General features: G+C 34.3%; 5 protein-coding genes and 1 long non-coding RNA gene across 15 annotated transcripts in view; 5 read left to right on the top strand and 1 right to left on the bottom strand.

The window, feature by feature from the left end:
• The first annotated feature begins 2,937 nt into the window (after positions 1-2,937).
• On the top strand, positions 2,938-8,165 carry LOC115989019. Its single transcript, XM_031112665.1, has 8 exons — positions 2,938-3,770; positions 3,860-3,924; positions 4,010-4,108; positions 4,565-4,612; positions 5,357-5,426; positions 5,569-5,640; positions 6,734-6,862; positions 7,819-8,165. The coding sequence occupies exons 1-8, from the start codon at positions 3,564-3,566 to the stop codon at positions 7,960-7,962; spliced, it is 834 nt and encodes a 277-aa protein (XP_030968525.1). The 5' UTR covers positions 2,938-3,563; the 3' UTR covers positions 7,963-8,165.
• Positions 8,166-8,918: 753 nt separating this feature from the next.
• Positions 8,919-15,230, top strand: LOC115989022 (mediator of RNA polymerase II transcription subunit 9-like). 2 transcript variants are annotated; one of them, XR_004091747.1, is made up of 7 exons: positions 8,919-9,342; positions 9,429-9,491; positions 9,625-9,705; positions 10,136-10,194; positions 10,284-10,364; positions 14,646-14,785; positions 15,001-15,230. XR_004091747.1 is itself a non-coding variant. In XM_031112668.1 (6 exons), exons 1-5 carry the CDS (start codon positions 9,037-9,039, stop codon positions 10,339-10,341), a joined length of 567 nt encoding a protein of 188 aa, XP_030968528.1. In that variant the 5' UTR covers positions 8,919-9,036; the 3' UTR covers positions 10,342-10,364; positions 15,001-15,230. The 2 variants fall into 2 exon arrangements, 1 of the variants encoding a protein (XP_030968528.1); XM_031112668.1 differs by lacking the exon at positions 14,646-14,785.
• Positions 15,231-18,199: 2,969 nt separating this feature from the next.
• On the top strand, positions 18,200-39,559 carry LOC115989014 (probable disease resistance protein At4g27220). The gene is made up of 6 exons (XM_031112657.1): positions 18,200-18,884; positions 19,620-20,755; positions 28,660-30,036; positions 37,916-38,245; positions 38,344-38,389; positions 39,298-39,559. The coding sequence occupies exons 2-5, from the start codon at positions 19,630-19,632 to the stop codon at positions 38,361-38,363; spliced, it is 2,853 nt and encodes a 950-aa protein (XP_030968517.1). The 5' UTR covers positions 18,200-18,884; positions 19,620-19,629; the 3' UTR covers positions 38,364-38,389; positions 39,298-39,559.
• On the top strand, positions 20,762-23,774 carry LOC115989016 (probable disease resistance protein At4g27220). Of its 2 annotated transcripts, none has more exons than XR_004091745.1 (3): positions 20,762-22,460; positions 22,558-22,606; positions 23,514-23,774. XR_004091745.1 is itself a non-coding variant. In XM_031112661.1 (3 exons), the coding sequence occupies exon 1, from the start codon at positions 20,902-20,904 to the stop codon at positions 22,456-22,458; it is 1,557 nt and encodes a 518-aa protein (XP_030968521.1). In that variant the 5' UTR covers positions 20,762-20,901; the 3' UTR covers positions 22,459-22,460; positions 22,561-22,606; positions 23,514-23,774. The 2 variants fall into 2 exon arrangements, 1 of the variants encoding a protein (XP_030968521.1); XM_031112661.1 differs by having other exon boundaries at positions 22,561-22,606.
• Positions 39,560-42,559: 3,000 nt separating the features above from the next.
• Positions 42,560-66,557, bottom strand: LOC115989023. 3 transcript variants are annotated; one of them, XR_004091749.1, is made up of 3 exons: positions 66,346-66,557; positions 43,143-43,259; positions 42,560-43,050 (listed from the first exon to the last, which is right to left on the bottom strand). It is a non-coding gene; the product is annotated as an uncharacterized LOC115989023 (long non-coding RNA). The 3 variants fall into 3 exon arrangements; XR_004091748.1 differs by lacking the exon at positions 66,346-66,557 and adding an exon at positions 44,095-44,142; XR_004091750.1 differs by lacking the exon at positions 66,346-66,557 and adding an exon at positions 44,098-44,119.
• Positions 57,684-71,494, top strand: part of LOC115989015 (probable disease resistance protein At4g27220) — a 27,641-nt gene continuing 13,830 nt past the window's right edge. For 3 of the 6 annotated variants that reach the window (XM_031112659.1, XM_031112660.1, XM_031112658.1), the window contains exons 1-2: positions 57,684-57,912; positions 58,648-60,089. In XM_031112659.1, the coding sequence (XP_030968519.1) occupies positions 58,658-60,089 (1,432 nt within the window). In that variant the 5' untranslated portion in view covers positions 57,684-57,912; positions 58,648-58,657. Of the gene's footprint in view, positions 57,913-58,647; positions 61,489-61,586; positions 61,633-61,731; positions 61,959-62,538; positions 62,667-62,835; positions 63,262-71,494 lie in introns of those variants that run through there. The other 3 variants (XR_004091742.1, XR_004091743.1, XR_004091744.1) reach the window with 3 other exon arrangements.

A 71,494-nucleotide genomic window follows, 5' to 3' on the forward strand; every position in this document is an offset into this window, starting at 1 on the left:
ATCAATCTTGGTAGGCATTTTGCATTCTTGCAATAAATTTGGAACAAATATTACATTCAAACGCTTTCTTGAAACCTATAAACTCAAAGGAAGCCAGTTGAATTTGGTATATCTACACACCATCTTTCTTTTATAAAGTGAGTATAATACATACCTTTTGATTTCTTTTTATTTTTGTTCTGTTGGTTTAAAGAACAAATGGAGAATTAGGCGTAAAAGGCATTAATATAGACGATACAATCTTGGCCATCTTGGAATACGTAAGGCAAATCGATGCCAACATTTCGGCTTCAAATTCTATCCATTCAGGTAAAAGAGCCAAAGAGTTTAAGGCAAGATGGAATTAATAAAAGGAAACAATCTTATGGGGAGGATAATAGACTTATTTATTGGAGATTGATCTGCTGATAAGCCCGAAAAGAAAATGAATCAGGGTGAGGTGAGGAAGTCTACTAATGACATTAGGCATCACGAGAATTAATGAAAAGATGGAGAGGCCTTAGAGAGCATAAGGGTGATGGCAAAGATACAAAGGAACATAAGGTTGACGTAGAAAAAGATCGGCTAAACGATAAGGACGAGGCAGTCAAGCTAGCTGATAATGATGGCCTGATAGGAATGAAGGAGACGATGTAATTGATTATTTAGGCCACTTCGAAGGGTGGTGATGGTAAACTATGAACTAGTCAAATTAATAAGGGAGCAGCTTGTGTCCAGTGTCAGTGATCATTGGACACGTTGCGATGCGGACACGTGTCCGTATCCTAACGGGTCCAATGGCCATTGACCACTGGACAGAAGTCAGATCCAATTAATAGTGTCTTTTCAAAAAAGTTTCTACATAATTGTTCGTCCATATTTGTTTAATTCTTGGATTGCATTTGATAACAAATGCCCATTTAGTTTCTTGAATTGCATTGGATAGGCATGTATCAACTCTATATTCGTATTTATGTTTGTCTAGACTCTGGCAATGATATACACTGTACACATAGAGTGCATTGTATAATTTGTATTTGATGCATGTCATCTTCTTACTTTTGTTTTAGGCCTCAGATTAGTTATAATTTTATTAATTCATGTTGGATTATTCTACGTATTTCTGTTATAACACTGAATACAGCCCAAGCATGTTGGTTTAAAGTTTAAAGTTAAATTGAATTTCATGTTAATCTTGTTTCTTAAGATCATTTCCACTTGTTTTACGGCTTATGGCACCAGGCATACATGCAACATGGACTGATTTTAATTGATTTGTATAGTTTGATAATCAAGCATCTTTCTATTAGTATGTCTTGCGTCATTAATTTGACAAAATATGAATTATGAATTTTGGCTTGATAGCAGTTGGTAGCAATTGGTTGTGATGGTATAAGGTTGGGCTCTCTTTTTGAGTTTTTTCTAGTCGCAGTGGTAGTGGTATGCAAAGATTTGGTCTTGAGTGAGATCGTGGTTACAAACTAAAGTAGGAGGAGGGAGTTGCGTTTTTACAAAGAGTGGAAAAGAAGTTTTCTTTGGGTATGACTGAAGTTTGAAAAAGGCCTAAATGCCTTTGGTTTTAAGCCGGTTGTTCTTAACCTGAATACTAGCCACAAGGCCCCAAAAAATGAAATTGGAAGCCCGAAATCCATGGTTTAATTGGGGAGACTTGAAAAAAGAAGAAGAAAGGCACTTTATGTGCCAAAAAAAAAGAAAGTATATAGTGTACTTGATTGTGCAAAGTGGAGACCCAGTTGAATTTTTATCTCAGTTTAAGTTCAAGTTCACACCAAAATCAGCCGTTTATTTCAAGGCAGAAGACAAGTTGAAGCCCGCGAGAATTTTAGACACGCGCATACCACAAGTGATATATGTGACGAGGCTAATATTGATGGCCATTTAGGCTTGTCTCATGGCTCTTATGTATTTTTATAACATTTTAGTTTCTTGCACGACCCAACACCATGCAACCTTTATGGAGATTTAAAAGAGTGTGGTTTGGTGGGTACGATTGGGTCTATTTAAGCCTTTTCATGAACTTAGAACATGGATTTTACTATGTGAGCTAGGGCCATTTGCGAAATCTGGTATTCATCAAATGAGTCTGGGAAAGTGCAAACAATCAAGCTTGCCCAACAAATTTCCTTACAATGATTAGAGTAGGTCCTTTCTTTATCTAAGATAAGGGCCATAAGGCAAATTTGACCTTTACTATTTGTTTAACAACATGGGGTCAATAACTTTGCTTCTTTTTTCTTTTTCTTTTTTTTTTTTTAAAAAAAAGATCTAAGATAAGGGCCATAAGGCAAATTTGACCTTTACTACTTGTTTAACAACATGGGGGTCAATAACTTTGCTTCTTTTTTCTTTTTCTTTTTTTTTTTAAATAAAAAAAAAAAAAAAAAATTCTAAGATAAGGGCCATAAGGCAAATTTGACCTTTACTACTTGTTTAACAACATGGGGTCAATAACTTTGCTTCTTATGCAAAGACTAATACGTGGTAAAATTTTCAAGCCTACTATAAAACCTCACATCATATCTTATAAAAAAAAAAAAAAAACCTTCCATTAGTACTAACCAATACTCACTACACTTAGCCCTCTCAGCAAAGTAGTACAATATTAGGCTTGAGAGTGAACGTGGCAGCATAGTAGAGTCATGTCTCTCTCACTTTCTCTCAATTTTTTTAATATCTATTAAATTCTCAGTCTTGCTATACGTGTAAGACGATATAGGTTTAATGCACTATTCATGTTTATCCATCATTTTGGTGTTTAGCACTTTAGGTGTGTTCTTTGTCATGCAAAATTAACCTTTATTTATTTTATATCGGAATTTTGGACTCGACCCTTCTCGTTTCATCACATTTTAAAGAATCTGAGGAGCGGTTGGGTTAGTTTTTCTTATGTCTTTCCCGAAATCATTCTCAAGAATGATAGTAGAAGCAGTGGGCCCCAGTTGGGCCAGAAACAGAAGCAATTAGTGGACTTCCATCGTGGGATAGGATTAGAGCCTTTTTTATTCATGGAACTGAGTCACAGTCCACCAAGTCTAACAAGTGTTAAGTGTGTAGGCGTGGGCTTCTATAACTAAAGTAAAAGCGCGTCGCGGCTTCGCTTTTTGTTAACACTTAACTGTTTTCGGTTTCGGGTTTCCCCGTCTCTCTCCTCTGTTTAGGTTTAGTGATGTCCCACTAGTACTTGCACTACACACTACCTAATTAAATCTGAACTGCAACCTCGCCGACTCTGCCCAGATCTCTCTCTCAAAATTTTTTTTTTTTTTCTATTTTTCATTTTCCTTTCTCTATTCTTATTTTTGTAAAAAAAATAAAAAATTCCATTGACTTTGTCTAAATATTTAAAGTAACAATATTGATATTACTGACTTGGAATATACAGATCCACGATGATTGATTCCTTTCCTTACTCTCAAATTCAAAAATTTAATTGAAAATACATAATTAGATATCAAAGTCTAGTGTGTAGTGTAGGCTGCTTTGCTTAGTGGGGTAGGGTAAGGGTTTAAGGGGCTAAGGGGCAGAGCAGAGGTAAAGTTTATATTTTTTTTATTTTGGTAAACATGAGAGCGAGATTGGTAGTGTTCCCGATTAAAGGGAAGAATTGGTGCTTCACTCGATCAATCAACGACTCGCTTGCTTCTACTACTTTCGGCTCAGGTCCTTCTCAAACACCTTCTACACTAAGAGAACTTTGGCGCAGCATCTCCTCCAATTCCAAACCCTTTAACGCCAATGCGGAACTCCTCATCGATTTCGTCTCTCTCAAGGTCCCTCCTTTTTCACCTTTTCTCTTTTTTAGATTCATCACTAATCTCATTGATTCTCACCTTTTCTCTTCTGGGTTCTTTTCAAAAAGATGAATAACGCTTGGATTGGTCTAGAAAAAGCTCCTCAAGGAACTCTCAAGAACAAGATTCATTTGTGAGCTTCCTTTACTCCTCATTCTTTCTTTTGACCTTACTGTTTTCTTTCTTTACTCTCGAGTTTTATATTTATATATTCATAGGTTGGGACTGCGGCTTTTGTCACGGGTTAAGCCCTCTGAGATATTCTTGAAGTCTATATCTAAGGAGATTACAGATGTTCAAATTACCTACCCGTCAAGGTTTCATCTTTTTCCACGTTTTTTGTTTCTATGAAAATTAAATGTTTTTCACTTCATTATTCTCTATGCAATCATTTTTGGGTTTTTACTGAGTTACCCACTAAACCAATCATTCGCATTGCTTGTTAATTGTTATATCCAAATTAAAAATGAAAAATTAAACCTTTTTTTGCTATACTGTGTGTTCTACGGTTATAATTCTTCTACATTTCATTACTGGCTGATATCTAATCTGAAACAAAGTTGGCAAAGAGGCATACACTACGCAATTATGTTCTTGCAAATAACATGTTAATTCAGTTAATGTTACCACTTTTAGCCTATCACTAATAATCATATGGAGTTTACATTTTTTTTTAACCTGTTATAGTATGCAGGTTCAGAGCTCTAACTTTGTTTCTTTTTGTATTATTTCTGTAATCATGCTCTTTTTACACTGTTCTTACAATCTTGCAGTTTAAATGCACGACTTGTGCGTAGAAGGTTACGGCATATTGCCACGAGGTAATTTATTTTCCCTTCTTTTTCTTGTCTATCTGATAAGTCAGAAGTTGAAAATTACTGCTAGCTTTGTTTGTGTCACCGCTTCTTCTCTTTGGTAATAAACTAGAGTTTGGTTGACCCCCAAAAGATACTCTTTTACCAGCTACATACCACTAGATTCTCCAATACCGGAAATTAAAAGCAGTGCAGACCTTGGATTTCTGAATGAATATGTAGGAAGATAATGAATGCTAATGAAACTTTTTTTATATTCCTACCCAATCCCTTCCTCGTTGTTTCAAATTTTACCAGACTTACACTCCATGTAATTTTTTCATAGTCCTGCTTAACCTCCAACCTTTTAGACACTCATCATGTGAAAAATTATCTTATGGAGCAATGAGTGGAATTGAGTAGAGAGGCCAAAAAGAATGCACATACCCCAGTTAAAGTAGTTTGAGGCATTATATTCTTGAGTATTTCTGTGATCTTTTTAGCCATTTTGTTAAAGGGCATGTAGAGTAGGGGCAAATTTTTTTCAAGGGCTGCTGAGCTTAATTTCCTCTAAATGACTTTAAGATCCATTAGTAAAGCTTCTTGGATAATGACCCTAAGAACTAACAAGCTCATTTGCTTATTGTTTCATTTATATTTGTTTCTTGTAGATCTGTTATATTTAATTTCTGATTGGATGAAATTGATTTAGATTTTATTGTTTTTCTACAAGTGGTGGACATTTGATATGAAGTGCTATCTGATTATCAGGGGAAATATCATCCACAAGAAGTACTTCTATGGTTCAGTTGCATTGCTTCCCTTGTCAACTGTATTTACTGTACGTATGTGTTTACTTTCACTAAGATTTTGGATTCTCAATTTTTGAAGTTATATACATCGAGACATCTCAATATCCATATTATTTTTTCAAAAGCATTACATCATAATTCTTACATGTTTTATTTCTTATTCTATTATAGGTTTTACCTTTGCCTAATATCCCATTCTTCTGGATTTTATTCCGGACTTACTCTCATTGGAGGGCTCTCCAGGTGTGTTCACGTCCTTACATATTGCGACTTGCAACCTAATTTGTTTTATGATGCATGCAACAATCTAAAAGTACGTTAGGGAAGTTCTAAAAAATGGGACTTGGAGTTGCATTCTTCACGTGCTAATACTTGCAAGTAACAGCTATATTGTAAATCTGTTGAAATATTTGTTTTTTCCTATTGAAACTCAACTTAACACAACAAATATTTATCCCAAAAGTTTGGATGACCTTACATGAATGATGCCTTGAAACCCTGCTCTAATTAGGCAATTATCACTTAGAAACTATGCACTAGAATGTCTTTTTCATGGGTAGTCTTAAAACATGTTTCCCTAATCTTTGTGGCATATATATTACTTCAATCATGTGTGCACCCAATGGTCTTAGGATAGATGAGAAAAATTGGATTTTGACATACTTGTATGCATGTGTATATGTAACTAATTTCCACTTTTTCTAAGAAGAATATTTGTATCTACAACTGAATTCATGTGGCATGATGTTTCTTGGGCTTTCAACCATATTATATCAACATAGTAGAGAACAGGTAGGCCTTATAGCTAGCTACCTTGTAAGTTGTCATGTTAAATATAAATTAACGAATGCACTAGTAAAGGAAGTCATTTGTTTCAACTTTTAAGTTGACTAGCAGAAGAAAACGGTTTGAAAACAGCTGGCAAAAAGTATTGTCCCATAATATAACAGAGGATATACAGAACTGTACCAGATCCTCCCAAGTGGTGGATAAAAAGGTTTCCTTCAAGGCAGTAGATTGTAAGGCACTGCTGAGTTCATTTGAGATGTATGGGGATCATCACATAAGTAATTTATGTGTTGCCTCTAGATGTTGACTTTCCTGTTTCTATCATTTGCCTTGCCCCTAGTTTTTAGTTTTTCTTTTGGATGGTGTCACTGTTGACCCCAGTGTTAGTTTTAAAATATTTTGGAGCTCATTTAATATCAATGTTTTGGTTCTGTGGCTGTATTATGCATGAATTTACATTTCCCTCTTTATGTCTTCTTATTCTTATCTATCAAAAAAAACAAAATGTCTTATTTATTTTATTTTATGTTTTTATATTGTCCTCCAGGGAAGTGAGAAGCTCCTTCAGCTTGTCTCAGATAGCTCTTCAACTCTCAACTCTTCTACGGGGAATGAGAATGAAACCAAGCATGATGGCTCTAAATATGGTATCCATAATTCAGTTGTTTCTCCATGGGTAAGTTAATGACCCCCGTGGGTTGCCCCAGGCACCCCTTTGTTTATTACCAGTTGTCTTGACATCTATCTTTGTATCATCCATTATTTTGTTGCTTTGACCATTGATATTTGAAATTTTTATATGGTCTCCATATGCTGGGTTAGATCTGACACACTATCTTTGAGGCTTGTTTGGTGAGGACTTTTTAGGTTAAATCTTAAGCTTACGGAGCAAGGGTCTCTTTGTTCCCTAGTGGTGCTACGTGTAAGCATAGAGGGGAGGACATGAACCACTTGTTTCTTCATTGTGACATGGCGAGGGATATGTGGTCTCCTGGGTGTTTTTTGGGTGATGCCTTTTTCAGTGTTGGAGTTGTTGGCGTGTTGGATCTGGTGGTTTGGTGGGAGAAGTAGTAGGGAGGTATGGCACACTGCTCCTTTGTGCCTCCTTTTGTGGTGTATTTAGAATGAACATAGCCCTTGATTCTTTGAGGACCAAGAGCTTAGCGTGGTGAAGCTGAAAAGAGCTTAGTGTGGTGAAGCTGAAATATCCTTTTCAGTACAGGGGTTATTAGACTTTGCGGAGTCCTTGTACATTTCTTAGTTGCTTGCTGTTTTTTTTTTTTTTTTTTGGGTGTTTTCTTCTTTACGCAGTCAGTGTATTGGGATTGCCTTCTGTTATAATGAATTTATTTACTAATAAAAAAAATCTTAAAAACTGTAATAAAAAATAAAAATAAAAAAATTCTTAAAAACTGATTAAAGCCTTCTTTTTATACCTTGTCATTGAATTTACCAAACCAAACAGGCAATTGATATGCCAACTATGGTAGCTGGATTATTTGAATTTGTCTTAATTCTATATAACAATTCGGCATATGTATAATTGGAATGCTTTGGACCAATTAATGTTAATATAGACTTCCATTGGGGCTGCTTTTGCTAAAGTTTGTTAATATCTTTCTTTGTAATCAGGTTTTGCAACCATCAAAGGAACTTGAAGAACTTCTTCATCGTGTAGATGGGCATGACGGTCTTAGTAAATGTGCCATTTCAGATATTTGCAAGATCTTTGATTTGAACACCAATGATGTTCTAAAGTACAGGGATTCAATGTAGTTAATATCATTGTGTCGTTTGCCATCTGAATTGCAATTGTCAGATGGCATTTCATGGAAATGAAATACACTTTCAATTTCTTTCCCTTCTTTTGATATTTGTTCTTGGAATAACTCTTGTAACCTTGAACGAACAGAAGAAATTTTGAATATACAAGAAATGCTTGGATCAAAGTATCCAACCATTCAAGGTTTTTCCTGATACTTGAAGAGGGCTCATGAATAATATTTGATTGATCTTCTTGAGGCTTTGTATTTGCTAAAGTGAAGGCTTTGATAAGAATGGAAGATTGTGTTTGCATTTGGTAAAAATGGATGTGATAAAATAGAGGAGACAAAGATTGTGATAAAAAAAAAATAATAATAATAATAAAAAGACTGTTCAAACCTGAACAAATTAGTTGGAGGAGCGTTATCAAAAAAAAAAAAAAAAAGCTTTACAAATCAGTTCGGGGGAGTATAGAGATTCGTTGGGGTAATATATAGGGTCCGTTTGGATTGAATTTATTGTTACTGAAACTGAAAACTGAAAACGCGTGAACAGTACTGAACAGTGCTACTGCAGTGCTAGTTGTCCCTGAAACGCGTGAAGTGAGGGGAAAAAAAAAAAAAGTGGAAAACGCTGAATCCAAACGGCACCATACTATATATAAAATAAAGAAAATTTATTTTTATTTTTATTATAATTTTTTTGAGGTAATAAAAATTAATTTATAATAGTTAATAGTAGTTTTATTAGTGGTATTTGATGGGATGAGAGTATGTTGATAAAGAGAAAGTTAATTTAGAAAGACAAAATTGTAATTGACCAAATTTAAAGGTGAAATAGGAGATTTATTGCCATAACTCAGCTAGTATTGGCAGTGTTGTCTTCTCATTTTTCTCCTCCTTATCTTAAAAAAAAAAAATAAAAAATTCCCATAAAACTAAAAGGAGTACAAATTATCGACTATTTTAAGGGGTGTTTCATCAATTCAAACCCCAGTGACACTAAAAATTTTGACCGACAAAACAAAGGCTGCTTTGCAACCTTCTTGTGTATCTGAATAAGAAAGAGTGAAGAGAGAGAGGAGAGATGGATAATTTCAACGCAGGAGGAGGAGGAGGAAATTGGAGTATGATCCCATCCATCCCGACCCACAGCCACAGTAACACCTCTACACCTTCCAATCAAGACCACCTTTACCTCAATCCCCAGCAACCACAACCACAATCACAATCACAACAGTTTCAACTTCATCCACAACAACAACAACAATTGCACTATCAGCAGCAGCAGCAACAACAACAGCGTATCCTTCAACAACAACAACAGCAGCAACAGCAACAACAGCAACAGCATCAGCACCAATCACTCGCCTCTCACTTCCACCTCTTACATGTACATGTACCCCTTTTCTTTCTTTCTTTCAATACCCTAACCCCTTTACATTCTTATTTACAGCTCTATTATGTTGGTGGTTACAGATGGTGGAGAATTTAGCGGAAGTTATTGACCATGGAACCAGGGACCAGCAATCAGATACTTTGGTACTCTGCTATTGCTACGCCTTCTCATGTCTATTTTACTATTTTCTTTTCTAATATTTTGCAAAATCCTTTTTTTTTTCTTTCTTTCTTTCTTTTTGGGGGTTTTAATTAGCATATGCAATTGTTATGAAAGGTGGCTGAGTTGAACACCCACTTTGAGAAGTGCCAGGTGCTGTTGAAATCAATTGCGTCTTCAATTCCCACCAAGGCTATGGTAATTGCCAACTCTTTTTTTTTTTTTTTTAAATCAAAGTTATTTATTTTATCCCCTTGGGTTTTATATGAATTTATGTGATTTACGAATTATTGGTGGTGTTTGATTATATGGTGTTTGCTTTTCCATGTTATGTGCATTGTAGAGTATACGAATCCATTATTTGGAATCAATTGTGGTGAGAATGGTTCAACGAACCATGTTGAGTTGTTCATTTACAATGCGTTTCTCAAGTCTAAACCATGTACATAACCTATAATGTAATGCGGGCTTATTCAGTTTTCATACTACATTGGAGGATGACATTGTACCGTTATTATTATTATTATTTTTTTTGGCATAATCAAAGATTTTTATGGGGTTCATTTTACCTTTTGTTTTAGTTTGTTTGTGTATTTGGGGAATTTGAGAGTTATTGTTTTGTTTGCAGACAGTTGACAGTCAGAAGCGGAAGCTGGAGGAAAGTGAGCAGTTGTTGAATCAGCGGAGGTCTGTATTGCTTGATAATTTGAAATTTGTTGCAATATGTGCTTTAATTCAATATGTATTATCTATTTATTAATTTATTTCATTACCAGGGATCTGATTGCAAAGTACCGAAGCTCTGTTGAAGGACTTATCAAGTCCGAGCCATAACCCTATCACCCTTGTTTTATGTGGTAAGATATATGTCATATTTTGTTTAATGGCCGTGTAAGTTGAATGGGGACTGAATGCTAAGTAAATGACATCAATTTTTGCTTTAGTTTTAGTGACTATTTTTGGTCCTTACAAGTTACATAAGATTTTTTGCTAAATGGTCTTCTTGTTTCTTGATGACCTACTTTGGCCTTTTCATCTTAAAAGTTATTCTTAGGAAACAAACTGAAACATAAATGAAGAAAGAAAGCTGTTTGGGGTTGGAGTTTTATTGTTTTTGAGAATAGAGGTATGTGGTACAACTTCTATGACATTGGACAAATTGGAGAATTTGTCTACATATGCTTGTGATTGGTTCAGTGTTTTGGTACGTAAAAGAAAGGGCTTGATTTTGGTTTATAAGGAAGAAGAAAAAGAGAGGTTTTTATGGTGTTAAGGGGTTGTATGAACAGTAAACATGAACAATACTATAAGAAATAGAAGAAGAAGAAGAAAAGAGAGAGAAGAACAAACAAAGGACAACATGCCTTAATGCTCAAAACACTCAATAATTTTATTACTTGTCTCCATCTCACTCTTTCTTGTACTAGTAGTATTAGGACTCCTAGTGGTTACTTGGGTCTGTCTTGATTTCAATAAAATCTTTATTACTTATCAAAAAATGACTCCTAGACCCTAGTAGTATAGCACCCATAGTTTGACTAGTAAACTAAAAACCTAATAAAAGACTAATTTGGATCCAAAGAAAATAAAATCTTAGTTAGGATTTTAGAAAATTTTAGGCTCAATTAAACTACCAAATACCCTTAGTTAGCAGGAATTACAGAGACTACAGATTTGCCCTTGACTGCAAAAGTGACCATAACTAATAAAATTAATACCCAAATAAAAAAACTACTATAACCATAAAAGACTCATACGTAAACCTTTAAAACCTCACAACTTTTACTTCATTTGGACTTCACACATGGACCCAGTAAAATAATTCTTGAATAAGCAAATTTGCATAGTAATGGCTGCATCACTCTAATGGACTTTGTTCAGCTGAGCTAGCTGGTGTAGTGACAAAGCCAATTGATGGTATAATCTTCAGCCTGAATAAGTGTACTACCATCATGTTCTTTGATGCAGAATGCATTTGGGCCTAGATTGTAAGGGCTCACCTTTTTGAGCTTTTTCTTTAACTTATTTTCTGTCTGTGAAGTTGATTGTCCAGTCTGCTTGTGTATTGCAGGATGCATCTGACTTTGCGTGAAGTTTTGATTTTTCAAATCCCAGTTTTGTGATAAAGTTTGAGATGCAATTATTTCTTTTATATTTTTTGGTCTGCTTTTGTAGAATTTTCTGAACGGATTTTTTTAACAAAAAATTTTGTTTTCCCTATATGTAGAATAACAGAGTTTTCACTTTTCGCAACAACATTTACCAATTTTTTGGAATTTTGAAACAAATATATTAAAGAAGAATCAATTTATGTGTATTTGAGTCCCTTTTTATTATTAACAAACAAAAACAGTATAGTAGAATGTTAGACACTTAATAATTACAAGGATAGAGCACTAAAAGTAGGAGAGGCAAAATGAAAAAAAGAAGAAAAGTAAATGCAAGTAAATAGCTGAAAATCATGGGATTCCACTTAAGGAGCACAAAAGTTTATCTTCTGCTTCAACTTCCTTCTGCACTTCTCAAAATAGTATTTCTGGCACAACTCGATATTGTAGATTGTGGAACATTCCTGGTAGCACTTCTAGATCTTCAAAAACCGCACATCTCTGGTACGATGGTCACTCCACAAATATAAGTGCTTGTAGGGTATGGGGTGTAGGGGGCAAGAGTCAGGGTTTAAGTCTCCAGGAGGGAGCTTCACACACATATATACTTAGATTATTCTAGAGTAGAATTCTATCTTGTATTAAAAAAAAAAAAAAAAAAAAAAAAAAGCATATTGCAACTTACCCACCTGTAGTTTGGTCGAAATTTAAGTTATCTATCAATGGTTTAAAATTTGACATTTATCTATCCAAAAAAAAAAATCCTTCAAAAACAGCCAAAGTCTCCCAGCCTACTTTTTGTTTATGGTGTAATATATTACAAATCCTATCCATATGCAAAAGAACTAAAGCTTCCCTATAGCCCTTCCTTCAAATCTCATAAAGTGTCACTCTGATAACAAGGACGATCGCCAGGTTTTAACGGGCTAGGAGAAACACCCATTTAACAGTCTAGAGCCATTTCAATCTTTGCAAATAAAAGCAGATCCTTTCCAATGGTATTTTTTTCGAATTTCAAAATCCCCTGCAATCATTAATTCCTATATTTACCACATTATGTGAGGAAGTAGTTTCAGTCTCAGTCGACCTAAGGTTAACAAGCTTTTGGGAATGAAGCAGTACTTGACTAGTACTTCAAATGTTGCCTTCAAAACAGCACTTTAAAAAAAACTAGAATTTTAGTAAATCCCATTGTTGGAAAGATTTTCCAGTCAAACAATGATCCTCTGTGCAATTGAGTGCAGTTGAATCTCATCAGCTGAATCGATTGGCCCGATCCAAACCAAATAGTCTGCATGTAGTCACAATCCAGAAAAAGCTGATCTAAGGTTTCCTATGCATTTTTACAAAAAGGAGCATGAAGTTTCAACAGGAAAATTTCTATGCTGTAGTTTCACTTTGATGGTTTACGCGTTATTGCTAAAGAGCTGCCACATGAAAGTAATTACTCTGAAATGAATTTTAAGACGCCACAGACTAGTCCTTGAAAGAACAAACCGGTGCATTAGTTGTGAATTCCATCCAAGTTCTTATTTATCAATAATTGGTAAGTCTTCTTAACCAGATATTAACCAATCACCTTTATGCAAAATGGCAAGATTATAGTGCTTGGAAAGCCAAAATTTGAAAAGCATTGATTTAGGATGTTCCGAGAATCACCACTGTGATACTGCTTCTTAACAAGTCCAACATTCCAGCTACCTAAATCAGGGATGATCAAATCATTCACTGTATGCATCTGGTTATTTGACACCCTAGATAAAATCTGTAGCTTTGGATGGAATTGATTAGCGTTGTTCAAGTCAATTTCCTTACCTGATCCAATTTGCCACTGAGGTTGGGTTAATAGGATGCCTTGACAGGAGATAATTCCCTTCCATTTCCATGTAGCACTTGGCTTTGCCTTTGAGTCCTAAATGAAATTTTGGTTCTTAAAGTATTTACTTTTAAGTGCCAATCCTAGCAAAGTTCTTGGCTTCTGAACAATTCTCCAAAATTGCTTTGCAAGGAAATATTCAGACGCTAATAGTGGCTCCAATGTCTTACTGCTAGTTTAATATCATGCAGATAAATGACTTTTCAATGGATGTCTTGGACATTGCTGAGGTTAAAACCTGGTTTATAAGCCCTGTATCTGCACACCCTTTATGTTGTTATCAGAGTGCTTAAGGTATTAAGTTCATGTTCTTTTACTGGGAAGGTAAATTTTCGTTAGATGGAACATGGAAGAGATGAAAAGAGCTCACCAAGATCTAATCCTGGTGGTCATTCTTGTGATATATATTTTTTTGTTGGTAAGTTACACATTTGGTGGGATTAGAACCCATGATGTCACCCTCCACCTTACTTTATTATAATGAGTAACTCCCTCAAGGTATGGGCCAGTGGGACCACCCAAGGGGTAAAACCCTGGACGCCTACACACCCCCATTCTCCTCCTTACTCTTACAAAAGGAGAATAGGAGGTGCCATTCTTGTAATCACCATTTCCTTGGTGTAATAAGCCCAAGCTGCAATCCAGCCCAATAGCATCACTATGCATGTGTGGAAGACAAGACATGAGAGTAGGGTCAAGAACGTAGTGCAAGACTATGTCTAACCAAGAAATGTTAAATCGATTGTTACAAGTAGTTGTATGAGTTGTTAGTTAAAAAACCGAACTTTAGCTTTTCTTGGTGTTAGCTTTGTATAATCCTAGTATAAATACTAGGCAAACGTGTACTCAAGGCTTATTATGAAAGTTGATGCAAATTTCCCTATTCTCTTCCTAGACTCGCTTCTTATTCCTTATTCTTCTTTTCTTGGAGGGTGACTTTATTCGAGGCAGTCACTGACTAGTGACTACCTTGAATAAATTCAAACCCCTTACCCTTTCCCCATGCACTTACCATTACTACAAAACATTTCATCTCCCAGCCATGTGCACCACAGGCAGTTTCATTGCACTTATATTGGTCACTGTTATCTCCAAATAGTGCTTGCAACTTTCGCTTAAGATATTGGTTAGGGTTTCCTTCAATTCGACCTCAGGTTTGCAAGAACAACGTTTCCTGTCTGTTCTTACCAAGGAGTGGATCTTTTCTGCTGAATGTCATTAACTAGCCTTTCTTGGCCATTTTGTTGGCAGACTCCTTCAATAACATAATATCCTCAAGGCTTTGCAATTTCAGGTAAAAATTATGGATGGGGTTGATTTTATGGTTTTAGGATTTCTGTCAATAAAGCATCGATGCCTTTGTAATGAAATTGCAAGAACACCTAATGTTTCCTAGGGATGATTTTAGATATAATTGTTTCTGATTTCAAAGTCAGATATATTTTGCTCACATAAAACTTGTCTGGAGATAATATTTAATGTTTTCTCTGCTTGGCATTCTCATTTCAGGTCTAGTTGCTTTCAGAGCATTCTGTACAAGCTCCCAAGTTCTAAAGGAAAGCCAGAGGTCCTAGAACTGTGGGATTAGATTTGTTTCTGCAGTTCTTCATGTGCTATGTTGTTATTGTGTTTACCTATTAACATGTATGACAGCTCCATGAAATGGTCATTGGTTGATCCAGATTTAATGAGACACTTTGGTGACCTAAAAGCTTATCTCCAAATTGCTTCTATTTATTCTGTCCATCTTCGCTAACAATGTCGCCACAGCATATTATTTTGAGTAATGGCTTTGGTAGCAGTGTTACGATGAGGTTTCATTAGGGTAAAATCAAAAGTTGTAAACGGTACAGGTTGTAAAAAGTCATTTAATAGGCAATGACCATAATTTTTTTTTAAAAAAAAATTTAAAAAGCACAATAGTTTGTGTTATGCAAGTGACATATTTAACTTGAAACTAGTTTGTAACTATGTGCATGTGTACATATACAATTAAGAGCGCACGCGCGCACACACACACACATATATATAAGTTTCTACCTAGTTGTAAAGGCTAATAAATTTGAATTAAGGCTTTTTTATATTTTCGAGGTTCAGATAAATGAATTGAGTTGAATTTGTTAAAGATGGGATGTAAAACTCATGTTTTACACCATCCAATAAGAGATTGTCATATCAGTATTTTACTTAAAATTCAATACATCCTATCACATCTAATAACATCTCAATTAACTCCCAATTTTGTTGGATTTATATATGGGTATTAAAATTAATTAAGTGTGGTTGTGCTCATTCTTAAATTTGTGATAAGATGATGTTGCATATAAGAATTGGTGAGATGCCTGGTCGCCCTCTAGAGGAGGTGGCACATCCAAAATGGGTTGGTTAGAGTTGTGGCTTGCTGAGCTTTCTGCAGGCGGAACAACCCTACCTCTACGTTCTTATTAGCGGCACCACCACCATCGAGTTCAATTGCAAGAGGTTGGGGCTGTGGAACAGGTGGTATTGGCGCTTGGTAGACTCCCGGGCTTGATGCACCAGAAGCTCCTGACGCCACCATCATGTTAGCCGGAGTCATCTTAGTATTAAACAAACCCCCAATATCCGCCAAAAGGATTCCTCCTATAAACCCGATCCTTTGTAAAAAAAGGAGAGCCCCTTTGCAAGGATTAGGGATTCCATTTTAATGAAAACAAGATTCAAATCCAAACCCATGATAAGACACCAAAAAAAAAAAAAAGACCAGAATTAAGGTGACAAGATTCGAACCTATGGCCCTCTATACCCAAAACAGATGCGCTGACCAAATTGCACTACACCTTGTCTCAGCCCCCGGAGCATATAGATCCACCCGATCGATGAACACTTGCACCGAACTCGCCTATCCTTTTGGGCATAGGGATGCGAGAATCAATCCAAGTAATCCACAGCTTTTTTTTAGAAATTTTGCCTCCAACAAGATAGGGGCGACCTTCACTCTTCCTCTTACTTCCTAATCCTAAAAGCTCACTCTCGGCTACCTATCCTTTGGACCCTTTGCCTACTTAGAAGTGGATTCAAACCATTGACACAAGAATTTTCAGTCCTTTGCTCTAACCAGCTAAGCTACCTGAACCACTTTCCTAAAGTCTGTTTTCTTCACCGAATAGCGCCCTACCTTACCACTTGACTAGTAAGGGAAAAGCCCTTTGCTAAGAAAATATAGATAGGGCTTTTTTCGCTTGTTCATCAAGCTTTCGAGTAGCTCTTTCAACTGCCTTCTAATCTCCCAACATGTTCAAGAACCGAGAGCAGAAGAGAACATGGGGTGAAGCCAAGCCCTTACCTGCCTGAATGGAATGAATATCTCCTTCGTCTGGTCGAGAAAGGAGGAGCCCCAGGAATTGGACTGTGACTCTTCTATTAATATATATGACTAAGCAATCATTCATCCACTAATCTCTTATTTGATTGCGCAATCGATTTTTAATTATGTTCATTGCTGAAAAAGCTCTTTCAACAGTAGCTGTTGCAACTGGTAAGATCAATACCAAAGTCACTAATGATTAAACCAATGGATATGAAATATTCTTTTTCATTTCTACCATCTTTTCAGCAAGCTGTTCAATTTCTTTAAGTGTTGAAAACTCTTTAATGGATCACATGTCATGGATGTATGTCTCAAGTTGGTTATCGAAGAAAGAAACTTGAACGGTTGAAAAAGTATGCAAATGTATTAAGAGTATGCATATTTATGAATATTTGAATGTGTGACTTAAAAACCCAACTTGAATGCTTTTAAAAATTGCACAGAAACTCTGAGATCCAAAGAAAGTGACTGGTTTGAAAAGAAATTTTTTTTTTTCTTTTTGATGGGAGGCGTGCCTTGATTGCATTATATATAGTTTATTTGTTTAGAGTTCTACGCTAGTACTGATTTCAATTCCGTGTAGGTGTAGCAAAGTTGTTGTTGTTGTTTTTTTTTTTTTTTTTTTTTTGTTTAATCATTACCAAGTAGGACACACGGTTTTATTGAATAATGTGAATTCATTAAATAGTCGACTTCTACAGGCGGCTTGGTATAAACCATAAAAAAATTCTACAGGCGGCTTTGTCTAGCCTATCAAGATTACTAAGTGGGATCCATTGATTTTATATATAGAATTGTACTACTACTAGGTGTAGAACTACAACTAGAAAAGCTGGAAAGGTAACGTGAATTCACTTTCACTTCACTTTTGTGTAGGGGCAAATATGGCATTTTCGGTCATTAATAGTTAAAATATTTGAAAGTTCAACGTATGGTATTTTTATAATATTTGACTTTCTTAAATTCGAATTTCATTTCTCAAATAGTAGTAAAATATTAATAGTGGTAAAACATTATTAAATAACGATATTTAGTTATTTTTGCCATCATTTCTTTATTTAATTTAAATATTATTTTTTTATTATTTTTTTAATTTTTTATAATTTTTTAAAATATTTTTTTATTCATTTAAACTATGTTTTTACTCATAAATGTTAATAATAATTTATCATTTAAAATTTTTTATAAAAATATTGTGATATAATATTGCTTGTTTTTTTTAAATAATTTTTTTTGCTTTTTTCTATACATACGGTTTCACTTTCTATAGAATCATTTTATCTTCTTTTTTCTTTTTCATTTTTTCTTGTTTTTCTCTTCCACACACATATCCACTCTTGTCCTTCGTACCTACTTTTTTGTTTCTTCTCCACACATGAATCCCATTCTTCGTCTTCTCCTCCTCTTCTGTGCTTACCTTTTTGTTTTTATTTTCTTTCCTCTTCGGCTCACTTCACGCACACAGCCGATCATGATCTTTTGACTTCTCCTTTATGTTTGCATTTTTATTTTTTATTTTCTTTCTTCTTCATCTCACTTCACTCACACACACAGCCGGCAGAGAGAGAGAGAGTTGGCCTTCGTCTATCTTTGTTTTCTGATGAGAAGAGAGTTTTTTCTGATGAGAAGTGAAAGAGAGAGCAAGGAAGAAAGAGAAAAAATTTATTTTTTATTCAACCAGGTGATTGTTTTAATAGATAAAATTTTTTGAAGGTGTTACAGTAAACGCTACAGTATTCTCTATTTCAAGAGAGGTACTGTAGCAACTCCATTCCAAAATATATAGAGATAGAGGAGCTGATGGAGTGAATTTCTGGTGTGTTTGCTCTCGAAAATTGGGTTTAGTGAGCCTATTGGAGATGCTCTGACTCTTCTGCTCACCTCTCTCTTTGCAGTAAAAGAAAAAAAGATTGCATTTAGATAGGAGAACTGCTGATCTTTGTTGTCTTCTTGGCGTTATTTTAAGCGTTATATCTCCACTGTAATCAGTATCTTTGAAGGAATATCGGGTGCTCAAGCCCAGTACATTACCGTTTCTATCCAGGTATACTTTCACTTCTTTCTAGTGTCATTTGTTTTCCCAATAGTTTGTGTTCTAAAACTCATTGTACTTGTATGGATATTCTATATTATCGTGCATGTAAATTGGGATGGGATTTTTATTTTTTATTTTTAAAGCTAATCAGTAACAGATAAATATATAAAGTGGTTCCAATCACTAGTCATTAGCTTTACCTTTACGTACACTTCGGCTCCTTCTAAGTTTATATCCACTTTCTGGGCCACAGAAATTTAAGATTTTTCAACAACTCTCTTTGTGGCTACAAACTACAAAAGTAATTGGGTATGCAATGGGCTAAAGGGCCAGGAGAGGAGCTAGTGAAGTGGTGTTGGTTAGGGTGGTGGGCCTGGTGGGTGTGGACTGTGGAGGTAGTAATGACTCTATTGTCCAACAATCCTTGGATCCGTTTAGAATTATCTTTGATTTACATTCTTCATCTCTCCCTTTTTCTTTTGCATTATAGATCAGTAGATGTTATGTTTTCAAAAATAAATAAAATAAAATATTTAAAAAAATCCATGTATCAATACTTACTTATCAAAAAAAAAAAAAAACTACTCAGTAAGACTATTGATGTGCCCTGTCAACACTTAAAGGTACTTATTTTTAACAAATCAAAATTGGGATCTGCAATGCTTTCTGTGCTTATATCTTATTTCATTTTGTACATGGAGAAAATGTTTGATGTCCATATTGGTACATATTGATATCATACAGGTACTTGCCAATGGAGATATTAGGCTCATTTCTTGAGCTTGGGAAAATAATATTGGCTCCGATTATTGAATATTATAATCATTACAGAGGTGCTGATGAACATTTGAAAAATCTAAAGAGAAAACGAGATGATTTAGAATGCAAAAAGTCAGACATAGAATTAGAAATGAGGACAGAACTTGTTCCAGGAAAGAAACCAAAAAGAGAAGTTAAATCTTGGCTCCAAAAGGTAGAAACGATTAATGAGGAGATACCAAAGATTGAGCAAGAGGCTATCAGAGGGAAGTATCTCTCACGTATGCACTTTGGAAGAGTTGCTTGCGAGAAGATACTAGAGGTGACAGAATTAATTGATCAAAGTTGTGGTTTCGGTGATTGTTTGGTAATTGGTCCACCTGTAAGGAATGGAGATGAATTGCCAACAAGAGCATTAGTGGGAGAGAGTACAGCCAAAAGAACATTGGAAAAGATTTGGGAACACTTGTTAGATGAAGATTTTAGAATAATTGGTGTTTATGGTATGGGAGGAATTGGTAAAACAACTGTGATGAAAGAAATCAATAATTGCCTATTAAAAGAGAGAGACGAGTTCAATTGTGTAATTTGGGTTACCGTATCAAAGGCATTCAATGTTATCAAACTACAAAATGACATTGCATGCCATTTGAATCTAGAGAATGAACTCTCAAAGTTCAAGGATGAAACAACGAGGGCAGGGACGTTGTATGCAGAATTGAAAAAAAGGAAGAGGTATGTGCTAATCCTAGATGATATGTGGCAAGCATTTCCTTTGGAAATTGTAGGGATCCCAGAGCCAACTTCAGCAAATGGTTGCAAATTGGTATTGACGACTCGAGATGTTAATGTTTGTAATGGAATGAATTGTGTAAATATTAAAATGGAGCTTCTTTCAATAAAAGAGTCATCGGATTTGTTTTTGAAAACAGTGGGCTGTGATGTTTCGAATATTCCAAAAGATGTTGTGGAAGGAGTTGTCAAAGAATGTGCCCATTTGCCTCTTGCAATCATCACTGTAGCAGGAAGTTTGAAAAATGTAGTCGATATTTCAGAGTGGAGGAACACATTGAATGAGTTGAAGACACCAGTGAAGGGTCTCGAACATGTAGATGTAGTATTTCAGAAGCTTCAACTTAGTTATAAACGCTTAAACGATAAGAAACTCCAACGTTGTCTCTTGTTTTGTGCACTATACCCTGAAGACTAGGAGATTTATAGAGACAATTTGATAGTGCATTTGATTGATGAGGGAGTAATAAAAAGCATGAGTAAAAGGCAAGCAATGCTGGATAAGGGCCATACTATGTTGAATAAACTTGAAAATGCCTGCTTATTAGAAGGTGGGTCCCATGATGAGTTTATTGAAAAAGAGTATTTTGTGAAGATGCACGATCTAATAAGAGACATGGCCCTTCAGATTGCAGGTCCCAAGTTCATGGTATCAGAAGATGTTCCTGATGAAGAAGAATGGGGAAAGGATGTTGAAAAGGTTTCTTTGTTAAGCGACCGTGAATCAGAGTTTCCTTATATATCACCAAAGTGTCCTAAGCTTTCGACCTTGCTTCTACTAGGATATGCAACCATCCCAGATTCATTTTTTGTGCATTTGCATGGACTCAAAGTTCTTCATGTATTTGGTGGTAGGATTAAATCTTTGCCGAATTCGATCTCTGACTTGGAGAATCTTACTTCATTAAGAGTTTACCGTTGTTTTGATTTAAAGCGTGTGCCTTCATTAGCAAAGCTTACAGCATTAAGGAGCTTGGATCTTTTGGAATCTGCAACGAAAGAAATACCTCATGGTTTGGAAAAGTTGATCAATTTGAGATACCTCAGTCTTCGTGCATACAATCAAGAGATGCCACCTGGGATTTTACCCAAACTCTCTCAACTCCAGGTTCTCAAACTTAATTGTGGGTCAAATTCTTTAACAGTGAATGGAGAGGAGATAGTAAGGTTGAAGAAATTAGATTTGTTTAAAGGAAAATTTTGTGGCTTGAATGACTTCAATACATATCTTGAATCCTTAGAGGGAGGACCTAGCCATTACGTGTATTGCGCGAGAAAAACAAAGCCAGCTAGCGAGTTGGGTGAAACTGTAAAACTGCTCCCAAAGGACGTTCAGGCCCTAGCAATTTTCGGAGGTCAGAATTTAAGATTTTTTTACAAATGCATGAAGTCCGTTTGTATCAGGGAGTGTGAAGAAATAGAAGACGTTTTTTCTTATTCTTTCACCTTTCCTCTTCAAAGCCTTGAGATTGTACAACTCGTAAAATTGGATAAGTTACTGGTACTATTTAGGGAAGAGAAAGTCACACCAGCACCAATGGTCCCACCTAGCACCTTTTCCCGTCTCAAAGAATTTACAATATGTGAGTGTCCGAATATAAGGCAGCTCTTTGCGCTTGGGGTGCTCCTAAACCTGGCCAACCTGGAACAGATTACTGTCTTTCGGTGCCTGCAATTAGAGGAAATAATAGCTAGGCCTAAAGCATCTGATGAAGTTGACGAAGAAGAAGCAAAAGAAATTGTAGAAATATTCCCCCGATTGAGGAGATTGACATTAGTGATTTCACCGGAGCTGAATACCATATGCAGTAGCAGTAATGTAATACTTTGTGATTCTCTTGATTCTATTGAGATAGAAGAGTGCCCGAAGCTTAAGAGACTACCTCTTTCTCTACGCCGTATCAATGGACAACTATCTTCTCCGCCTTCTTCATTACAAATCAAAATAGAGAAAGAAAGGTGGGAATTGCTGGAATGGGACAATCATGATATGAAGATGGTCCTTGAACCTTGTTGTGAGTTCTTATTTTAAGGGTATGACTCTCTCTCTATTCACATTACATATTTGTTTTATCTACTTCTTCTCCTCACTTTCTTTCTAATCTCTTTTCCCTTTTTCTTTTATGTCTAGCAGTGAAATCTCAATGTGGGTGAGAGCAGTTTAACATGACTCTTCTTCTGTAAGTCAAACCCCGAACATACATGCTTATATCCTTTTTAGTTATTCTTCGTATAAAATTGTTTCCATTGGTTTGTTTTCCTGCGTTGGTTTGATATAGGATATGTCACCAAGCCAAAACTGACTCAAGAAATAATTTTTGTGGTGTGGATTCGCAATGAGAAATTGGCTCTCAAATGTGTTTATGTGTACTTTCTTAGCTCTTTTGGTTCTGATTTGGTTCTTATTTGAACTTTGTTTACGTTGTGATTTATGAAAGTGTGTTCTTCTCTTTGACTGAGTGGATGATCTTCAGTAATAATTGATACTCGATGGTAATTTGTTTCGTAATTGTGCAAGGATTCAAACCTTGTATGTTTCTGTTTTAGAGATAATGAAACTAGATGGACTGTTTGCGCGCAAATGTTTCCAATTGCTTGAGCACACGACGCATCCTAGAATGATTCCAAGCATTGATGGATCTTGGTTCCAAATTTTCCATTTGGAGAGTTAATTATGATCTGAACTGCACAACTTATATAAAGCTAACTTGCAGTCAATAAACAAATTATCTGGTGTTTCTTCTGCATTACAGAGAAGGCACAGAGTACTAACATTTAGATTTTATTTTGAGTGTTAAATCTTAGTACGCAAAGCACTGATTCCAATTCACTTGCATTTAGATGTTGACTCTCCTGTTTCTATGATTTGCCTTGCCCCTAGTTTTTAGTTTTTCTTTTGGATGGTGTCACTGTTGACCCCAGTGTTAGTTCTAAAAGATTTTCGAGCTCATTTATTATCAATGTTTTGGTTCTGTGACTGTATTATGCATGAATTTACATTTCCCTCTTATGTCTTCTTATTCTTATCTATCAAAAAAAACAAAATGTCTTATTTATTTTATTTTATGTCTTTATATTGTCCTCCAGGGAAGTGAGAGCTCCTTCAGCTTGTCTCAGATGGCTCTTCAACTCTCAACTCTTCTACGGGGAATGAGAATGAAACCAAGCATGATGGCTCTAAATATGGTATCCATAATTCAGTTGGTACTACATGGGTAAGTTAATGACCCCCGTGGGTTGCCCCAGGCACCCCTTCATTTATTACCAGTTGTCTTGACATATATCTTTGTATCGTCCATTATTTTGTTGCTTTGACCATTGATATTTGAAATTTTCATTTGGTCTCCATATGCTGGGTTAGATCTGACATACTATATTTTAGGCTTGTTTGATGAGGACTTTTTAGGTTAAATCTTAAACTTACAGAGCAAGGGTCTCTTTGTTCCCGAGTGGTGCCATGTGTGTAAACATAGAGGGGAGGACATGAACCACTTGTTTCTTCATTGTGACATGGCGAGGGATATGTGGTCTCCTGGGTGTTTCTTGGGTGATGCCTTTTTCAGTGTTGGAGTTGCTGGTGTGTTGGATCTGGCAGTTTGGTGGGATAAGTAGTAGGGAGGTATGACACACTGCTCCTTTGTGCCTCCTTTTGTGGTGTATTTAGAAAGAACCCCCAATTCTTTTAGGGCGAAGAGCTTAACGTGGTGAAGCTGAAATATCCTTTTCAGTACAGGGGTTATTAGATTTTGCGGAGTCCTTGTACATTTCTTAGTTTTTGCTGTTTTTTCTTTTTTTGGTGTTTTCTTCTTTACGCAGTCAGTGTATGGGATTGCCTTCTGTTTTAATGAATTTATTTACTAATAAAAAAAATCTTAAAAACTGTTATAAAAAAGCCTTCTTTTTATACCTAGTCATTGAATTTACCAAACCAAACAGGCAATTGGTATGCCAACTATGGTAGCTGATTATTTGCATTGGTCTTAATTCTATATAACAATTCAGCATATGTATAATTGGAATGCTTTGGACCAATTAATGTTAATATAGACTTCCATTGGGGCTGCTTTTGCTAAAGTTTGTTAATATCTTTCTTTGTAATCAGGTTTTGTAACCATCAAAGGAACTTGAAGAACTTCTTCATCGTGTATATGGTCAAGACGGTCTTAGTAAATGTGCCATTTCAGATATTTGCAAGATCTTTGATTTGAACTCCAATGATGTTCTAAAGTACAGGGATTCAATGTAGTTAATATCATTGTATCGTTTGCCATCTGAATTGTAATTGTCATATGGCATTTTATGGAAATGAAATACACTTTCAATTTCTTTCCCTTCTTTTGACATTTGTTCTTGGAATAACTATGCCATGTCTTGTAACCTTGAACGAACAGAAGAAATTTTGAATATACAAGAAATGCTTGGATCAAAGTATCCAACCATTCAAGGTTTTTCCTGATACTCGAAGAGGGCTCATGAATAATATTTGATTGATCTACTTGAGGCTTTGTATTTGCTAAAGTGAAGGCTTTGATAAGAATGGAAGATTGTGTTTGCATTTGGTAAAAATGGATGTGATAAAATAGAGTAGCAACAACAGCAACAGCATCAGCACCAATCACTCGCCTCTCACTTCCACCTCTTACATGTACATGTACCCCTTTTCTTTCTTTCTTTCAATACCCTAACCCCTTTTACTTTACTTACATTCTTATTTACATCTCCATTATGTTGGTGGTTACAGATGGTGGAGAATTTAGCGGAAGTTATTGACCATGGAACCAGGGACCAGCAATCAGATACTTTGGTACTCTGCTATTGCTATTGCTACGCTTTCTCATTTCTATTTTACTATTTTCTTTTCTAATATTTTGCAAAATCCTTTTTTTTTCTTTCTTTTTGGGGGGTTTTAATTAGTATATGCAATTGTTATGAAAGGTGGCGGAGTTGAACACTCACTTTGAGAAGTGCCAGCTTTTGTTGAATTCAATTGCGTCTTCAATTCCCACCAAGGCTATGGTAATTGCCAACTCCTCTTTTTTTTAAATCAAAGTTATTTATTTATTTTATCCCCTTGGGTTTTATATGAATTTATGTGATTTACGAATTACTGGTGGTGTTTGATTATATGGTGTTTGTTTTTCCATGTTATGTGTATTGTAGAGTATACGAATCCATTATTTGGAATCAATTGTGGTGAGAATGGTTCAACGAACCATGTTGAGTTGTTCATTTACAATGCGTTTCTCAAGTCTAAACCATGTATATAACCTATAATGTAATGTGGGCTTATTCAGTTTTCATACTACGTTTGAGGATGACATTGCACCGTTATTATTATTATTATTATTATTATTATCATTTTTGGCATAATCAAAGATTTTTATGGGGTTCATTTTACCTTGTGTTTTAGTTTGTTTGTGTATTTGGGGAATTTGAAAGTGAGCAGTTGTTGAATCAGCGGAGGTCTGTATTGCTTGATAATTTGAAATTTGTTGCAAATATGTGCTTTAATTCAATATGTGTTATCTATTTATTAATTTATTTCATTACCAGGGATCTGATTGCAAAGTACCGAAGCTCTGTTGAAGGACTTACCAAGTCCGAGCCATAACACTATCACCCTTGTTATTGTGGTAAGATATATGTTATATTTTGTTTAATGGCCATGTAAGTTGAATGGGGAATGAATGCTAAGTAAATGACATCAATCTTTGCTTTAGTTTTAGTGACTATTTTTGGTCCTTCCAAGTTACATAAGATTTTTTGCTAAATGGTCTTCTTGTTTCTTGATGACCTACTTTGGACTTTTCATCTTAAAAGTTATTCTTAGGAAACAAACTGAAACATAAATGAAGAAAGAAAGCTGTTTGGGGTTGGAGTTTCATTGTTTTTGAGAATAGAGGTAAGTGGTACAACCCCTATGACATAGGAAAAATTGGAGAATTTGTCTACATATGCTTGTGATGGGTTCAGTGTTTTGGTACGTAAAAGAAAGGGCTTGATTTGGGGTTATAAGGAAGAAGAAAAAGAGAGGTTTTTATGGTGTTCAGGAGTTGTATGAACAGTAAACGTGAAACTATAAGAAATAGAAGAAAAAGAAAAGAGAGAAAAGAACAAACAAAGAACAACATGCCTTAATGCTCAAAACACTCAGGGCACGTTTGGTAGACTGTAATAAACACTGTAATATAATAGATATTCCTAGGGCATAACCATTCGGTTGTTTGGTTATATTTTTATTATAATGAATAGTTATTCCTTATGAATAGCTATTCTTCAAAATGAAGAATAACTATTCCTTATCAAAAGTACTGAATATCTATTCTTTCACCTTATGTAATAACTTTTAAAAAAAAAATTCTTAAAAAGCCATTAATTGCCACATCTTCAAAAGAAAAGAAAATAAATTTTCCTTCTTGTTAATTATTAACTCTATTTTGAACACCCTAAAATAAGTGTATTTTAGGAAATTTGACTTAAAAATGATTTAATTACACCTTTTTTTTATACTCTACTAAATTGTGGATGCATATTTAGGATTTTATTCCTAAATGGTCACCAATCTAATGAATAGTAATACTTATTACATTCCAACTTAATGTATTCCTTATAATACTTATTCCTATTCTCATGTAATAATCATTACAGTGTACTAAATGTGCTCTCAATAATTTTACTACTCGTCTCTCTCACTCTTTCTTGTACTAGCAGTATTAGGACTCCTAGTTGTTACTTGGGTCTGTCTTCATTTCAATAAAAACTAATAATAGACTAATTTGGATCCAAAGAAAATAAAATCTAAGATAGTTAGGATTTTAGAAAATTTTAGGCTCAATTAAACTACCAAATACCCTTAGTTCATAGGAATTACAGAGACTACAGATTTGCCCTTGACTGCAAAAGTGACCATAACTAATAAAATTAATACCCAAATAAAAAAACTACTATAACCTTAAAAGACTCATACGTATACCCTTAAAACCTCACAACTTTTACTTCATTTGGACTTCACACATGGACCCGGTAAAATAATTCTTGAATAAGCAAATTTGCTTAGTAATGGCTGCATCACTCTAATGGACTTTGTTCAGCTGAGCTAGCTGGTGTAGTCACAAAGCTAATTGATGGTAAAATCTTCAGCCTGAATAAGTGTACTACCATCATGTTCTTTGATGCAGAATGCATTTGAGCCTATATTGTAAGGGCTCACCCTTTTGAGCTTTTTCTTTAACTTATTTTCTGTCTGTGAAGTTGATTGTCCGGTCTACTTGTGTATTGCAGGATGCATCTGACTTTGTGTGAAGTTTTGATTTTTCAAATTCCAGTTTTGTGATAAAGTTTGAGACGCAATTATTTCTTTTATATTTTTTGGTCTGCTTTTGTAGAATTTTCTGAATGGATTTTTTTAACAAAAATTTTGTTTTCCCTATATGTAGAATAACAGAGTTTTCACTTTTCGCAACAACATTTTCCAATTTTTTGGAATTTTGAACCAAATATATTAAAGAAGAATCAATTTATGTGTATTTGAGTCCCTTTTTATTATTAACAAACAAAAACAATTCAGTAGAACGTTCGACACTTAATAATTACAAGGATAGAGAACTAAAAGTAGGAGAGGCAAAATGAAAAAAAGGAAGAAAAGTAAATGCATGAAAATCGCTGAAAATCATGTGATTCCACTTAAGGAGCACAAAAGTTTATCTTATGCTTCGACTTCCTTCTACACTTCTCGAAATAGTATTTCTAGCACATCTCAATGTTGTAGATTCTGGAACATTCTTGATAGCACTTCTAGGTCTTCAAAAACAGCACACCCTTGATGTAATGATCACTTCACAAGTATAAGTGCTTGTGAGGTGTGGGGTGTGGAGTGCGGAGAGCAAAACTCAGGGTTCAAGTCTTCAGAAGAGAGTTTCACACATATATATACATTTAGATTATTCTAGAGAAAAATTCTATCTTGTAATAAAAAAAATAAATAAAAAGGGGCTAATTGCAACTTATCTACCTATAATTTGGTTAAAATTTAAGTTACTTATCTGTGGTTTAAAATTTGACACTTATCTATAAAAAAAAAAAAACTTCAAAAACCGCCAAAGTTTCCCAGCCTAGTTTTTGTTTATGGTGTAATATATTACAAATCCTGTCCATCTGTAAAAGAACTAAAGCTTCTCTATAGCCCTTCCTTCAAATCTCATAAACGCTTCAACGATACATGTAGATGTATTATTTCAGAAGCTTCAACTTAGTTATAAACGCTTAAACGATAAGAAACTCCAACGTTGTCTCTTGTTTTGTGCACTATACCCTGAAGACTACGAGATTTATAGAGACAATTTGATAGTGCATTTGATTGATGAGGGAGTAATAAAAAGCATGAGTAAAAGGCAAGCAATGCTGGATAAGGGCCATACTATGTTGAATAAACTTGAAAATGCCTGCTTATTAGAAGGTGGGTCCCATGATGAGTTTATTGAAAAAGAGTATTTTGTGAAGATGCACGATCTAATAAGAGACATGGCCCTTCAGATTGCAGGTCCCAAGTTCATGGTATCAGAAGATGTTCCTGATGAAGAAGAATGGGGAAAGGATGTTGAAAAGGTTTCTTTGTTAAGCGACCGTGAATCAGAGTTTCCTTATATATCACCAAAGTGTCCTAAGCTTTCGACCTTGCTTCTACTAGGATATGCAACCATCCCAGATTCATTTTTTGTGCATTTGCATGGACTCAAAGTTCTTCATGTATTTGGTGGTAGGATTAAATCTTTGCCGAATTCGATCTCTGACTTGGAGAATCTTACTTCATTAAGAGTTTACCGTTGTTTTGATTTAAAGCGTGTGCCTTCATTAGCAAAGCTTACAGCATTAAGGAGCTTGGATCTTTTGGAATCTGCAACGAAAGAAATACCTCATGGTTTGGAAAAGTTGGTCAATTTGAGATACCTCAGTCTTCGTGCATACAATCAAGAGATGCCACCTGGGATTTTACCCAAACTCTCTCAACTCCAGGTTCTCAAACTTAATTGTGGGTCAAATTCTTTAACAGTGAATGGAGAGGAGATAGTAAGGTTGAAGAAATTAGATTTGTTTAAAGGAAAATTTTGTGGCTTGAATGACTTCAATACATATCTTGAATCCTTAGAGGGAGGACCTAGCCATTACGTGTATTGCGCGAGAAAAACAAAGCCAGCTAGCGAGTTGGGTGAAACTGTAAAACTGCTCCCAAAGGACGTTCAGGCCCTAGCAATTTTCGGAGGTCAGAATTTAAGATTTTTTTACAAATGCATGAAGTCCGTTTGTATCAGGGAGTGTGAAGAAATAGAAGACGTTTTTTCTTATTCTTTCACCTTTCCTCTTCAAAGCCTTGAGATTGTACAACTCGTAAAATTGGATAAGTTACTGGTACTATTTAGGGAAGAGAAAGTCACACCAGCACCAATGGTCCCACCTAGCACCTTTTCCCGTCTCAAAGAATTTACAATATGTGAGTGTCCGAATATAAGGCAGCTCTTTGCGCTTGGGGTGCTCCTAAACCTGGCCAACCTGGAACAGATTACTGTCTTTCGGTGCCTGCAATTAGAGGAAATAATAGCTAGGCCTAAAGCATCTGATGAAGTTGACGAAGAAGAAGCAAAAGAAATTGTAGAAATATTCCCCCGATACCGGAGCTGAATACCATATGCAGTAGCAGTAATGTAATACTTTGTGATTCTCTTGATTCTATTGAGATAGAAGAGTGCCCGAAGCTTAAGAGACTACCTCTTTCTCTACGCCGTATCAATGGACAACTATCTTCTCCGCCTTCTTCATTACAAATCAAAATAGAGAAAGAAAGGTGGGAATTGCTGGAATGGGACAATCATGATATGAAGATGGTCCTTGAACCTTGTTGTGAGTTCTTATTTTAAGGGTATGACTCTCTCTCTATTCACATTACATATTTGTTTTATCTACTTCTTCTCCTCACTTTCTTTCTAATCTCTTTTCCCTTTTTCTTTTATGTCTAGCAGTGAAATCTCAATGTGGGTGAGAGCAGTTTAACATGACTCTTCTTCTGTAAGTCAAACCCCGAACATACATGCTTATATCCTTTTTAGTTATTCTTCGTATAAAATTGTTTCCATTGGTTTGTTTTCCTGCGTTGGTTTGATATAGGATATGTCACCAAGCCAAAACTGACTCAAGAAATAATTTTTGTGGTGTGGATTCGCAATGAGAAATTGGCTCTCAAATGTGTTTATGTGTACTTTCTTAGCTCTTTTGGTTCTGATTTGGTTCTTATTTGAACTTTGTTTACGTTGTGATTTATGAAAGTGTGTTCTTCTCTTTGACTGAGTGGATGATCTTCAGTAATAATTGATACTCGATGGTAATTTGTTTCGTAATTGTGCAAGGATTCAAACCTTGTATGTTTCTGTTTTAGAGATAATGAAACTAGATGGACTGTTTGCGCGCAAATGTTTCCAATTGCTTGAGCACACGACGCATCCTAGAATGATTCCAAGCATTGATGGATCTTGGTTCCAAATTTTCCATTTGGAGAGTTAATTATGATCTGAACTGCACAACTTATATAAAGCTAACTTGCAGTCAATAAACAAATTATCTGGTGTTTCTTCTGCATTACAGAGAAGGCACAGAGTACTAACATTTAGATTTTATTTTGAGTGTTAAATCTTAGTACGCAAAGCACTGATTCCAATTCACTTGCATTTAGATGTTGACTCTCCTGTTTCTATGATTTGCCTTGCCCCTAGTTTTTAGTTTTTCTTTTGGATGGTGTCACTGTTGACCCCAGTGTTAGTTCTAAAAGATTTTCGAGCTCATTTATTATCAATGTTTTGGTTCTGTGACTGTATTATGCATGAATTTACATTTCCCTCTTATGTCTTCTTATTCTTATCTATCAAAAAAAACAAAATGTCTTATTTATTTTATTTTATGTCTTTATATTGTCCTCCAGGGAAGTGAGAGCTCCTTCAGCTTGTCTCAGATGGCTCTTCAACTCTCAACTCTTCTACGGGGAATGAGAATGAAACCAAGCATGATGGCTCTAAATATGGTATCCATAATTCAGTTGGTACTACATGGGTAAGTTAATGACCCCCGTGGGTTGCCCCAGGCACCCCTTCATTTATTACCAGTTGTCTTGACATATATCTTTGTATCGTCCATTATTTTGTTGCTTTGACCATTGATATTTGAAATTTTCATTTGGTCTCCATATGCTGGGTTAGATCTGACATACTATATTTTAGGCTTGTTTGATGAGGACTTTTTAGGTTAAATCTTAAACTTACAGAGCAAGGGTCTCTTTGTTCCCGAGTGGTGCCATGTGTGTAAACATAGAGGGGAGGACATGAACCACTTGTTTCTTCATTGTGACATGGCGAGGGATATGTGGTCTCCTGGGTGTTTCTTGGGTGATGCCTTTTTCAGTGTTGGAGTTGCTGGTGTGTTGGATCTGGCAGTTTGGTGGGATAAGTAGTAGGGAGGTATGACACACTGCTCCTTTGTGCCTCCTTTTGTGGTGTATTTAGAAAGAACCCCCAATTCTTTTAGGGCGAAGAGCTTAACGTGGTGAAGCTGAAATATCCTTTTCAGTACAGGGGTTATTAGATTTTGCGGAGTCCTTGTACATTTCTTAGTTTTTGCTGTTTTTTCTTTTTTTGGTGTTTTCTTCTTTACGCAGTCAGTGTATGGGATTGCCTTCTGTTTTAATGAATTTATTTACTAATAAAAAAAATCTTAAAAACTGTTATAAAAAAGCCTTCTTTTTATACCTAGTCATTGAATTTACCAAACCAAACAGGCAATTGGTATGCCAACTATGGTAGCTGATTATTTGCATTGGTCTTAATTCTATATAACAATTCAGCATATGTATAATTGGAATGCTTTGGACCAATTAATGTTAATATAGACTTCCATTGGGGCTGCTTTTGCTAAAGTTTGTTAATATCTTTCTTTGTAATCAGGTTTTGTAACCATCAAAGGAACTTGAAGAACTTCTTCATCGTGTATATGGTCAAGACGGTCTTAGTAAATGTGCCATTTCAGATATTTGCAAGATCTTTGATTTGAACTCCAATGATGTTCTAAAGTACAGGGATTCAATGTAGTTAATATCATTGTATCGTTTGCCATCTGAATTGTAATTGTCATATGGCATTTTATGGAAATGAAATACACTTTCAATTTCTTTCCCTTCTTTTGACATTTGTTCTTGGAATAACTATGCCATGTCTTGTAACCTTGAACGAACAGAAGAAATTTTGAATATACAAGAAATGCTTGGATCAAAGTATCCAACCATTCAAGGTTTTTCCTGATACTCGAAGAGGGCTCATGAATAATATTTGATTGATCTACTTGAGGCTTTGTATTTGCTAAAGTGAAGGCTTTGATAAGAATGGAAGATTGTGTTTGCATTTGGTAAAAATGGATGTGATAAAATAGAGTAGCAACAACAGCAACAGCATCAGCACCAATCACTCGCCTCTCACTTCCACCTCTTACATGTACATGTACCCCTTTTCTTTCTTTCTTTCAATACCCTAACCCCTTTTACTTTACTTACATTCTTATTTACATCTCCATTATGTTGGTGGTTACAGATGGTGGAGAATTTAGCGGAAGTTATTGACCATGGAACCAGGGACCAGCAATCAGATACTTTGGTACTCTGCTATTGCTATTGCTACGCTTTCTCATTTCTATTTTACTATTTTCTTTTCTAATATTTTGCAAAATCCTTTTTTTTTCTTTCTTTTTGGGGGGTTTTAATTAGTATATGCAATTGTTATGAAAGGTGGCGGAGTTGAACACTCACTTTGAGAAGTGCCAGCTTTTGTTGAATTCAATTGCGTCTTCAATTCCCACCAAGGCTATGGTAATTGCCAACTCCTCTTTTTTTTAAATCAAAGTTATTTATTTATTTTATCCCCTTGGGTTTTATATGAATTTATGTGATTTACGAATTACTGGTGGTGTTTGATTATATGGTGTTTGTTTTTCCATGTTATGTGTATTGTAGAGTATACGAATCCATTATTTGGAATCAATTGTGGTGAGAATGGTTCAACGAACCATGTTGAGTTGTTCATTTACAATGCGTTTCTCAAGTCTAAACCATGTATATAACCTATAATGTAATGTGGGCTTATTCAGTTTTCATACTACGTTTGAGGATGACATTGCACCGTTATTATTATTATTATTATTATTATTATCATTTTTGGCATAATCAAAGATTTTTATGGGGTTCATTTTACCTTGTGTTTTAGTTTGTTTGTGTATTTGGGGAATTTGAAAGTGAGCAGTTGTTGAATCAGCGGAGGTCTGTATTGCTTGATAATTTGAAATTTGTTGCAAATATGTGCTTTAATTCAATATGTGTTATCTATTTATTAATTTATTTCATTACCAGGGATCTGATTGCAAAGTACCGAAGCTCTGTTGAAGGACTTACCAAGTCCGAGCCATAACACTATCACCCTTGTTATTGTGGTAAGATATATGTTATATTTTGTTTAATGGCCATGTAAGTTGAATGGGGAATGAATGCTAAGTAAATGACATCAATCTTTGCTTTAGTTTTAGTGACTATTTTTGGTCCTTCCAAGTTACATAAGATTTTTTGCTAAATGGTCTTCTTGTTTCTTGATGACCTACTTTGGACTTTTCATCTTAAAAGTTATTCTTAGGAAACAAACTGAAACATAAATGAAGAAAGAAAGCTGTTTGGGGTTGGAGTTTCATTGTTTTTGAGAATAGAGGTAAGTGGTACAACCCCTATGACATAGGAAAAATTGGAGAATTTGTCTACATATGCTTGTGATGGGTTCAGTGTTTTGGTACGTAAAAGAAAGGGCTTGATTTGGGGTTATAAGGAAGAAGAAAAAGAGAGGTTTTTATGGTGTTCAGGAGTTGTATGAACAGTAAACGTGAAACTATAAGAAATAGAAGAAAAAGAAAAGAGAGAAAAGAACAAACAAAGAACAACATGCCTTAATGCTCAAAACACTCAGGGCACGTTTGGTAGACTGTAATAAACACTGTAATATAATAGATATTCCTAGGGCATAACCATTCGGTTGTTTGGTTATATTTTTATTATAATGAATAGTTATTCCTTATGAATAGCTATTCTTCAAAATGAAGAATAACTATTCCTTATCAAAAGTACTGAATATCTATTCTTTCACCTTATGTAATAACTTTTAAAAAAAAAATTCTTAAAAAGCCATTAATTGCCACATCTTCAAAAGAAAAGAAAATAAATTTTCCTTCTTGTTAATTATTAACTCTATTTTGAACACCCTAAAATAAGTGTATTTTAGGAAATTTGACTTAAAAATGATTTAATTACACCTTTTTTTTATACTCTACTAAATTGTGGATGCATATTTAGGATTTTATTCCTAAATGGTCACCAATCTAATGAATAGTAATACTTATTACATTCCAACTTAATGTATTCCTTATAATACTTATTCCTATTCTCATGTAATAATCATTACAGTGTACTAAATGTGCTCTCAATAATTTTACTACTCGTCTCTCTCACTCTTTCTTGTACTAGCAGTATTAGGACTCCTAGTTGTTACTTGGGTCTGTCTTCATTTCAATAAAAACTAATAATAGACTAATTTGGATCCAAAGAAAATAAAATCTAAGATAGTTAGGATTTTAGAAAATTTTAGGCTCAATTAAACTACCAAATACCCTTAGTTCATAGGAATTACAGAGACTACAGATTTGCCCTTGACTGCAAAAGTGACCATAACTAATAAAATTAATACCCAAATAAAAAAACTACTATAACCTTAAAAGACTCATACGTATACCCTTAAAACCTCACAACTTTTACTTCATTTGGACTTCACACATGGACCCGGTAAAATAATTCTTGAATAAGCAAATTTGCTTAGTAATGGCTGCATCACTCTAATGGACTTTGTTCAGCTGAGCTAGCTGGTGTAGTCACAAAGCTAATTGATGGTAAAATCTTCAGCCTGAATAAGTGTACTACCATCATGTTCTTTGATGCAGAATGCATTTGAGCCTATATTGTAAGGGCTCACCCTTTTGAGCTTTTTCTTTAACTTATTTTCTGTCTGTGAAGTTGATTGTCCGGTCTACTTGTGTATTGCAGGATGCATCTGACTTTGTGTGAAGTTTTGATTTTTCAAATTCCAGTTTTGTGATAAAGTTTGAGACGCAATTATTTCTTTTATATTTTTTGGTCTGCTTTTGTAGAATTTTCTGAATGGATTTTTTTAACAAAAATTTTGTTTTCCCTATATGTAGAATAACAGAGTTTTCACTTTTCGCAACAACATTTTCCAATTTTTTGGAATTTTGAACCAAATATATTAAAGAAGAATCAATTTATGTGTATTTGAGTCCCTTTTTATTATTAACAAACAAAAACAATTCAGTAGAACGTTCGACACTTAATAATTACAAGGATAGAGAACTAAAAGTAGGAGAGGCAAAATGAAAAAAAGGAAGAAAAGTAAATGCATGAAAATCGCTGAAAATCATGTGATTCCACTTAAGGAGCACAAAAGTTTATCTTATGCTTCGACTTCCTTCTACACTTCTCGAAATAGTATTTCTAGCACATCTCAATGTTGTAGATTCTGGAACATTCTTGATAGCACTTCTAGGTCTTCAAAAACAGCACACCCTTGATGTAATGATCACTTCACAAGTATAAGTGCTTGTGAGGTGTGGGGTGTGGAGTGCGGAGAGCAAAACTCAGGGTTCAAGTCTTCAGAAGAGAGTTTCACACATATATATACATTTAGATTATTCTAGAGAAAAATTCTATCTTGTAATAAAAAAAATAAATAAAAAGGGGCTAATTGCAACTTATCTACCTATAATTTGGTTAAAATTTAAGTTACTTATCTGTGGTTTAAAATTTGACACTTATCTATAAAAAAAAAAAAACTTCAAAAACCGCCAAAGTTTCCCAGCCTAGTTTTTGTTTATGGTGTAATATATTACAAATCCTGTCCATCTGTAAAAGAACTAAAGCTTCTCTATAGCCCTTCCTTCAAATCTCATAAACGCTTCAACGATACATGTAGATGTATTATTTCAGAAGCTTCAACTTAGTTATAAACGCTTAAACGATAAGAAACTCCAACGTTGTCTCTTGTTTTGTGCACTATACCCTGAAGACTACGAGATTTATAGAGACAATTTGATAGTGCATTTGATTGATGAGGGAGTAATAAAAAGCATGAGTAAAAGGCAAGCAATGCTGGATAAGGGCCATACTATGTTGAATAAACTTGAAAATGCCTGCTTATTAGAAGGTGGGTCCCATGATGAGTTTATTGAAAAAGAGTATTTTGTGAAGATGCACGATCTAATAAGAGACATGGCCCTTCAGATTGCAGGTCCCAAGTTCATGGTATCAGAAGATGTTCCTGATGAAGAAGAATGGGGAAAGGATGTTGAAAAGGTTTCTTTGTTAAGCGACCGTGAATCAGAGTTTCCTTATATATCACCAAAGTGTCCTAAGCTTTCGACCTTGCTTCTACTAGGATATGCAACCATCCCAGATTCATTTTTTGTGCATTTGCATGGACTCAAAGTTCTTCATGTATTTGGTGGTAGGATTAAATCTTTGCCGAATTCGATCTCTGACTTGGAGAATCTTACTTCATTAAGAGTTTACCGTTGTTTTGATTTAAAGCGTGTGCCTTCATTAGCAAAGCTTACAGCATTAAGGAGCTTGGATCTTTTGGAATCTGCAACGAAAGAAATACCTCATGGTTTGGAAAAGTTGGTCAATTTGAGATACCTCAGTCTTCGTGCATACAATCAAGAGATGCCACCTGGGATTTTACCCAAACTCTCTCAACTCCAGGTTCTCAAACTTAATTGTGGGTCAAATTCTTTAACAGTGAATGGAGAGGAGATAGTAAGGTTGAAGAAATTAGATTTGTTTAAAGGAAAATTTTGTGGCTTGAATGACTTCAATACATATCTTGAATCCTTAGAGGGAGGACCTAGCCATTACGTGTATTGCGCGAGAAAAACAAAGCCAGCTAGCGAGTTGGGTGAAACTGTAAAACTGCTCCCAAAGGACGTTCAGGCCCTAGCAATTTTCGGAGGTCAGAATTTAAGATTTTTTTACAAATGCATGAAGTCCGTTTGTATCAGGGAGTGTGAAGAAATAGAAGACGTTTTTTCTTATTCTTTCACCTTTCCTCTTCAAAGCCTTGAGATTGTACAACTCGTAAAATTGGATAAGTTACTGGTACTATTTAGGGAAGAGAAAGTCACACCAGCACCAATGGTCCCACCTAGCACCTTTTCCCGTCTCAAAGAATTTACAATATGTGAGTGTCCGAATATAAGGCAGCTCTTTGCGCTTGGGGTGCTCCTAAACCTGGCCAACCTGGAACAGATTACTGTCTTTCGGTGCCTGCAATTAGAGGAAATAATAGCTAGGCCTAAAGCATCTGATGAAGTTGACGAAGAAGAAGCAAAAGAAATTGTAGAAATATTCCCCCGATTGAGGAGATTGACATTAGTGATTTCACCGGAGCTGAATACCATATGCAGTAGCAGTAATGTAATACTTTGTGATTCTCTTGATTCTATTGAGATAGAAGAGTGCCCGAAGCTTAAGAGATTACCTCTTTCTCTGCGCCGTATCAATGGACAACTAGCTTCTCTGCCTTCTTCATTACAAATCAAAATAGAGAAAGAAAGGTGGGAATTGCTGGAATGGGACAATCATGATATGAAGATGGTCCTTGAACCTTGTTGTGAGTTTTCTTATTTTAAGGGTATGACTCTCTCTATTCACATTACATATTTGTTTTATCTACTTCTTCTCCTCACTTTCTTTCTAATCTCATTTCCCTTTTTCTTTTATGCCCAGCAGTGAAATCTCAATGTGGGTGAGAGCAGTTTAACATGACTCTTCTTCTGTAAGTCGAACCCCGAACATACATGCTTATATCCTTTTTAGTTATTCTTCCTATAAAATTGTTTTCATTGGTTTGTTTTCCTGCGTTGGTTTGATATAGGATATGTCACCAAGCCAAAACTGACTCAAGAAATAATTTTTGTGGTGTGGATACGCAATGAGAAATTGGCTCTCAAATGTGTTTATGTGTACTTTCTTAGCTCTTCTGGTTCTGATTTGGTTCTTATTTGAACTTTGTTTATGTTGTGATTTATGAACGTGTGTTCTTCTCTTTGACTGAGTGGAGGACCTTCAGTAATACTTGATACTCGATGGTAATTTGTTTGGTAATTGTGCAAGGATTCAAACCTTGTATGTTTCTGTTTTAAAGATAATGTAAACTAGATAGACTGTGCGCACGCAAATGTTTCCAATTGCTTGAGCACACGACGCATCCTAGAATGATTCCAAGCACTGATGGATCTTGGTTCCAAATTTTCCACTTGGAGAGTTAATTATGATCTGAACTGCACAACTTATATAAAGCTAACTTGCAATCAATAAACAAATTATCCGGTGTTTCTTCTGCATTACAGAGAAGACACAGAGTACTAACATTTAGATTTTATTTTGAGTGTTAAATCTTAGTACGCAAAGCACTGAATCCAATTCACTTGCATTTAGATGTTGACTCGCCTGTTTCTATGATTTGCCTTGCCCCTAGTTTTTAGTTTTTCTTTTGGATGGTGTCCCTGTTGACCCCAGTGTTAGTTCTAAAAGATTTTCGAGCTCATTTATTATCAATGTTTTGGTTCTGTGGCTGTATTATGCATGAATTTACATTTCCCTCTTTATGTCTTCTTATTTTTATCTATCAAAAAAACAAAATGTCTCATTTATTTTATTTTATGTTTTTATACTGTCCTCCAGGGAAGTGAGAAGCTCCTTCAGCTTTTCTCAGATAGCTCTTCAACTCTCAACTCTTCTACGGGGAATGAGAATGAAACCAAGCATGATGGCTCTAAATATGGTATCCATAATTCAGTTGGTACTCCATGGGTAAGTTAATGACCCCCGTGGGTTGCCCCAGGCACCCCTTCATTTATTACCAGTTGTCTTGACATATATCTTTGTATCGTCCATTATTTTGTTGCTTTGACCATTGATATTTGAAATTTTCATTTGGTCTCCATATGCTGGGTTAGATCTGACACACTATCTTTTAGGCTTGTTTGATGAGAACTTTTTAGGTTAAATCTTAAACTTAAAGAGCAAGGGTCTCTTTGTTCCCGAGTGGTGCCATGTGTGTAAACATAGAGGGGAGGACATGAACCACTTGTTTCTTCATTGTGACATGGCGAGGGATATGTGGTCTCCTGGGTGTTTCTTGGGTGATGCCTTTTTCAGTGTTGGAGTTGTTGGCGTGTTGGATCTGGCAGTTTGGTGGGATAAGTAGTAGCGAGGTATGGCTCACTGCTCCTTTGTGCCTCCTTTTGTGGTGTATTTAGAAAGAACATAGCCCTCGACTCTTTGAGGGCCAAAAGCTTAGCGTGGTGAAGCTCAAATATCCTTTTCAGTACAGGGGTTATTAGACTTTGCGGAGTCCTTGTACATTTCTTAGTTGCTTGCTGTTTTTTCTTTTTTTGGTGTTTTCTTCTTTACGCATTCTCAATACAACAAAGCCAATCATGAAATAATTAAACCATTTAGTTTCAATAAATCAAGGTCAATAATATGATTGTAAACAGAAATTTGTGAAAATCACTATACTCTTAAGAAAAATCATCACGTTAAGTCCACAACATCAAGCCACCTCAAAATGACGTGTCCTACTGCCATCAAACTACACCTGTGCCAGCACATTAAAAATTAATGCAACACCAGCTTCTTATATACTTGTCAGTCTATCATATAGGATAACCAGCCATGTTCACTTTGCCCAATAGGCTTTAGCTTGGAAAATGAATATCACAACGCTAAAAAAACCACTCTTTTTTATTCATTTAACACTATAATAACATGTAAAGAGCTGCTCATATGTTCAATAACAGATATTGACCCTTATACTGTTTGTCCTAGTTCAGTGCCTTATTTTATACATCCTGAAATGATCCAAACTACAAAGTGAAAGAACTTTGACCAACTTTTCTAAGCAACCAAACATAAGTTAGGGATTTAATTGTGTGTTTTGATCACATAAGGAAGATGTGAGTGTTCCTAGCAGAAGCATGTACAGGTAAAGAAACACTTATCAATTAGTTTTAACCAAAAGATTAAAATGGCTAAAAACATTCCTTATTACCCAAAAGTACAAAAACTATGGAACTGCAAATTCAACATTCAATAACAAAGTAAAGCCATCTTGACTAGTCTTCAAATGAAACAAGCAAAAGAAATTGTGGAACCAAACTACACTTGCCCACACCAAAACAATCAAAGTTTTCTTTATTTAGAAAAATTGTATATAAGACTCTAATTATTCTCTGTCAACAACCACATACACGGATGAATAGGCCTCAATTGCTTAAACAGCCTATGAATCCAGATAAATATATAACTTTGAGAACTATTTTTTGAGGAATCGTTGTAAAATTCACAATAATGTCTGCAATTACAATTTGCCAAAAATAAAGATATATAAAATATAACCCAACCTGTCCAGGGCTACAATTTTATTCTCTCAAAAAAAACAAAGCCAAATATCATGCAATAATTAGATCAATGACATATTTTTCCTCCTAAAATCAAATAAAATATATAAGAATGAATATGTAGAAGAGCATGCACATCTATCTTTTATAATTTCTCTAATTTAGCTCTTAAAAAGTTTTTTTTTTCTTTTCAAATTTACAGATCCAATCTACATCTCACTCTCTATTCTACAATTCATTCTATTAAAATATTATTTATTTTTTTGATATGTAATTCCAATCTACAAACCCATATAGACTTTTCTCCAAAAAAATACCAGATCAGACCCAAAATATTCTAAAAACGCCCAGTGAGACCAAAATGAGCTGAAAATCATATAGTACAACTTAGAGCTGAGAAAAAGAAAGCATTTTTTTTTTTCACAAAAATGAAATAAATTTCACATACAACACAGATTACCAAGATCAAGACCACAGCTAAATATCTGATGACAAATAAACCCAAAAAGCTGTAAGGCAGAAATTAAAGATGTATACACCCACGCAAACTACACCATATATATTAAAATCAACCAAGTTCCAATATAACAATCAGATCTGCATAAATCATAAGTATATATGTATCAACCTGGTTCCCGAACAGACAGAAAGATAGATAAACGACCAAGAACTCAAGAAGCGAATCTCTACGTTTTCTAAGCTTTTTGGTTCCATTTTATAAACAGAACGATAAAGCAAAAAAAAAAATTTATTTTTAAAAAAGATAAAGCACAAGAAGTTGTGTGCACATGTTTTTTCAGTAAAAATTTGGAGAGAGAAGAGTCAAGTGCGACAATCTAGTATTTGTTTGGGGTGCGCGTCAACGTTTCTTCGGTTCACGTTTTTCACTTTTTTTTTTTTTTTTTGCATGTGAACAGTAACTTCACACGGGTTTACTGTACATGGACAAAAATTACTGTTTATCACTGTAACAATACTGTTTACAGCACTGTTTATATAAAAAAAAATATTAAAAATGGATCTCACGATACTATTCACACATTTAAAAATTATTTTACTACAGTGTTTTCAGTTTTCAGTTTCAACAACAATAAATTCAATCCAAACGGACCCTATACTCTAGATGGACAAATCACAAAAGGCTCAACAGTGTGTGCACGCACTCTCTTTAACATATATAATATATTATTTCCTCCTAAAATCAGATGGCATAGAAGAATGTCATGTCTAATAATGATCATGATAATGAAAAACACCCAAAAAATCAAATGCAAAAAGGAAAACATTCAATTTTCACTAATAATATAAATCTTACGCCAAACTCTGATAACCAACATAAAATAAAATAAACACAGATAATTAAGATAAATAAATCTTCTAAAGCTATTTTTTTCTGTTGAAGAAATTAGAAGCAAACATGCATTTCATTCTTTTTCTATTTTTATACCATGAGAAAATGAGAGAATATGCCAAAAGACCCAAAATATACACACGTGCACGCAGATAAATATGATAGAATCTATGTAGTAATAACTCAAACAAAAGCATAACAGGACACTTTGATTACAGTAAAGTCTGAAAAGAAAGCTCAAGTATTAAAGTCTGAAAAGAAAGCATTAAAACCCAAAAACATTTGGTTTATTTTGTTACACATAATAAAGCTACCAGGAAGAACAAAGACAGCATATTATGAACGGTGGAGGTGGTGAAAGTGGTAGTACATGAACATAGACAGGTTTCTTGAAATCGGTGAGTTCAGATGTTCACTTCCTCATTCACAATTACATCGTTTTGCCCATTGGTAGCATCAGCTTCAGCATCAGTAGGTGGGATATCATTCTGGCCATAGTTAATATCAGCAAGTGGGACATCGTTCCGGTGGTCATTCGCAACAACAACAGGTTGTCTTTCAGTCAAAATGGACCAAATCCTTCTGCATATACGTATCAACCGTAGGAGTAGAACAACAAGGCTGACACGGGACCCAACTACTTTACCAATGAGTTTTAGGACCAGCACAACTTGCTGAAATCTGAAACAAAATGGAATTGTTAGAATAACAGTAAAATTGACAGAGCTTCAATAATGGGTTATGGGGAGAAAGAAGTTGAAATACTTTCTCACCCTTCATGTGTTATTGAGATTATTTGGTGAAGATCGTGTATTATCTGTAGGAGTAGAACAACAATGCCAACAAGGGTCCCAACTGCTTCAAAGATGAGTTCTAGGACCAACTCAAATCTGAAACAAAAACAGATTTTAGAAAAAATTTACAGAGCGTCAATAATGGGTTGTGGAGAGGAAGAAGTTGAAACTCTCTCACCCATCATAATTCATGTGCCATTGAGAGGATCTAATCTGTTTTTTCAAAATTATTCTTGATGTGTTCTAAAAAGAGTTATTTACAAACAGATTCCAAAAAACAAAGGTTAAAAAATAAATAAACATATATTATGTGAAATTCGTTATGTAACTAAATAAATTCTGCATTAAAAGAATATTTTTTATTTTTTTTAAAGAAAAACATGTAAAATTCGTTTTACTATGTTTTATGTCTTTATGAGTAAGAGGTCTCAAATGGTCAAAATGTAATTACCAAATACCCAGCGATCGGATGATTTAGTTGATCAATATATATTAAATTGAATAATGAAACTTTCATAATATTGATGTGAATGAGAATCTTTTTTTCCACCCCTAATATTTCATTTTTTACACTGGTATGCATTTTCCTAGATAGGGAAAAAAGTCAATATATCATGTGCATTTTTCCCCATTGATCTACACAAGTGTGGTTAGTGGTTAAGAAGAAGTGTGATGCATCTATTCTAACACTTATATAGGTATATGTACACATAATTACACACTAGCTATGATTTTTAAGCAAATAATTTTTTTATGTTTTTATGTTTTTATAAAATAAAAATGAGGGGTACTCGAATCCAATATTTGTCATGGAAGAGATTAGACACTACCACTAAACTACAAGATCAATGACAAGCAAATTATGATTTAGTACACAGTACAGAGTATTTAGACTATCAAATGAACCCAAAAAAAAAGGAAGAACTCAAACCACCAAAGTTCCAACGGTGGAGGTTTTAACCATCAATCCCACCTCTGGGCTTCGCCTAACCTCAACACAACCAAGAGCTCCTTTGATCATCATATCTCTCTCCGATCTAACAATCTCGTGCTCCTCCGTGACAAACAACAACCACCACGAGATCCGTGCTCCTCCATGACAAGCAACAATCACCACATGATGAGAGTGAGGATGAGGGTGGGTCGGTGAGTGAATGAGAGTGAGGGTGAGGGTGACTGGGTGAGACCATAAGGGGCGGATGAGAGTGAGGGTGAGGTGAGAGAGGCGGTTGAGTTGAGAGAAAATGAGAGTGAATTTGCGGCAAAATCACTTCAAGCCCAACAACAATGGGCACAAGACTCGCGATCCAAATAAACTTGTTCCCTTTACCCTTTTCTTTCTTTCTCTTCTTTCCCTTTTTTATTTATTTATTTATTTTTTTTTTATATCTCCAATGTCATGGGATGTCCCCCCACCCCTCCGGGACTTTTTAATTAATAAGAATGTATTCAATCAAACAGAGAATGGCAAGAAGTTTATACAATACAGAACAAGCTAAATTTCTGAAAGAACCTCATAACTTTATCCTCTTATAACCCGTAACAGTGTCATACACTAATAAATATTTTTATTTGAGGCTTTATATCTATGAGAACAATTTCTGCCTTGCTAGAGAAATTATAATAATAATGCTAATCGTTCCAATGGTACACAATAGTAAGGTATCCAATAAAAATGGATGTTGGAAGTTGGAAGAGTAACACAATTGTTAATTAACTCTCATATTTATAAGAAGAAAGAGTAATACTACTATTTAGAGTAAGTAGCACTCCATTTAAGCTATTCTAATTTAAGCATCTTGACGCATGTTGCTAATGTTCATGTAATAAAAAGAGTAATGTTGAGGATATAATATTTTTCAACTGGTAATTGTTGACGTAACCGGTTATGATTAGAATAATATTATTTTCAATAAACTTTATTACTAATACCACTTTTGTTATACTCCAATACTACTTTTGTTATACAATAAGCCATATTAAGAGTTGTGAAATAAATCATGAAAAATGTTGTCCTTAGATTTATTGTGCGAGTGATGCTAAGGTTACAATGAATTTTATTATATAATATTTACAAATTAATGTGTTATTAATCACAACAACAAAATATATACTTTTGTTTGAAAAAAAAAATATTTTCCTTTACTATGGTTTTTATTTTTATGATCATATTGGCAATTAATTGATTGGAATAGTGTTTGGATTATTTTTTGGGGGAAAAAAATTATTTGTACTTTTAATTGAGTTAAATGGTCCAAAATTAAATTTACTAGTTGGGTTAAAATGTTGGTCAACCCATTAAATCTAGACATCTTCAACTCTCATCCACCAAAGACGTTAATTTTTTGGACCAATTATCCACATGTGTTGGGGTCAACCAAATGGTTTGGAGTATTTGGACTTGAAGCTTATGCTATACCCAAATCTAGTTTTTGAAAAGTACTCTATTGTACCACATAGAAAATAAGACAAGGAAAAGATAGCTTAAATGGACAAGAAAAACTTATTTAAAAAAGACAACCCTTATTTGGTTTGTCAGGAAAACCAAAATATGGAAACTCAATTCCAAATCATACAAAAGAGCAATTAGATATGCATCAATCATAATCTCTGACTAGCAATCAGGAAAACAACTGAGAACCATTTCCCAAAAGAGAGGATGAAAAAGAGTGGCTTATCCAGGTTGATTTGGGCTTCTATAAAAATATATTCAAATCCAAATCTTTTTGTTTATGAGCCCAAAATGGAAGATTTGGTTATGGAGGCCCAAAACATTTTCCCAAACCGGCCAGCAGAAAGAAAAAGGCCCAGATCCACACTATTTTTTTATTTTTTATTTTTGATAAAACCAGATCCACACCATTATTCATAAACTTTAACTAGTATAAGAGGAAAAAGAAAAACAGAGCATGACTTGCGCGAAAACAATCAGAAAACCAGTTCAAATTTTCACAACCACAGGAAAATTCAAACTTCCCAAACTGGCCAGCAGAAAGAGAAAGGCCTGCATCCACACTATTATTCATAAACCTCAGCAAGTTTGGAGAAAAAAGACAAACAGGGCATAGACTTGCACGAACACAATCGCAAAAACAAACGGTTAAAATTTTCCTAAGCCCTCAACAAGTATTGGACTAAAATCACTTTATTCATAGAACATTACAAACCACAATAGATCCACACAATATAGATTCTGCAAAATGAAAAAAGAAAATGCAAACCTCATACCACGGACGGACAATTCGAGCTACGCAATTCAAACAAACCAATAAAAACAGAGCATGAAGCAAAGCACACTTTGTTTCAACTTTCAACTTATTTATGTTGGAAGCTCCAAGTTATGTAAAATTAAAACACACATAGTAGGTATCAACATAACAGTGTTGTTAGTTAAAATTAAAAACCTGGGAAAAGCGAGAAGGAGTGTGATTATGAGAACGAACAGTCCAAGAACTATTTGAGCAGCTAGTATAACCTCTGGATTTAGCTCGTTCGCTGTAGTAACCAAGAGAAAATTAATTGTATGAAATGCTGAAACCAACAAAAGTAAAAATTGTTAAAAAGATATATTCATTCTCACCAAGTAGAGAAGGCTGCATTTTGGTTCTTAGAGTACTTCTGGTATCGTAGCCATTTTATTTTGATTATCAACGCAAATTTTCAACGTATGTCATTTTCAAAGTAGTCTCCATTTTCATTTTCTCTCTCTCATGGACAAGGACAAGACATATATAAGTGTCTTATATAAAACAAGACATATATAAGTGTCTTATAAAGTAGTCTTCAAGACATAGTAGTCTTATCGTCATATATAAAAGTAGTCTGATCGAATGAACCTACTCGTTCCAAGCAAAGTAGTCATTTTATTTTGCTGATAAGGGACGCTCGCATTATTGGTCGATTAAGTGATTAAGAGGCTGTTTGGATTGAGTTTTTTGATAACTCAATTCTCTGTTTCCATAACTCATTACTCAAAAATGGTGGAACCCATAGTAAAAAGGTTGTTTGGCCAAACGATAACTCTGTTTCCATAACTCTGTTTCCATCACTCAATTCTCTGATTTTTGAGTTATGAGTTATGGAAACTGAAAACAACAAAAGGCTGTTTTCAGTTTCCATAACTCATAACTCAATGGCATTTCCGTAAATAAATACACATGAGGGACCCATAGCCGCAATTTTTGATCACCTTTTGACTTTTTTTTTTTTTGGGTTGGCATTGGCTGCTGTTTTTTTTTTTTTTTTTTTTTTTTTTTTTTTCTGGGTTGGCGTTGTTCTTTTTTTTTTTTTTTTTTTTTTCTTTTTCTTTTCCTGGGTTGGCTGTTTTTTTTTTTTTTTTTTTTTTTTTTTTTTTTTTTTTTTTCTGGGTTGGCGTTGTTCTTTTTTTTTTTTTTTTTTTCTTTTTCTTTTCCTGGGTTGGCTGTTCGGTTTGGTTTTATATATATATATATATAATAATATATATTTAGCTTCGGTGAGTTGGGTACTAAAAAAAAAAAAAAAAAAAAAAAAAACTGTACTGGCTGACAGGTGTGGGACCCATGAATAGTGTGAAAAAATTGAGTGATGAAAATAAAAGTGATGTTGCCAAATGAATGTGAAAAAATGAGTGATGAGTGATGAAAATTGAGTGACGGAAATTGAGTGATGAAAAATCCTTACCCAAACAGGCTCTAACCTTTAATGTTCGAAAACTACCAAATAAATACGTTAATGTTACAAACACTCACAACCATATATTAACCATTCATCTTTATTATTTTTATCCTATGTGGGATTTTGTCATTTAATTAACTAGGTAATTTACAGTAATAATTATGAATCATTTAGCTTACTTCTAGTTTATCTCCCTCAACAACAAAAGAAAACGCAAATAATTATAATTGGTTTACCTCTCAAAATTATTCTTAATTTGTTTTTAAGAGACTTATGTTCAATAGATTCTAAGAATTCACAATAAATTTATATATATGTATAAGTATACAACTCAATGAATACTACATTAAAATTCTAACTTTTATAATTTTCTCTAAAAAAAATACGTAAAGTTCGTTTGACTATAGGAACAGAAAAATGTCTATAATGCATTATTAATAGTTAGAAGATTTAATTCATCAACTGTACAATTTTATGACCCTAAATTCACCTCCACCTCCACCTCCACCTATATTTGTCTTGCGCCATGCTTATAGGAAATCTATCAACAAAATACAATAACATATAATTAGACCCAATAAATTTACCCAACACGGTTTTTACTTATTAGAAATTTGAATTTTCTAAAGGACAAAGTTTAGTTGTAGTCAATGGTTACAACTCTCACTAAAAATTTCTTAATTAGATGTGAATTTCTACAAATTCATTATTACATTTTCTTTTTATATCCTTTATGCTTGCAAAGTTTCTAGAAGATCAAAGATCAACAGTTATGCTATCAATCAAATATCTAAAATTTTAGTTTTTGTAATATAAAATTATGCATAAAAAATAAGCTTATGGATCAAATAATAAATAACATCTAATTAACACAAAATTTGACATGTGTATTAAGAATACAAAAAAAACATGCAATTCAATGATTAAATTTTCCAAATATGTAATCATGTTAATTTTTTTTAGTGAGAATTGTAGCCAATGACTACAATTATGTTTACATCCAAATTTTGTCATTTTCTAAAATAGGATATAGAACCTCCAATCTTAAAACTTTTGGCTTTGTCTTCTCAAAGAGAACTAGACCATGATTTTGGTGTTTTAGGTGTGATACATAGAAATGAGAGGAGAAGCCTTGCAAGTTGCGAGGATGATACATGCCAAATGACTAAATTGCCTATAACACTTGCAACATATGCGTCCTTTTTCTTTCTTTTTTAAGAAACTGCAACATATGCTTAGTGATAAGTGATAACCAAACATTAGTTAGAGAAACAATTAAAAATAATCTTAAATTTAAAACAGAAAATGATTTGGGTCGAATTTGACAACTATCCCAAACAAACAAGGACGAAGACCATACAAATATGCGTCTTGTAACAACTAAAAGTATTTGCAAAAATAGGTAAAACTTTATTTTAACGGGATGATTCACTTTAATTCCACGTTAAAACTTTAGTTGCTTATCTTTATAATCTCCTATTTTAATAGACACTTAATTTACATTACAATTGCTTCTTTTTTCCTTATAGTTCTATTTAATTTAGCACTTTTCTTTTTGGCTGAAACGAAATTCTTTCATTGAATGAAAATCACAACAGATAGTAAAATAATATCCAGAATTAATGAACAACCCAAACTAGAACCAAGTAGAATAAGAAGAGTGCAACCTAGCAGGCTAGCACTAACTATATGAGATGGTGAAATCGGCACTCTATTATGTTGTTTTATTATCACATGGGGGGAAATTGTAATGAAAATATTAATAAGTGCTACCAAGATGCAAGGTTATGTATATTTTATGTCTTACAGGGGTGATGGAAATTTCATGTGCCATACCAAAATGCAAGATGATGCAAATGTTGTCTTACTAGGGGTGATGGAAATTTGTTGTGCAACTAAGGAAGGTGATGGAAATTTTATGTGCAAGGTGATTGAGACTACTAAGAAGGTGGTCTTTGAGGTCCCACCGAGTGGATGGTTAAAGAAATTTTAAATGAAATTACTAGGCCTAGGCCATGGCCTAAGGCCCTCTGACATAAAAAGGCCCCAAATATTGGGCCGTAAGTTTATTTTTTTTAATTTTTTTTAATTAAAGAAAAAGTGAATTAGGTGTATATTTTATCCCAATCTTAAGAAGCCTTAAAATATTAGAGTTATGCTAGTATATTACAAGTTTTATTATATAGGTCCTACAAATTGATATGTCACCAATGAAGTAATTCAATACTCATTTATTATTTTGTTAAAGTGCCACCTCATTATCACATCAATTTGTAAGCTTTTTGTAGTAAAATTTATAATAAGTTTAGCATTTTCTCCACCAAAAAAAAAAAAAGAATTAATAAGTAAACAATACAGTCACCATTAAGTGCATGAAAAATGCTAAAACTAATACAAATTTTAGGAAAAAAAATTTACAAACTGATGTGACAAAAATATAATCGGTGTTACTTAAATAATATAATAAAATAAATATTTGAATAACTTTTCTTCTATTGGTGATATGCTAATTTGTAAAACCTATATAGTAATTATCATTAGCTCACTTTGGGTGAATTAGTCATATTAATAAGTAAGAATTAATAATGGATTTGAAATTAAATAAAAATAAATAAATATTATTTAAGTGATATTTAGATATAAAAAGGCCCCTATAAAATTCTCGCCTTAGGCCTCAAACAATCTTGGGCCGGCCTTGACTCAAACTATTACCATCCGATGTTGTACTCTAGAATTTCGATTTCAGTTTTTATATACGCGGTTTCTTCGGGTGCTCTACAAGTGGAAATAGTTTTGGATGGAATCATGCGCATGAAATAAATGTTTTTTTTAATATATTTATTTTTAGAATATTAAGTATTTTGACACAAACGTAAAGAGGGAAGAAAGTTTTAAAGAAATTAACAACGGTATATATCCAAAAAAAACTTAACTTTTGGATACACAACACATGCATGAAATAAATGTTAGGCCAAAATGTCAAACTCAACCTCTAAATTTTATCATTTTTCATTTTAGTACTCTTAAATTTGCACTTGATTATTTTAATCCTCTAAGTTTCAAAATTCCTCAATTAGGTCATCGGCTAAACAACTATCCATTTATGCTATTAACACTCCCAAAACGACACCATTTTAGATTGATTTTAAAATTTAATTTAATTATTTGTTTCTTATTTAAAAAAAACATTAAAAAATCAAAATTTTTTTAAAAAAAACCCAAACGTCCCTCCTTGGCTCTCATCAATGGCTTCCATACCCAATAAGTCAACAAAAAAGATCCCAACAAAAACTATACAAATCCCAATAACATGAACACCACTACCATTCCAATCATCTCCCCCTGCACCTTTTTCTTCTATACTCTCTCAACACTCTCTGCACTTTTACTCTCATACATTCTCGGAACCCAAAACCTATAATTCCCTTTTCGTTTTCACCACCATGACTATGAACATTTTTTACCACGAAGTGAACCAAGACATCCATGACCTCTTTGAAGTCACACTTTGACTCCAACCAAATCAAAACCCTCGTCACCCATACTCCCCACATGGTCAACTTCTAGTTCTCCGACATCTACAACATCCACTACCGTCATCTCCACCACCTCATCGTTAACATCTAAACCCTGATTTGCCAAAGCTACTCTGTTTCACAATCGTCCTCTCTCCTTCCCATGCTTTCTTGGCCATCACCTTCTCTCCCCTCGGCGAAGGGATGACATCATGTGGCGTTTGGATTTTTTTTTTTAATTTCAATTTTTTATATTAACGTTTTTCAAAATTAAGAAATATATTATCAAATAAAAATAAAATTTTAAAATCAGACCAAAACAACATTGTTTTGGGGTGTTAATGGCATAAATGGATGGCTGTTTAATGGAGGATTGAATTGAAGAGTGTTGAAATTTAGAGGATTGAAATGACCGTATGCAAACTTAAAGAACTAGAATGAAAAGTGGTGAAACTTAGAGGGTGGGTTTTACATTTTCGATTAAAAATTACAATAAAAAATTACTTGTTTTATATATAACATAAATAATGTTTGTGTATTTTAAAATATATATTAGCTACTTATAAAATAAATATAAGTTTATTTGAAACAAATGACAAAAAATTAATTTAAATTTTTATTCATGAAATTCTCTATTTTAGTTTACCCAACCACTATTATAATAATAATAAATATTGATAGCAAATGTTATTAATTTTCTTTTGTGCTAGAATTCAGTTTATGTTGATTTAGAATCTTAGATTTGGTCTAGATGAGAATGAAACCTAAGTTGAAGCCTAAGAGTATATTGAGGTCTAAAAAATCACAACACCCAGGCCCAAAGAAATAACACAGGGGCCATAGAAAGTGAATTTAAAAAGATTAAGCCTATCACAAAAAAAGGTGGTAAGCTCAAAAGACTTGAAGCCCAAAAGCCATAAAGGGACAAGCCTTAAAGCCTATGAGAAAAGAGGGAAGAAAGAGAAAAAAAGCCTAGTCTGTCAAGATCAGAAGATTGAAGAAAGTCCAGTGTAAAGAGCTGAGTCGGGATCTCCAAAGGCTGCCAAAGGCTCGGGATCCTCGAGACGTGTAACACAGCTAAGATTGGATTAAGACAGCTCAAAGGAAACGCCAAAAGAAACACAAGAAACGAAGGACAGATATGTCATTAATATTGCACACATTTGTTTAGTCTACAATTTAAATCTTACATTAATAGTACAATATTAACATATCATTGTCCTAAACTAATAGATAAAAGTATTTTAAATAGTAATAACTAAAGTTCACTTAATGAAAATAATTAATATGTTCATTGTATTGAGAAATAATGTGCTAAATGAACTTATAGTTTATCTTTTATTCTTTTACTTGTGCATACTATGGGCAAATTTGTAATAAGAAATCTTTGTAAAGCGCAAAATTCATATTTTGCCCAAAATACATCTTCTTGTTGACCACCTTAGAAAAAAATTCTGAAGCCGCCACTGCGATAGCATCACTATGCATGTGTGGAAGACAAGACATGAGACTAGGATCAAGAACGTAGTGCAAGACTAAGTCTAACCAAGAAATGTTAAATAGATTGTTACAAGTAGTTGTATGAGTTGTTAGTTAAAAAACCGAACTTTAGCTTTTCTTGGTGTTAGCTTTGTATAATCCTAGTATAAATACTGGGCAAACGTGTACTCAAGGCTCATTATGAAAGTTGATGCAAATTTCCCTATTCTCTTCCTAGACTCTCTTCTTATTCCTAATTCTTCTTCTCTTGGAGGGTGACTTTATTCAAGGCAGTCCCTGACAAGTGACTACCTTGAATAAATTCAAACCCCTTACCCTTTCCCCATGCACTTACCATTACTACAAAACATTTCATCTCCCAGCCATGTGCACCACAGGCAGTTTCATTGCACTTAGATTGGTCACTGTTATCTCCAAATAGTGCTTGCAACTTTCGCTTAAGATATTGGTTAGGGTTTCCTTCAATTCGACCTCAGGTTTGCAAGAACAACGTTTCCTGTCTGTTCTTACCAAGGAGTGGATCTTTTCTGCTGAATGTCATTAACTAGCCTTTCTAGGCCATTTTGTTGGCAGACTCTTTCAATAACATAATATCCTCAAGGCTTTGCAATTTCAGGTAAAAATTATGGATGGGGTTGATTTTATGGTTTTAGGATTTCTGTCAATAAAGCATCGATGCCTTTGTAATGAAATTGCAAGAACACCTAATGTTTCCTAGGGATGATTTTAGATATAATTGTTTCTGATTTCAAAGTCAGATATATTTTGCTCACATAAAACTTGTCTGGAGATAATATTTAATGTTTTCTTTGCTTGGCATTCTCATTTCAGGTCTAGTTGCTTTCAGAGCATTCTGTACAAGCTCCCAAGTTCTAAAGGAAAGCCAGAGGTCCTAGAACTGTGGGATTAGATTTGTTTCTGCAGTTCTTCATGTGCTATGTTGTTATTGTGTTTACCTATTAACATGTATGACAGCTCCATGAAATGGTCATTGGTTGATCCAGATTTAATGAGACACTTTGGTGACCTAAAAGCTTCTCTCCAGATTGCTTCTATTTATTCTGTCCATCTTCCCTAACAATGTCGCCACAGCATATTATTTTGAGTAATGGCTTTGGTAGCAGTGTTACGATGAGGTTTCATTAGGGTAAAATCAAAAGTTGTAAACGGGACAAGTTGTAAAAAGTCATTTTATAGGCAATGACCATAATTTTTTTTTTTTTAAAATTTAAAAAGCACAATAATTTGTGTTATGCAAGTGACATATTTAACTTGAAACTAGTTTGTAACTATGTGCATGTGTACATATACAATTAAGAGCAATCACACACACACACACACACACACACACACATATATATATATATATATATATATAAGTTTCTACCTAGTTGTAAAGGCTAATAAATTTGAATTAAGGCTTTTTTATATTTTTGAGGTTCAGATAAATGAATTGAGTCGAATTTGTTAAAGATGGGATGTAAAACTCATGTTTTACACCATCCAATAAGAGATTGCCACATCAACATTTTACTTAAAATTGAATAAATCTTATCACATCTCATAACATCTCAATCAACTCCCAATTTTGTTGGATTTATATATGGGTATTAAAATTAATTGAGTGTGGTTGTGCTCATTCTTAAATTTGTGATAAGATGATGTGACATGTAGAAATTCGTGAGATGCCTAGTCCCCCTCTAGAGGAGGTGGCACATCCAAAATGGGTTGGTTAGAGTTGTGGCTTGCCGAGCTTTCTGCAGGTGGAACAACCCTACCTCCATGTTCTTATTAGCGGCACCACCACCATCGAGTTCAACTGCAGGAGGTTGGGGCTGTGGAACAGGTGGTATTGACGCTTGGTAGACTCTCGGGCTTGATGCACCAGAAGCTCTTGACGCCACCATCATGTTAGCCGAAGTCATCTTAATATCAAACAAACCCCCAATACCCACCAAAAGGATTCCTCCTATAAACTCAATCCTTTGTAAAAAAAGGAGAGCCCCTTTGCAAGGATTAGGGATTCCATTTTAATGAAAACAAGGTTCAAATCCAAACCCATGATAAGACACCAAAAAAAAAAAAAAAAAAAAAAAAAAGACCAGAATCAAGGTGACAGGATTCGAACCTATGGCCCTCTGTACCCAAAACAGATGCGCTGACCAGACTGCACTACACCTTGTCTCAGCCCCCAGAGCATATAGATCCACTCGATCGATGAACACTTGCACTGAACTCGCCCATCCTTTTGGGCATAGGGACGCGAGAATCAATTCGAGTAATCCATAGCTTTTTTTAAGAAATTTTGCCTCCAACAAGATAGGGGTGACCTTCACTCTTCCTCTCACTTCCTAATCCTAAAAGCTCACTCTCGGCTACCTGTCCTTTGGACCCTTCGCCTACTTAGAAGTGGATTCGAACCATTGACACAAGGATTTTCAGTCCTTTGCTCTAACCAGCTGAGCTACCTGAACCACTTTCCTAAAGTCTGTTTTCTTCATCGAATAGCGCCCTACCTTACCACTTGACTAGTAAGGGAAAAGCCCTTTGCTAAGAAAATATAGATAGGGATTTTTTCGCTTGTTCATCAAGCTTTCGAGTAGCTCTTTCAACTGCCTTCTAATCTCCCAACATGTTCAAGAACCGAGAGCAGGAGAGAACACGGGGTGAAGCCAAGCCCTTACCCGCCTGAATGGAATGAATATCTCCTTCGTCTGGTCAAGAAAGGAGAAGCCCCAGGAATTGGACTGTGACTCTTCTATTAATATATGTGACTAAGCAATCATTCATCCACTGATCTCTTATTCAATTGTGCAATCGATTTTTAATTATGTTCATTGCTGAAAAAGCTCTTTCAACAGTAGCTGTTGCAACTAGTAAGATCAATGCCAAAATCACTAATGATTAAACCAATGGATATGAAACATTCTTTTTCATTTCTACCATCTTTTCAGCAAGCTGTTCAATTTCTTTAAGTGCTGAAAACTCTTCAATGGATCGCATGTCATGGATGTATGTCTCAAGTTGGTTATCGAAGAAAGAAACTTGAACGGTTGAAAAAGTATGCAAATGTATTAAGAGTATGCATACTTATGAATATTTGAATGTGTGACTTAAAAACCCAACTTGAATGCTTTTAAAAATTGCACAAAAACTCTGAGATCCAAAGAAAGAGACTGGTTTGAAAAGAAATTCTTTTTTCTTTTTGATGGGAGGCGTGCTTTGATTGCATTATATATAGTTTTTTTTTTTTTAGAGTTCTATGCTAGTACTGTTTTCAATTCCGTGTAGGTGTAGCAAAGTTGGTTTTTTTTTTTTGGTTTAATCATTACCAAGTGGGACACACGGTTTTATTGAATAATGTGAATTCATTAAATAGTCGACTTCTACAGGCGTCTTGGTATAAACCATAAAAAAATTCTACAGGCGGCTTTGTCTAGCCTGTCAAGATTACTAAGTGGGACCCATTGATTTTATATATAGAATTGTACTATTACTAAGGGTCTGTTTGGATAGAACTTATTTTGCTGAAACTGAAAACTGAAAACTGAAAACACTGTAGCAAAATAATTTTTAAATGTATGAATAATACCGTGGGACCCATTTTTAATGAAAAAATTGATAAAAAATGAAATTTGTGGATCCGTGAACAGTGCACGGATGCACTGTTCACAGAAAACTGGTCAAATGTTGTGGCTACTGTTCATGTACAGTACATGAACAGTAGCCGCTTGTGAGGGGGAAAACGCGTGGAAAAAAAAGAAGAAGGATAAAACGCAGAATCGGAACGCAACAAACGCAATGCTCTATCCAAACATTACCTAGGTGTAGAACTACTACTGAGAAAGCTAGAAAGGTAACGTGAATTCACTTAATTTGTGTGTATATATATATATATATATATTTGTCTTTTGTGTAGGGGCAAATATGATATTTCAGGTTATTAATAGTTAAAACATTTGAAAGTTCAATATATGGTATTTTTATAATACTTGATTTTCTTAAATTCGAATTTCATTTCTCAAATAGTAGTAAAATATTAATAGTGGTAAAACATTATTAAATAATGATATTTAGTTATTTTCGCCATAATTTCTTTATTTAATTTAAATATTATTTCTTCATTATTTCTTTAATTTTTTTAAAATATTTTTTTATTCATTTAAACTATTTTTTTACTAATAAATGTTAATAATAATTTATTATTAAAAAATTTTTATAAAAATATTGTGATATAATATTCCTTGTTTTTTTTTAAATAATTTTTTTTTGCTTTTTTCTATACATACGGTTTCACTTTCTAGAATCATTTTATCTTCTTTTTTCTTTTTCATTTTTTCTTGTTTTTCTCCTTCACACACACATATCCACTCTTGTCCTACGTACCTACTTTTTTGTTTCTTCTCCACACATGAATCCTATTCTTCGTCTTCTCCTCCTCTTTGTGCTTACCTTTTTGTTTTTATTTTCTTTCCTCTTCGGCTCACTTCACGCACACAGCCGATCATGATCTTTTGACTTCTCCTCTATGTTTGCATTTTTGTTTTTTATTTTCTTTCTTCTTCATCTCACTGCACTCACACACACAGCCGGCAGAGAGAGAGAGAGTTGGCCTTCGTCTATCTTTGTTTTCTGATGAGAAGAGAGTTTTTTCTGATGAGAAGTGAAAGAGAGAGCAAGGAAGAAAGAGAAAAAATTTTATTTTTTATTCAACTAGATGATTATTTTAATAGATAAAATTTTTTGAAGATGTTACAGTAAACGCTACAGTATTCTCTATTTTAAGAGAGGTACTGTAGTAACTCTATTCCAAAATATAGAGATTGAGAAGTTGCTGGAGTGAATTTTTGGTGTGTTTGCTCTCCAAAATTGGCTTTAGTGAGCCTATTGGAGATGCTCTAACTCTTCTGCTCACCTCTCTCTTTGCAGTAAAAGAAAAAAAGATTGCATTTAGATAGGAGAACTGCTGATCTTTGTTGTCTTCTTGGCGTTATTTTAAGCGTTATATCTCCACTGTAATCAGTATATTTGAAGGAGTATCGGGTGCTCAAGCCCAGTACATTACCGTTTCTATCCAGGTATACTTTCACTTCTTTCTAGTGTCATTTGTTTTCCCAATAGTTTGTGTTCTAAAACTCATTGTACTTGTATGGATATTCTATATTATCGTGCATGTAAATTGGGATGGGATTTTTATTTTTTATTTTTAAAGCTAATCAGTAACAGATAAATATATAAAGTGGTTCCAATCACTAGTCATTAGCTTTACCTTTACGTACACTTCGGCTCCTTCTAAGTTTATATCCACTTTCTGGGCCACAGAAATTTAAGATTTTTCAACAACTCTCTTTGTGGCTACAAACTACAAAAGTAATTGGGTATGCAATGGGCTAAAGGGCCAGGAGAGGAGCTAGTGAAGTGGTGTTGGTTAGGGTGGTGGGCCTGGTGGGTGTGGACTGTGGAGGTAGTAATGACTCTATTGTCCAACAATCCTTGGATCCGTTTAGAATTATCTTTGATTTACATTCTTCATCTCTCCCTTTTTCTTTTGCATTATAGATCAGTAGATGTTATGTTTTCAAAAATAAATAAAATAAAATATTTAAAAAAATCCATGTATCAATACTTACTTATCAAAAAAAAAAAAAAACTACTCAGTAAGACTATTGATGTGCCCTGTCAACACTTAAAGGTACTTATTTTTAACAAATCAAAATTGGGATCTGCAATGCTTTCTGTGCTTATATCTTATTTCATTTTGTACATGGAGAAAATGTTTGATGTCCATATTGGTACATATTGATATCATACAGGTACTTGCCAATGGAGATATTAGGCTCATTTCTTGAGCTTGGGAAAATAATATTGGCTCCGATTATTGAATATTATAATCATTACAGAGGTGCTGATGAACATTTGAAAAATCTAAAGAGAAAACGAGATGATTTAGAATGCAAAAAGTCAGACATAGAATTAGAAATGAGGACAGAACTTGTTCCAGGAAAGAAACCAAAAAGAGAAGTTAAATCTTGGCTCCAAAAGGTAGAAACGATTAATGAGGAGATACCAAAGATTGAGCAAGAGGCTATCAGAGGGAAGTATCTCTCACGTATGCACTTTGGAAGAGTTGCTTGCGAGAAGATACTAGAGGTGACAGAATTAATTGATCAAAGTTGTGGTTTCGGTGATTGTTTGGTAATTGGTCCACCTGTAAGGAATGGAGATGAATTGCCAACAAGAGCATTAGTGGGAGAGAGTACAGCCAAAAGAACATTGGAAAAGATTTGGGAACACTTGTTAGATGAAGATTTTAGAATAATTGGTGTTTATGGTATGGGAGGAATTGGTAAAACAACTGTGATGAAAGAAATCAATAATTGCCTATTAAAAGAGAGAGACGAGTTCAATTGTGTAATTTGGGTTACCGTATCAAAGGCATTCAATGTTATCAAACTACAAAATGACATTGCATGCCATTTGAATCTAGAGAATGAACTCTCAAAGTTCAAGGATGAAACAACGAGGGCAGGGACGTTGTATGCAGAATTGAAAAAAAGGAAGAGGTATGTGCTAATCCTAGATGATATGTGGAAAGCATTTCCTTTGGAAATTGTAGGGATCCCAGAGCCAACTTCAGCAAATGGTTGCAAATTGGTATTGACGACTCGAGATGTTAATGTTTGTAATGGAATGAATTGTGTAAATATTAAAATGGAGCTTCTTTCAATAAAAGAGTCATGGGATTTGTTTTTAAAAACAGTGGGCTGTGATGTTTCGAATATTCCAAAAGATGTTGTGGAAGGAGTTGTCAAAGAATGTGCCCATTTGCCTCTTGCAATCATCACTGTAGCAGGAAGTTTGAAAAATGTAGTCGATATTTCAGAGTGGAGGAACACATTGAATGAGTTGAAGACACCAGTGAAGGGTCTCGAACATGTAGATGTAGTATTTCAGAAGCTTCAACTTAGTTATAAACGCTTAAACGATAAGAAACTCCAACGTCGTCTCTTGTTTTGTGCACTATACCCTGAAGACTACGAGATTTATAGAGACAATTTGATAGTGCATTTGATTGATGAGGGAGTAATAAAAAGCATGAGTAAAAGGCAAGCAATGCTGGATAAGGGCCATACTATGTTGAATAAACTTGAAAATGCCTGCTTATTAGAAGGTGGGTCCCATGATGAGTTTATTGAAAAACAGTATTTTGTGAAGATGCACGATCTAATAAGAGACATGGCCCTTCAGATTGCAGGTCCCAAGTTCATGGTATCAGAAGATGTTCCTGATGAAGAAGAATGGGGAAAGGATGTTGAAAGGGTTTCTTTGTTAAGCAACCGTGAATCAGAGTTTCCTTATATATCACCAAAGTGTCCTAAGCTTTCGACCTTGCTTCTACAAGGGTATGCAACCATCCCAAATTCATTTTTTGTGCATTTGCATGGACTCAAAGTTCTTCACGTATTTGGTGGTAGGATTAAATCTTTGCCGAATTCGATCTCTGACTTGGAGAATCTTACTTCATTAAGAATTTACCGTTGTTTTGATTTAAAGCGTGTGCCTTCATTAGCAAAGCTTACAGCATTAAGGAGCTTGGATCTATTGGAATCTGCAACGAAAGAAATACCTCATGGTTTGGAAAAGTTGATCAATTTGAGATACCTCAGTCTTCGTGCATACAATCAAGAGATGCCACCTGGGATTTTACCCAAACTCTCTCAACTCCAGGTTCTCAAACTTAATTGTGGGTCAAATTCTTTAACAGTAAATGGAGAGGAGATAGTAAGGTTGAAGAAATTAGATTTTTTTAAAGGCAAATTTTGTGGCTTGAATGACTTCAATACATATCTTGAATCCTTAGAGGGAGGACCTAGCCATTACGTGTATTGCGCGAGAAAAACAAAGCCAGCTAGCGAGTTGGGTGAAACTGTAAAACTGCTCCCAAAGGACGTTCAGGCCCTAGCAATTTTCGGAGGTCAGAATTTAAGATTTTTTTACAAATGCATGAAGTCCGTTTGTATCAGGGAGTGTGAAGAAATAGAAGACGTTTTTTCTTATTCTTTCACCTTTCCTCTTCAATGCCTTGAGATTGTACAACTCGTAAAATTGGATAAGTTACTGGTACTATTTAGGGAAGAGAAAGTCACACCAGCACCAATGGTCCCACCTGGCACCTTTTCCCGTCTCAAAGAATTTACAATATGTTAGTGTCCGAATATAAGGCAGCTCTTTGTGCTTGGGGTGCTCCTAAACCTGGCCAACCTGGAACAGATTACTGTCTTTCGGTGTCTGCAATTAGAGGAAATAATAGCTAGGCCTAAAGCATCTGATGAAGTTGACGAAGAAGAAGCAAAAGAAATTGTAGAAATATTCCCCCGATTGAGGAGATTGACATTAGTGATTTCACCGGAGCTGAATACCATATGCAGTAGCAGTAATGTAATACTTTGTGATTCTCTTGATTCTATTGAGATAGAAGAGTGTCCGAAGCTTAAGAGATTACCTCTTTCTCTGCACCGTATCAATGGACAACTATCTTCTCCGCCTTCTTCATTACAAATCAAAATAGAGAAAGAAAGGTGGGAATTGCTGGAATGGGACAATCATGATATGAAGATGGTCCTTGAACCTTGTTGTGAGTTCTTATTTTAAGGGTATGACTCTCTCTATTCACATTACATATTTGTTTTATCTACTTCTTCTCCTCACTTTCTTTCTAATCTCTTTTCCCTTTTTCTTTTATGCCCAGCAGTGAAATCTCAATGTGGGTGAGAGCAGTTTAACATGACTCTTCTTCTGTAAGTCGAACCCCGAACATACATGCTTATATCCTTTTTAGTTATTCTTCCTATAAAATTGTTTTCATTGGTTTGTTTTCCTGCGTTGGTTTGATATAGGATATGTCACCAAGCCAAAACTGACTCAAGAAATAATTTTTGTGGTGTGGATTCGCAATGAGAAATTGGCTCTCAAATGTGTTTGTGTACTTTCTTGGCTCTTTTGGTTCTGATTTGGTTCTTATTTGAACTTTGTTTATGTTGTGATTTATGGACGTGTGTTCTTCTCTTTGACTGAATGGATGATCTTCAGTAATAATTGATACTCGATGGTAATTTGTTTGGTAATTGTGCAAGGATTCAAACCTTGTATGTTTCTGTTTTAGAGATAATGTAAACTAGATAGACTGTGTGCACGCAAATGTTTCCAATTGCTTGAGCACACGGCGCATCCTAGAATGATTCCAAGCACTGATGGATCTTGGTTCCAAATTTTCCACTTGGAGAGTTAATTATGATCTGAACTGCACAACTTATATAAAGCTAACTTGCAGTCAATAAACAAATTATCCGGTGTTTCTTCTGCATTACAGAGAAGACACAGAGTACTAAAATTTAGATTTTATTTTGAGTGTTAAATCTTAGTACGCAAAGCACTGATTCCGATTCACTTGCATTTAGATGTTGACTCTCCTGTTTCTATGATTTGCCTTGCCCCTAGTTTTTAGTTTTTCTTTTGGATGGTGTCACTGTTGACCCCAGTGTTAGTTCTAAAAGATTTTGGAGCTCATTTAATATCAATGTTTTGGTTCTGTGGCTGTATTATGCATGAATTTACATTTCCCTCTTTATGTCTTCTTATTTTTATCTATCAAAAAAACAAAATGTCTTATTTATTTTATTTTATGTTTTTATATTGTCCTCCAGGGAAGTGAGAGCTCCTTCAGCTTGTCTCAGATGGCTCTTCAACTCTCAACTCTTCTACGGGGAATGAGAATGAAACCAAGCATGATGGCTCTAAATATGGTATCCATAATTCAGTTGGTACTCCATGGGTAAGTTAATGACCCCCGTGGGTTGCCCCAGGCACCCCTTCATTTATTACCAGTTGTCTTGACAAATATCTTTGTATCGTCCATTATTTTGTAGCTTTGACCATTGATATTTGAAATTTTCATTTGGTCTCCATATGCTGGGTTAGAGATCTGACACACTATCTTTTAGGCTTGTTTGATGAGAACTTTTTAGGTTAAATCTTAAACTTACAGAGCAAGGGTCTCTTTGTTCCCGAGTGGTGCCATGTGTGTAAACATAGAGGGGAGGACATGAACCACTTGTTTCTTCATTGTGACATGGCGAGGGATATGTGGTCTCCTGGGTGTTTCTTGGGTGATGCCTTTTTCAGTGTTGGAGTTGTTGGCGTGTTGGATCTGGCAGTTTGGTGGGATAAGTAGTAGGGGTATGGCTCACTGCTCCTTTTGTGGTGTATTTAGAAAGAACATAGCCCTCGACTCTCTGAGGGCCAAAAGCTTAGCGTGGTGAAGCTGAAATATCCTTTTCAGTACAGGGGTTATTAGACTTTGCGGAGTCCTTGTACATTTCTTAGTTGCTTGCTGTTTTTTCTTTTTTTAGTGTTTTCTTCTTTACGCATTCTCAATACAACAAAGCCAATCATGAAATAATTAAACCATTTAGTTTCAATAAATCAAGGTCAATAATATGATTGTAAACAGAAATTTGTGAAAATCACTTTACTCTTAAGAAAGCTCATCACCTTAAGTCCACAACATCAAGCCACCTCAAAATGACGTGTCCTACTGCCATCAAACTACACCTGTGCCAGCACATTAAAAATTAATGCAACACCAGCTTCTTATATACTTGTCAGTCTATCATATAGGATAACCAGCCATGTTCACTTTACCCAACAGGCTTTAGCTTGGAAAATGAATATCACAACGCTCAAAAAACCACTATTTTTTATTCATTTAACACTATAATAACATGGAAAGAGCTGCTCATATGTTCAATAACCGATATTGACCCTTCTTATACTATTTGTCCTAGTTCAGTGCCTTATTTTATACATCCTGAAATGATCCAAACTACAAAGTGAAAGAACTATGACCAAATTTTCTAGGCAACCAAACATAAGTTAGGGATTTAATTGTGTGTTTTGATCACATAAGGAAGATGTGAGTGTTCCTAGCAAAAGCATGTACAGGTAAAGAAACACTAATCAATTAGTTTTAACCAAAAGATTAAAATGGCTAAAAACATTCCTTAACACCCAAAAGTACAAAAACTATGGAACATCAAATTCAACATTCAATAACAAAGTAAAGCCATCTTGACTAGTCTTCAAATGAAACAAGCAAAAGAAATTGTGGAACCAAACTACACTTGCCCACACCAAAACAACCAAAGTTTTCTTTATTTAGAAAAATTGTATATAAGACTCTAATTATTCTCTGTCAGCAACCACATACACGGATGAATAGGCCTCAATTGCTTAAACAGCCTATGAATCCAGATAAATATATAACTTTGAGAACTACTTTTTGAGGAATCATTGTAAAATTCACAATAATGTCTGCAATTACAAATTGCCAAAAATAAAGATACATAAAATATAACCCAACCTGTCCAGGGCTACAATTTTATTCTCTCAAAAAAACAAAGCCAAATATCATGCAATAATTAACTCAATGACATATTTTTCCTCCTAAAATCAAATAAAATATATAAGAATGAATATGTAGAAGAGCATGCACATCTATCTTTTATAATTTCTCTAATTTAGCTCTTAAAAAGTTTTTTTTTTCTTTTCAAATTTACAGATCCACTTTGACAATCCAATCTACATCTCGCTCTCTATTCTACAATTCATTCTATTAAAATATTATTTATTTTTTTGATATGTAATTCTATTAAAATATTATAACAAACCCATATAGACTTCTCTCCAAAAAAATACCAGATCAGATCCAAAATATTCTAAAAACGCCCAGTGAGACCAAAATGAGCTGAAAATCATATAGTACAACTTAGAGCTGAGAAAAAGAAAGCATTTTTTTCTTCACAAAAATGAAATAAATTTCACATACAACACAGATTACCAAGATCAAGACCACAGCTAAATATCTGATGATAAATAAACCCAAAAAGCTGTAAGGCAGAAATTAAAGATGTATACACCCACGCAAACTACACCATATATATTAAAATCAACCAAGTTCCAATATAACAATCAGATCTGCATAAATCATAAGTATATTTGTATCAACCTGGTTCCCGAACAGGCAGAAAGATAAACGACCAAGAACTCAAGAAGCGAATCTCTACGTTTTCTAAGCTTAGTTCAGATGTTCACTTCCTCATTCACAATTACATCGTTTTGCCCATTGGTTGCATCAGCTTCAGCATCAGTAGGTGGGATATCATTCTGGCCATAGTTAATATCAGCAAGTGGGACATCGTTCCGGTGGTCATTGGCAACAACAACAGGTTGTCTTTCAGTCAAAATGGACCAAATCCTTCTGCATATACGTATCAACCGTAGGAGTAGAACAACAAGGCTGACACGGGACCCAACTACTTTACCAATGAGTTTTAGGACTAGCACAACTTGCTGAAATCTGAAACAAAATGGAATTGTTAGAATAACAGTAAAATTGACAGAGCTTCAATAATGGGTTATGGGGAGAAAGAAGTTGAAATACTTACTCACCCTTCATGTGTTATTGAGATTATTTGGTGAAGATCGTGTATTATCTGTAGGAGTAGAACAACAATGCCAACAAGGGTTCCAACTGCTTCAAAGATGAGTTCTAGGACCAACTCAAATCTGAAACAAAAACAGATTGTTAGAAAAAAATTACAGAGCGTCAATAATGGGTTGTGGAGAGGAAGAAGTTGAAACTCTCTCACCCATCATAATTCATGTGCCATTGAGAGGATCTAATCTGTTTTTTCAAAATTATTCTTGATGTGTTCTAAAAAGAGTTATTTACAAACAGATTCCAAAAAACAAAGGTTAAAAAATAAATAAACATATATTATGTGAAATTCGTTATGTAACTAAATAAATTCTGCATTAAAAGAATTTTTTTTTTTTTTTTTTTTTAAAGAAAAACATGTAAAATTCGTTTTACTTTGTTTTATGTCTTTATGACTAAGAGGTCTCAATTGGTCAAAATGTAATTACCAAATACCCAACAATCGGATGATTTAGTTGATCAATATATATTAAATTGAATAATGAAACTTTCATAATATTGATGTGAATGAGAATCTTTTATTCCACCCCTAATATTCCATTTTTTAGACAGGTATGCATTTTCCTAGATAGGGGTAAAAAATCAGTATATCATGTGCATTTTTCCCCATTGATCTACACAAGTGTAGTAAGTGGTTAAGAAGAAGTTTGATGCATCTATTCTAACACTTATATAGGTATATGTACACATAATTACACACTAGCTATGATTTTTAAGCAAATAATTTTTTTTTTTTTTTTTTTATGTTTTTATAAAATAAAAATGAGGGGTATTTGAATCCAATATTTGTCATGGAAGAGATTAGACACTACCACTAAACTACAAGATCAATGACAAGCAAATTATGATTTAGTACACAGTACAGAGTATTTAGACTGTCAAATGAACCCAAAAAGAAAGGAAGAACCCAAACCAACTAAGTTCCAACGGTGGAGGTTTCAACCATCAATCCCACCTCTGGGCTTCGCCTGACCTCAACACGACCAAGAGCTCCTCCGATCATCATATCTCTCTCCGATCTAACAATCTCACGCTCCTCCGTGACAAACAGCAACCACCACGAGATCCGTACTCCTCCATGACAAGCAACAACCACCACATGATGAGAGTGAGGATGAGGGTGGGTCGGTGAGTGAAGAGAATGAGAGTGAGGGTGAGGTAAGAGAGGCGGCTGAGTTGAGAGACAATAAGAGTGAGATATTTGTAATTTTACCTTTAACTTAATGGATCGGGTCCTATTCCGGATCGGGTTTTAACAAAACTCGGACCTGTTTCTGGTTTTATTTTAAAAACACAGACCCTACCTTACTATTTATCAGGTCAAGTAAAACCCGACTCATTAAAGTTGGATAGGACCAGATACCTACGGGTCGGGTTGTTATTGCCATCCCTATCAAATTCTGTTACTTTATATAAATATCTTTCTCATTTTTTTGTACCCAACCCTACGCAAATTCACTTCAAGCCCAACATCAATAGGCACAAGACTCACGATCCAAATAAACTTGTTCTCTTTACCCTTTTCTTTCTTTCTTTCTCTCTTTTTTTTTTCTTTTTTTTTCTTTTTTAAATATATCTTCCAATGTCATGGGATGTCCCCCCACCCCCCGCGACTTTTTAATTAATAAGAATGTATTCAATCAAATAGAGAATGACAAGAAGTTTATACAATACAGAACAAGCTAAATTTCTGAAAGAACCTCAGACATTTATCCTCTTATAACCCGTAACAATGTCATACACTAATAAATATTTTTATTTGAGGCTTTATATCTATGAGAACAATTTTTGCCTTGCTAGAGAGATTATAATAATAATGCTAATCGTTCCAGTGGTACACAATAGTAAGGTATCCAATAAAAATGGATGTTGGAAGTTGGAAGAGTAACACAATTGTTAATTAACTCTCATATTTATAAGAAGAAAGAGTAATACTACTATTTAGAGTAAGTAGCACTCCCTTTAAGCTATTCTAATTTAAGCATCTTGACACATGTTGCTAATGTTCATGTAATAAAAAGAGTAATGTTAAGGATATAATATTTTTCAACTGGTAATTGTTGACGTAACCGGTTATGATTAGAATAATATTATTTTCAATAAACTTTATTACTAATACCACTTTTGTTATACTCCAATACTACTTTTGTTATACAATAAGTCATATAAAGAGTTGTGAAATAAATCATGAAAAATGTTGTCCTCAGATTTATTGTGCGAGTGATGCTAAGGTTACAATGAATTTTATTATATAATATTTACAAATTAATGTGTTATTAATCACAACAACAAAATATATACTTTTTTTTGAAAAAATATATATATTCCTTTACTATGGTTTTTATTTTTATGATCATATTGGCAATTAATTTATTGGAATAGTGTTTGGATTATTTTTGGGGGAAAAAAATTATTTGTACTTTTAATTGAGTTAAATGGCCCAAAATTAAATTTACTAGTTGGGTTAAAATGTTGGTCAACCCATTAAACCTAGACGTCTTCAACTCTCATCCACCAAAGATGTTAATTTTTTGGACCAATTATCTACATGTGTTAGGGTCAACCAAATGGTTTGGAGTATTTGGACTTGAAGCTTATGCTATAACCAAATCTGGTTTTTGAAAAGTACTCTATTGTACCACATAGAAAATAGGACAAGGAAAAGATAACTCAAATGGACAAGACAAACTTATTTCAAAAAGACAACCCTTATTTGGTTTGTTAGGGAAACCAAAATATGAAAACTCAATTCCAAATCATACAAAAGAGCAATTAAATATGCATCAATCATAATCTCTGACTGACAATTAGAAAAACAACTGAAAACCATTTCCCAAAAGAGGGGATGAAAAAGAGTGGCTTATCCAGAATGACTTGGCCTTCTATAAAAATATATCCAAATCCAAATCTTTTTTGTTTATGAGCCCAAAATGGAAGATTTGGTTATGGAGGCCCAAAACATTTTCCCAAACCGGCCAGCAGAAAGAAAAAAGGCCCAGATCCACACTATTTTTTTATTTTTTATTTTTGATAAAACCAGATCCACACCATTATTCATAAACTTTAACTAGTATAAGAGGAAAAAGAAAAACAGAGCATGACTTGCGCGAAAACAATCAGAAAACCAGTTCAAATTTCACAACCACAGGAAAATTCAAACTTCCCAAACTGGCCAGCAGAAAGAGAAAGGCCTGGATCCACACTATTATTCATAAACCTCACCAAGTTTGGAGAAAAAGGAAAAACAAGGCATGACTTGCACGAACACAATCGCAAAAACAAATGGTTCAAATTTTCCTAAGCCCTCAACAAGTATTGAACTAAAATCACTTTATTCAAAGAACATTACAAACCACAATAGATCTACACAATATAGATTCTGCAAAATGAAAAAAGAAAATGCAAACCTCATACCACGGACGGACAATTCGAGCTACGCAATTCAAACAAACCAATAAAAACAGAGCATGAAGCAAAGCACACTTTGTTTCAACTTTCAACTTATTTATATTGGAAGCTCCAAGTTATGTAAAATTAAAACACACATAGTAGGTATCAACATAACAGTGTTGTTAGTTAAAATTAAAAACCTGGGAAAAGCGAGAAGGAGTGTGATTATGAGAACGAACAGTCCAAGAACTATTTGAGCAGCAAGTATAACCTCTGGATTAAGCTCGTTCGCTGTAGTAACCAAGAGAAAATTAATTGTATGAAATGCTGAAACCAACAAAAGTAAAAATTGTTAAAAAGATATATTCATTCTCACCCAGTAGAGAACGCTGCATAGGCTGCATTTTGGTTCGGACGTTGGGTTTTGGTTATTAGACCAGACCTTTGAACCATTCTTTTATAATAGTTAGGGTGTGAATGTAATTCCAATTTACATTCCAGTGAATGTAATTCCAATTTACATTTGATTGATACATTCCAATTTACATTCCAGTGAATGTAATTCCAATTTACATTTGATTGAAATTATAAATACATTCCAGTGAATGTAATTCCAATTTACATTTGATTGAAATTATAAAGCAGTGGGGACACGTATTAACCAACTCGTTCCAAGCAAAGTAGTCAAATGACCTTGGCAAGGGTACCGTAGTCATTATCTCCAATTTGTAAGTTGTGATGGCTCACGAATTTGTAAGTTGTGATGTCCCCGTGAGCCATTATTCAACTCGTTCCAAGCAAAGTAGTCAAATGACCTTGGCAAGGGTACTGTAGTCATTTTCCGTATTCATTTTCATTTTGAGTAGTCATTTTCTTTTGATTTTATCGTTCCAAGCAAAGTAGTCGTTTCATTTTGATTTTATTTTGCTGATAAGGGACGCTCGCATTATTGGTCGATTAAGTGATTAACCGATAATGTTCGGGAACTACCAAATAAATACGTTAATGTTACAAACACTCACAACCATATATTAACCATTCATCTTTATTATTTCTATCCTATGTGGGATTTTGTCATTTAATTAACTAGGTAATTTACAGTAATAATTCTGAATCATTTAGCTTACTTCTAGTTTATCTCCCTCAACAACAAAAGAAAACGCAAATAATTATAATTGGTTTACCTCTCAAAATTATTCTTAATTTGTTTTTAAGAGACTTATGTTCAACAGATTCTAAGAATTCACAATAAATTTATATATATATATATATATATATTAAAATTCTAACTTTTATCATTTTCTCTAAAAAAAATACGTAAAGTTCGTTTGACAATAGGAACAAAAAGATGTCTATAATGCATTATTAATAGTTAGAAGATTTAATTCATCAACTGTACAATTTTATGACCCTAAATTCACCTCCACCTCCACCTATATTTGTCTTGCGCCATGCTTAATTTTATTAGTTTAATTGAAAGATTTTTCAATTACTTTAGTATAAAATTTAATAATTTGACATGAAAATGAAACTTTTTAAGAATTTCATTATAAAAATGATAAAAATAAATTTTATTTTCTAAAATACCGCCATCAAACATAATTTTGATTAAAAATACAAAACTCTTTTTTTGTTGAGTGTGTGTATATATATAACTTATCAAATAAAAAAATAAGTGTATATAAGTCCTCAAGGCTCAGACAAAAATTCTTAGCTCTACCCCTTCATTGATGTTGAAACTCTTCTCTTCCCATCTACCCCTTCCAAAGTCAATGATGATGTTGAAACTCTTCTCTTCCCATTAAGGACAACGCTTGACATGATTGGTATTTAAAGAAAGGGGGTGATGAAAATTGATAAATAGAGATACTGAATCAGATCCTTAATTTTCACTAGCTTCAAAAAAACCATGGCATTCACTAGCTTCAAAAAAGTATTTTCCCCCGTTTCTCTATTCATGTTGGCCCTGATACATTTTTCCTTTTTTTCTGATTCTGTTTACGTGGATAAAGAAACTAAGACAAAAGACGTCGTTAAATATGAAAGGACACCAATATGAAACTAGAGTGTATTTAAAATTTAAAGACACTTGGTAAAAAATTGGAGTTCAATTATAATTTAATTTAACACTTTACCCACTTAAAGTTTGATCGAAATTTAAGTTGTCTATCTGTAATTTGAAATCTCATAATGCAAGTGTTCTGTTAGATTCTTTTTTATCTTATTTGATCTCGTATTTTTTTTTGTTTTTTATGTTTTTAGTGGAGAAAGACATAAAAATGGAGCAAAATTACATATTTAGTCATATTTTTAATAAATGTTGGTTAAGGAAATCTAATTGAGCAAACCTCGTATGGGTAAGTTATAATTTGCTCTAAAACTTACAAGAAAGAAAAACAGGAGAGGAGGGTGGTTTATAAATCATATACTATATAATAAAAGTTGGGTTTAGAAATTGTGATTGCACCAAGTGTCTTCACTAAATTGCAGAGCTGTGGTTGTGCCAAGTGTTTTTACCAAATTGCAGAAATTTTTTGAGATTTTTTTTAAAAATAGATACAATTTTTGTTTTTATCTTCTTCTCCTATAATTTTTGAGTTGACAGCTGTGGGGCCCAATAATTTGTGGCCCTGACCCACGCCCACTTTACATTAAGGCCCAAAACCCGAGCCTAGGAGAGTATTGCTAAGGACATGAAAGTCCAAATTACCTTA

This window comes from Quercus lobata, chromosome 5 (assembly GCF_001633185.2).
Source record: "Quercus lobata isolate SW786 chromosome 5, ValleyOak3.0 Primary Assembly, whole genome shotgun sequence".
Classification (NCBI taxonomy): domain Eukaryota; kingdom Viridiplantae; phylum Streptophyta; class Magnoliopsida; order Fagales; family Fagaceae; genus Quercus; species Quercus lobata.

What these genes read in the sequence shown, in the direction of transcription:
- LOC115989019 (XM_031112665.1), top strand. Translation starts at nt 3,564, where the DNA reads ATGAGAGCGAGATTGGTAGTGTTCCCGATTAAAGGGAAGAATTGGTGC. An exon ending in CCTTGTCAACTGTATTTACT is followed by an intron (nt 5,427 to 5,568) that starts GTACGTATGTGT and finishes ATTCTATTATAG; the next exon opens with GTTTTACCTTTGCCTAATAT. An exon ending in ATTCAGTTGTTTCTCCATGG is followed by an intron (nt 6,863 to 7,818) that starts GTAAGTTAATGA and finishes CTTTGTAATCAG; the next exon opens with GTTTTGCAACCATCAAAGGA.
- LOC115989022 (XM_031112668.1), top strand. Translation starts at nt 9,037, where the DNA reads ATGGATAATTTCAACGCAGGAGGAGGAGGAGGAAATTGGAGTATGATC. An exon ending in ACCAGCAATCAGATACTTTG is followed by an intron (nt 9,492 to 9,624) that starts GTACTCTGCTAT and finishes TTGTTATGAAAG; the next exon opens with GTGGCTGAGTTGAACACCCA. An exon ending in CAATTCCCACCAAGGCTATG is followed by an intron (nt 9,706 to 10,135) that starts GTAATTGCCAAC and finishes TTTTGTTTGCAG; the next exon opens with ACAGTTGACAGTCAGAAGCG.
- LOC115989014 (XM_031112657.1), top strand. Translation starts at nt 19,630, where the DNA reads ATGGAGATATTAGGCTCATTTCTTGAGCTTGGGAAAATAATATTGGCT. An exon ending in CGAACATGTAGATGTAGTAT is followed by an intron (nt 20,756 to 28,659) that starts TTCAGAAGCTTC and finishes TAGATGTATTAT; the next exon opens with TTCAGAAGCTTCAACTTAGT. An exon ending in AATAGCTAGGCCTAAAGCAT is followed by an intron (nt 30,037 to 37,915) that starts CTGATGAAGTTG and finishes GGCCTAAAGCAT; the next exon opens with CTGATGAAGTTGACGAAGAA.
- LOC115989016 (XM_031112661.1), top strand. Translation starts at nt 20,902, where the DNA reads ATGAGTAAAAGGCAAGCAATGCTGGATAAGGGCCATACTATGTTGAAT.